This window comes from Carassius auratus, unplaced genomic scaffold, assembly GCF_003368295.1.
Source record: "Carassius auratus strain Wakin unplaced genomic scaffold, ASM336829v1 scaf_tig00005214, whole genome shotgun sequence".
Taxonomy (NCBI): Eukaryota; Metazoa; Chordata; class Actinopteri; order Cypriniformes; family Cyprinidae; genus Carassius; species Carassius auratus.
This window is the reverse complement of record NW_020523638.1, coordinates 283454-344401: the sequence shown is the minus strand read 5'-3', so window position 1 is coordinate 344401 and position 60948 is coordinate 283454. Positions and strand designations below refer to the sequence as shown.

The window sequence follows — 60948 nt, the reverse complement described above, 5'->3', positions numbered from 1 at the left end:
TATTATTATTATCTTTCACTGAAAAACTAAAGGCCAAGTAAACCTTATTTTTTTTTTTGCATTTTGAGGGGAAAAAAGATAAGTCAAATAGGCTAGGGCCGGCACCAAGTGGCACTTCAGTGTCCTTTTTAAAATTAATGTTTAAAAATGTCAATGCTTGTGTTTAGGAGTATGGCATTAATTAAAATACAGCTTAAGCACTAAAGAATTGAACACAAGAAAGCAGAGAAGTCAGACTTACTCTGTATTTGGTGAAAACAATCTGCCAGTTTAATAACCATACAATAAAACCTGTAAATACAGATGAATTACACTAAAAAAAAAATTATTGTTTAAAAAAAAAAAAAAAAAGGATGAAAAATGCACAACCAGCTAAAGTGGAACAAAGGGAATTATCAGGAAGGATGATTAGAGTTCACAACCCCCGATCCCCAATACACTCACTCTCACATTCAAACACACACACATTCAAACACACACACACACACACACAGTTACTCTCTGTTAGCAGCACACACAATCTTACAGTCACTCAGTCACGCATGAAGGACAGGGATTGGTAATCAGTACATGTTAAACTCACAAAAAAATGACTGGGCCTGCTATAATGTCAGAATGTCACCCAATGAGCCACCCCACCCCCCTCCCAGCCACGGGGGCTTCGCCGAGCATCTTCCTGTAGGTGATCATCACTCAGAAGGTACAGGGAAGCGGATACAGGAACTGGATTTTGAGAGGGGTGGGTGCTGAAGGGTGGAACGAGGTGGGAGGGTTGGTGGAAGCCATTTGTGTATTTAAGGTGGATGTGTGTGGGTGTTTGGAGATCAGTGGTGCTCCTCTAATTCTCATTGTCGCCTGCTTCATCACCCTGGTTTTCTGATGTCCAAAGCTGCAAATATGAGAATTAATATAATATATGAGCCAATTAAGCACTTAGAACAGAAACATAACTGGTGCAGAATGTATAATGGAGGACTTACAGTGAGGTTGTCCCTTAGAAGCTGCATGATCAAAGTGCTGTCTTTGTAGGAGTCCTCATTTAAAGTGTCAAGCTCAGCAATGGCTTCATCAAAAGCCTGTAACAGAGGCACTGGTTTCTCATTTGGGTTGAACGGGCATGAAATACACTGGTGGTTGCATTTGATTTGGCTCAAACAATGTTCATTGCAGTCAAAGAAATAAAATACAAATTTATATGATGAAGAAGAGTAAGAGGCTGCTCACATAGGACACTTTCTATTATTATTATCATTACTTTTTAAACATGCACTAGATGGATATCTTTGGCAACTGTACTCTGTCTCAACTCAACTCAGTTCAACTTCTATGAAGGGTCTCTGTCCAAATTTTATTACATTCAAGAACTCGTCCTGTGTGAACGGCCCCTTATGCTGCCAGAATTTAAAAAGATACCAACCGTCTTAGCGAGGTGACAGGCATTCTCAGGAGAGTTGAGGATCTCGTAGTAAAAAACTGAAAAGTTGAGGGCAAGACCCAACCGTATAGGGTGTGTGGGCTGCATTTCCATCTTACTTATCTCAAAAGCATCTTGGTAAGCCTTCTGAGAGTTCTCAACCGTGGCTGAAAGAACAAAAAGTTGATAACGTGTTGATTACATTCAAAAAAGTCAAATATATAATTAATTTAATATACGTCTCTCACTGGTCGTCGGACAGATAGATAACAGTGATGCAGTGAAATTAATTTTTTACCCAAACCAAAAAAGTTCTTATTTAATAAAAAAATAAAAAAATAACTGAAAATGTTTCTTGAATTAAATTTGGGTAACTGAACTCATTATGCTGTTCATGGTGTAAAGTTCTTCAGCAACAAGTAATTTCTCAATGTTTCAGCCGAACAAATTTTACATACTACCCTAGAATCATTTTTAGTCACACTTAAGTGCATTTACACTGCTGACGTCTTCACCTGTTGTAGTTTTAAAAATGTGGGCTGATTTTTGCACTGGTGTTAACAAAAAGAGCAGATGGGCTGATTGAAAATGCTAATTTTCTGCCAGTAGGAGGCACTTTTCAAAATGGCAGAAATAAAGTTGATTTCCACAGTTAACAGCAAAGCAGCACTGCGCTTATAAACAATACTTTATCAGACATTATTTAATAAAATTAAAATGCCATCAATACCTTCAGAGATACATTCATATAAACACATTGCATTTTGACTTCATATTTATTCAATGAAATCTTAGCTTTTTTTAAGTTTAATCCAGCCGTATCGTGATTCCTGCATGAGTTTTGGACAAATCTGTGTAACTCTATTTGTGGCAGTCAATGTTGATATTGTGGCAGGCCGCCACAAAGAAATCAATGTATGGAAAACACTGAAGCGACAGACGATAGAACGACAGATAGACACACGCATACAGTGCACTTACTGGTCTTGGATTCTCCAGACGCAACCTCAGATAAGTATCTAAAGTAATCGCCTTTCATTTTCAGGTAAAACACCTTGCTTTCTGCCTGAGAAGCATTGGGAATGAGGTACTTCTCCAAAAGACCCTGTCAAGACAGATAGGAACCATCAGGATCTTTGGTCAAACATACTGAAATATGGAACAACATTTGACTCTCCCATTTTTAATACGCAGAATAAGGGTTCTTTTGAAACCTGAATGCTAAATATTTAGTATTTAACTTCATGTGATGTCATCATTATAAAAGGTTCAGAAGATGAAGAGAAAGAAGTGAAGGTACCAGCACATCATTGCAGATGTCCTTTAGTTCAGCCTCGATCTTTTCACGATACTCGCGTGCCATCTGTTGCTTCTTCTCGTTCCCCTCGGTCTTCTGCTCGATGCTGGAGATCACACGCCAGGAGGAGCGACGGGCGCCCACCACGTTCTTGAATGCCACAGAGAGCAGGTTGCGCTCTTCATTGGAAAGCTCCACACCGCCCTCGGTAACAGACTTCATAGCGGCTGCCATGTCATCATAGCGCTCGGCCTGCTCTGCAAGCTTGGCTTTCTGCACCAGGTCACTCTTGTCCATTTTTAGACTAAGAATCAGATAAGAGTAGTTGTGAGCACAATAATTCACAGAAAACAACCACTAAATTTTACATTTTGAAAGCACAAGACAGAAACATGTAACACACTATTGGCATTAATGGACAAAAATGTATGATCAGCAGTAGTTTAAGGGCTGCTTCGAGGATATTAATTACAGTTTTTTTTTTTTTTACATCAATTCTTAAATCCCAAGATCAGCATTTTAGTCTATTCCGTTTTCATTTGATGTGCAAATCTTCTCTAAATAGTATTTGTAGCGTGCCTCCCATCCAATAATGTTAATAAGCTTTGTGTTGTTGTTTCTTTTGATTTGAAACCGTTTCAGCTTTGAAATTTTGTAAATTTAAGCATTAAAAAATATTGAATATTAGAAAGTGTTGAATGAAACAGTACAACTTACTGAAATGCATCATGTCAGTAAGTTGTACTCAATCTCAATCTGTGTTTCAACCACGGAAAGACATTAATAAAGCAGCTTGTAAGCAACGTCACGTAACGGGTTACATTTACACCTCCGAAAATTCATTCAATGTCCATAAACTTTAAGAAAAAGGAACTCTAGATATTATATTTTTACTTGCATGTTTGAATAAATCTGTCATGTAAACAAGTTATGACAGATGTTCAAATGTTTATTCATATATATATATATATATATATATATATAATGAAAATGCCTGATTAACATGATGTATGTCCTGGTGTCCTCTACAGAAGACATGCATGAAAATAACGCACTGTTCAAGACAATAAGTCATAATCCGATTTTTTTTTTTTTTTTTTACAACAAACTAAATGGAAAATTTGTGAGAATTTACAGTTAAGTGTAAAACATTATATTTACCTAAGAGTGCTAAATTTGATCACACTGTCAGTATCAGTCATTTTTAAAAACCAAGGAGAGGGCATGTTTATGAACAATCCTCCACACATTTGATATCTCTAAAAAGCCCTGAATGTGCTCCGTACAGGACATCTGGAATTAAAACTGTGGCATGTTGAGTCTCAGAGAAATACACTGAAAATATGTAAATGATTCGAAACCGGATCGCATGATGTGAATCGGAAACGAATAATAGAATGTGTAACAAAACACAGCCCTATGATCTCATTGAGAAGCCTATTTTAGACTGTCTAAAACGTAATGCTCTACCAACAGAAAACATCATGGCATCATGTTTAACACTCATTCACATTTAACAAGGCCTGTCTTAAGAGAATATATGGTGGGAACCGCGACTACATAGTAAATGAAAACGTGTTTTTCTAAAAACAAATTGAGCATTCAGGCCTATGCTTAAATAATCGGTTTTCAGAATTTGTCCTTTTCTCGGTCGTGAAGTCCAGCAATCGATTCGATTGCAGTGTCAGGCTTAGCTGGTGTGAGCTAGCGCGCTAAACACACATACTTTCACAGAAAGGACGAAATTATCCGACAATATGTAATGATTCTCAACCTTTGAACGTTATACTGATATCTAACACCAAATGCTGTCAGGGGTCTCGGATATATCATTGTAAGGATTCATCTCTTCTGACAGACCCTGAGGCCCGCAGCGCTTAGCAAACTGCTAACGTTAAATCCCTCCGCTGCCCGCGAGGAACGAACACAAGATCGCTTTCGCAATCAAAACATGTCCCGTAAGACACACGGAGAGTCATACAACGAATAAGGGATATACACTCACGGTATAAACAGCGTTTGCTCTGACTTTAATCGTTAAAAAGACACAAATTGGGTCCCCGTCCTCCAGCTCGCTCTTCGGTTGTTCTGGGCTAAACCTCTTCCGCTTACAGTGACACTTCCGCTTCCTGCAAACCGTTCCCACTGCCCCAAAGTTTTTTTTTTTCTTATGTAACATATATTTGATACCATGAATAACCCGTTTAGAAAATACTGACTCATTAAAACAAGAACTAGTTAAGCACATTTGTAGCACACAGAGAGGAGGTGAAACAGTACAATGGTTTAAAAAAAAAAAAAGTTAAAAAAAAGAAAATACATATTAACATTTGTGTTCTTAGCTGAGGTTTTTGAACTTGATCAGCATTATGTTTATTTGTAAATGCCACTGTCTGCATGTATAAGTGATTTCCTGAAGAAATACAGCATAGATTAAAAATGTTGCGGGTTAGAGGCCAGTTAAAATCAGTGAACCACATTCATGAGTGAGGTAAGGTGTGGCAGCTTTACTTTGGGACAGTTGAGTAATACACCTAATGCTATTTCAGTCTACTGAGATTACAAAAACAAAACATAAGGAAGGCCACAGAATAAAAATGTGTCTTAAAATAAATAAATAAAACAAGTAAATACTAGCAATCATTTTTAAAAGAAAAACCGAAGTTTACGGAATAAGCTACATCAGCCTCACAAAGTGAAAGATCTTTTGAATGATCAGCATTTGAGACCAATAATATATATAAATATATTTTAGATGTTTTTATAAAAAAAAAATAAGAAATGTTATTTTCATCAAGGTGTCAAAAATATATTACAATTAAAAATTATTTTCTATTTAATGTAATACACTCTTTTGATGCAAGGCTGAATTTGACTGAAATTACTCCATTCTTAAGTGTCACATGATCTATAAAAAATCATTCCAATATGCTGATTTGCTGCTTGAGACTAATTATTATCAATGCTTAATATTTTTTTGTAGAAACAATTTTTTTTTTTTCAGGATAAACAGGAAGTTTAAAAGAACAACATTTAATTTAAATAGAAATTGATTATACATGTCTTTACTGCCACATTTATCTATTTAATGTGCCCTTACTTCTAATAAAACCCCTAAAGACCCAAACATTAGGATGCACCAATAAACACGTAACAAGTGCACAAAACATTTTTATTAAAAAAAAAAAAATTCTAATTCAAATATGCCAAAAAAAAAACTTCAATGAAAGCACTGCAAACATGCTCTAACCTCTGCTGTTCAATGCTCTACTGAAGAAAACAACGCAATCTGAATTTGTCTGAGTAATTACATAAGAACAGTGATCTTGTATTCTAGTGTTCAGGAGAGATTTAAAGTCACACTTCTACTGGACCTCTGGATCAACAAACATTCGCTTGGATCCAATCTGAGCATTATGAAACGACTGTCCCATAAAAACATATTTTGAGATTTGGAGATTCTGTTTTACTTTGACAAATCAAAGTCTGATATAAAAAGCTGTGGTTCATTTTCCAAAAGCATGGAAGATGTTTGCCTATTTCTGGTTTCCATCCAGGAATATTACCTTTTTCTCTAAAAAAAACCAAACAAATACTGCTCAGAGTAAAAATTCACCAAATAGACAGAAATATGCTATGGTTATCAGATATGCTAAATGCACAAAATATATAATATGTCTGGAGGAAGGAGGTAAAGTAAGACAAGCAAATCAAAGGCTGTCTGTTCACAAGCCCTCTAGCTTCAAGGTCAGATTTATTAATAGAGATTACACTCGAAACCCTCCAGAGTTCAATCCAAGCCTTGGGTCACTGAGCTTCAGAGGAGAGCAGAGAGGACCGTCGTCAGCCAGAGGAGCAGAGCATCAGCCTGGGAGGCCAGAACAGGGAGCTTGTATTAGTTGGCTTTGGCTCGAAGCTGGGCTCTTTTGCCGGTGACGGCCTGGAAGCCGGTCTTGATGCTGGCTACAGAGCAGCGTGAGTGACAGGTTTCACACTGCAGGAAGTAGAGCCGTGTATCCTTCTGCAGAATTGTATCAGGTGAGCGGCAGGTGTGACAAGTCACATATTCCTCTGTGAAAAGCAAAGAGAAAATGGCTTGTCAAATGTGTAATATAAACAGTAAATACTGAGTTTTTCTCCTGTAAACCAAAAAAAGTGAGTGAACTGAACTAAACACTTCCATTCTACATGTACTACATTAGAAAAGAGGTCACTACCTTTTTTTTTTACATGAAACTAGGGCTGCACAGTTATTAGTGCAATAACCAAGATTACAAAAGCACAAATCACATGGGAAGACGTATGTGCCGTGACTCATTTGCATATGAGGGTGAGATAATACATTAAAATATATGACTTACTTATGTATCTTCTCAAGACGTTCTCTATTTGTTTCTGTTGAAAGCGTCCCTTGATTACAAGCTGGTTATTTCCATCTATGGATCCACTAGAAGCATGAAGGGAATACTTGCGTTACAGAAGAAATCACCTTTTCACATTAGACGGAATACTGGAAATGCAATTAACAGCTCACCATGTTCCCAACTCAGCTAATAGGAACGCCAAAAGATGTTTGGGCTGTCGATGCAACCTGAAGATGAAAAATATTAACATTTCAAAAGATTATTAGACAAAATTATACCAATAAACTAGAATCACTGGTCACATGTTAAAGAAAAGGAAAAATGTATATCTTCCCCACTTATGTGTGATTGTATACACTTTAATCAGAAGATTTTAAATATATTTTTCAAAAGTACAAATATTTTACAAATATCATGAATTATATTTGTATAGTAATTCATGCATATTCACGGTTATATTTTTTGTATTTATTATTAAATAAAAATTACAATCTGACCATGTCTCGCTATAAAAAGCCATTAAATATTTTATATAAAATATTTTCAGAGACTTCTCTATGTCTTGACACACACAATTGAAGGGGTCTTTTTCTGTGCACTTTGTTGCACCAGATTTTGATTTAGCAGACATGGTAATTGTATTATTTTAATAAGGATTTACTTTATTATATTAGGACAGTTCTGTCACCCTGATATTTTCTATTTTGTCCATGTATTCATTTTTTGCACTTCAACGCTTTAATGTATTTTTGAATAAATTGGAAGGACCAAAAACATAAGCCTTGAGGTTGACCCATGTATCATCTGTTGTATTATTTTTAAGAAAATACAGCAGACACGGATACTAAATGTTTATACTCACAGTTTGCAGATGTCAGTGAAGTTGACAAAAGAGGTTTTCTTTGTCCCAACTCGGACCACCTGAGGCGGCTTCATCACAAACTTCCTCTTCTCCCCTGCCACCATATCAGGGTTCTTCTCCCTCATGATGTTAAACACCCGGCTCAACAACTGTAAAGACGCAGACATGTTAATAATGACAAATGAAAGGAAAACTATGTCACAAGCGTGGGGTAGAAGTATATCGCGTGTGAGGAATGAGAAGGATTACTCATCATACCTCATCGTAGGTGTAATCTCTCTCTGAACCGGCCCAAGCTGGGCCCGACTGTGAACTGAACGTGATGCCATCTGTGCTTTTATCATCCTCGACAACTGGAGTAAAAGATTCACACAATCAAATATTTAATCTTTGCCGATAAAATATTTTTAATTAACTCTATAGTTACTGGTATTAGAAAATTCACAATTTAAAGGTAACATATCATGAAAATCTGACTTTTTTCGTTTTCCGTTCAGTGTTTTAAGTGCTATAATCCCCGGTGCAACTACCAACCCAGGTGAAAAAGATTAACCCAGTAACTTTGTTTTGGTAAGCCTTTTTCTGCAAGCTTCTGAAAAAACAAGCGAGTGACTTAGAGATGTGGCAAAGGGATCTTATTATAATATCAAAACCCCTTTATCTGCACATTTCCACACACGGCGCCGCCATTCTTGTCTTCACAAGCAACACCGGTGTACCAGTTCTAGTGCCTTGGTAAATGTTTGAGCAAAGCTTGTTAACCGTCCTATCGTTAGAGTCCCAGCCTCAGAAGAGACCAGGGAGAAGTGGATTTATTAATTTATTTACTGTATACAGCTGCTGCCACACAGATATAATATAAACATGTTTTATTTTCCAGCTGTTTAACTTTCTAGACATAGCTGACTGTTTTTGTTTTCAACAAACTTTTGTGCATTTGACAGTTTAAGCACAAGAAGACATGAAAGAGAACTTAGTTTAGTCCTCACATGCTGTGTGACAGCTGCTTCGGATGTGTGCGCTCAGAAAATCCTATATCAGAAGTTTAAATGAATGTTGCTTCAAAACACATGATTTCAGCGCGATAGACATGACAATCAAAACAAAAAAAGGTTTTTTTTTTTATTTTTATCAGAGTATCTGACCTAGGAGCTGTGAAGGAAAAGCCCAATTCTGGAAAAGGGGGCGGGGAGCAGCAGCTCATTTGCATTTAAAGATACATGTAAAAAACAGCTTGTTTCTGCTTCCTCTCAAAATAGGTGTTTTAAAAATTATATAATAAATGATTTGTGGGATGTTTTGAGCTAAATTTCACAAATACATTCTAGGGACTTATAGTACATAATGTAGAAAGGGGCATATTAGGTCACCTTTAAAACAGTGCAATTGTAGTGTATTAAATACCTTGAAAAAGAAAAAATAATATATAGATTTGATAAAGTAACACAGACTTGATTTTTTTTTGCAGACATATGGAACAGAACATGTAGAAGGGAGACTGTTTCTTGTAAAAGCGCAAGATGAAACTGAGCTGCATAACTAAAAAACTTTTTAAAGCCAGTTTTGAGACTGATGTGAATGGGAGCTCTTGCTAACAGAAAGCTTGTTATACACACTTATTCCCTTAACTTCTGCCTTTTATTATTCTATAAATAAATACAATTATACAGCATACTTATTAAAATTAAGTGTCTTCATACCATCATCCTTTTCCACAGTGTCAGTTTCCTCAGCGAATTCCACTTTTTTTTGTTTCTTTTTTTTAGCTGGAAGCATCAGATCCAAGTCATCTTCCTCCATCATTTCCTGCTGCTCTCCCTCAATTTTCAGCTCCTGGTCACCAATAAAATGAAAAGAGTCAACAGCCTTTAGAAGAACCACCCAATACAAAAATATAAGCTAAATGGATGTAACATTAGGAATCAATATACCAGACGGTTAAAAAAAAAAAAAATACCAGAAAATGTAATGGACCCACTTTATATGAGGTGACTATGTACTTATGTCAAAAAAGATCACTGTCAGGTACTTAATGTTGCATAACAAAACACTTCTGATGTAAGACAAGATTAAAAGTTAGAGACCGGTTTGGCGGTATGGTTAGGTTTACGTGTGGGTTGAGAGGTAGGTGTAGATCACAGTGTAATTATAAATGAACAACAGAAACTAATTACAGATGTAATTGCATACAGGAATTCTTTAAATAATATAATGTAAAAACGTATCTACACACGGTAAGTGCAATGTTTCATGAATAATATAAATGTTAGTACACAGTAGTTAAAGTTATTAGTAGTTAAACAATATAAAGTGGGTGCAATTTCTTTAAATATTGATAATGCTTAGTAATGCAGCACACAATTAATGTTTTGATCATATTTTCCCCTGTTGTGACATATAAGTCAAACGCCTTCTTGAACAAGAAAATATGTTTTTCAAGATTACATCAACTTAATAATGAAGTGAATGGATAAATCATTCAATAAATGATAACATAGCAGCATAATTCCGTGGCAGTTTCCTCATTAACAATTACCTTCATGCCCTCCTCAATGTCATTTTCAAACACCTTCTTTGGTTTCTTTTTCTTCTTTTTCTGGTTAAAGAAGTTCAGATCATCTAAATCATCCGAAGGCTCTGTAAAGATAGACGAGGGTCACACAGTGTCAAAAATTACCAGAAGTACAATCCTAAAACAGCAAACTCCACACGTGCGGTTACATTTTCAAGGTTGTGGTTTAAATACAATTGTTGAGAAACATTTGACTTCACCCAAGGCCCAGAGGTAAAAGAGAAGAGCAAACCTCATCACTGTTGGTCATAATTGCATCCCCTCACCCTTTTTCTTGACTTCATCATCTTCAGGGTCCAGTTCTCGCTCCTCTGCTGCTTCAGGCTCAGCTTCCTTCTGTTCAGTCTGTTGAGCCTCCTCGCCTTCTCCATCCTCGTCGAGCATAAAGGGCTTCTTCTTCTTCTTCTTTTTCTTTGTTGTGGAGGGGTCGAATAAAATCTGAGGACACATATCGCACCAGGTTAATTTGCTCAAACATGCCTCACTGCAGTAAGGAAATAATACGACGTTTAACTCTTTTTACAACGTTACTCAAGCAAGTATTATTTATTTGTTTTTTTAATTATATACAAGCAGAAATAAGTCATGAAAAACACGGTTGTGAATGCAGCCTACAGCACGCTACACTGAAACTGCTCTCACAATCTAAGCCAAAAATCACAACATGACTGAATGTATTCCCTCAACTGTGAATAATAAAAATACATATAAATAGACCATCACAATACCTCGTCTTCTGACATGATGATTGACTCAAATATCGCTGTTTCTCGTCCTGTTCAATGTCGTTGGCACGGCTAAAACACTACTGCTCTCGCCCCATCCAGTCTTGCATCAGCTCAGCGCGCAAATGATTACATCATAATGACGACATCATTACGCGACTTTACTTTTGACAGTGGAGCTGTTGGGTTTCGATTTTCTTTAATGTCTATGGTTTCAATCAAATACGAGATTTATGTTCCGATATAGATTTATAGTTATAATTATTGCGGTTGTTTTGATTCTTATAAACATGCACGTAGAACACTACGACTCTAAACACGAATCATTAAAGAGCAAGAGCAAGATTTTTTTTTTCAAGAGGCAAACGGCCAAGTGCTTTATTGAAAATCAGTAATTCCACCCCTACCAACATGAATGTAAAATAAAGAACAACAAAAGGTACTTGCCAACGAATATACGGGCAAGAAGAGTGAAATGAGCAACTGGATGCAGTACAAACACCATACCTCACTCTTCTCATAAACCTAACCATGAGGCATTTCAGTCATTTAAAAGACATGCCATTAAAACTGCATCAGCATGCCATCCATTAAGGCACATAACACAGCATTATATGCTTTTCAGTGCACATAAGTTATTTTTTTTATTTAACTTCAACAAGAGCTTGTTGAAAGTTGGATACTGCAGAAAGACTAGAGAAAAGGTAGAAAAGGAATCCAAAAGTTTAATGATCTCTCAAATAAAAGCCATCTGCATTTTTTTTAAATACAAATGTACACATACAACACATACACCTCAACCTGAATAGATACAGCATTTTTGCATCTCAAAAAAGTATATGATCCCATACGAGAGGGGAAAAATATGGTATAGTTTATTTTATATAATTACAAACATCTACTGTCAGATAAAACCTCAGCACATCAATGAATAAAGGGTTAGGTTAGAGTACAATAGGTTAAGATGTGTTATAAATTAGGTAATTTTCTGTAACTATTTGGATGCACCGAGTAAAACGTGATGGACAGTCAGGTATATATATATATATATATATATATATATATATATATATATATATATATATAATGAAGCTAACATCAGTTATTTAAATGTCTTACCAAAACTTTATGTCACTGTCAACAAACTAAAAAAAAGTTTATGCTATTGGAAGTGCTTGAATAACATTAATGAAACACATTGAGATCAAAGATAGAAGCAAACAACAGTACCAAATATATTTCATATATATCAGATGAGATGAGAGTGTGTTGGCCATATACATAAAAACTGTATTGGCAAACATGCAAATCTCCATGACAGAATAAAACTTTATGAATAGTAGAGAGGTAAAAAAACAAGAAACACTTCTATAAAAAGAGGAAAAATTAGAAACACCAGTTCATTACCTAAATAACCATAGCCAAACATTTAAGGGTCACTTCATATATTATGTCATCAGATTTTATTGTCCGATTAACCTGCTTCATATCCATTTTCGTTTGTAACTCTTGTTGTTCTGGGATTGTTTTAGCCACACTGCAAGAGCAATGGTAAATTTTGTTTTGTAGTGTAAACCCTCTGAAGGTTCCCAGGTTTGCCTGCAAAGGCCAACCACGACGAGCAATGGGAGTCTGTCAGATTGGGTACATTCACATGGCCCATGCCTTGAGATCTTCCATGTCATCCTCATCCTCCTCTACTCTCTTTTTTTGGGCTGGGGAAACACAAAGACAAATGGTTATAAGGTTTAAGCCACAGGGGAAACTTTATACTAGTGTCAAAGACCATTACATTGATAATCCATTTTTTTTTACCTACCAAAGTCAAATTTTACATGTATTATCTCATATGTAAACTCTTTACATATGAGTATGAAGAAAGTAGTTTGCCAGATAAAAAAAAGATTTGTATTTTTGTTGGTATTATGTGAACAGCAAGAAACAAACCAGCAGATTTCTTGGGTAATGGGTTTGAAGGCACACTCGGCAGAGGGACATCCTCAGTGCCACCGATCTCCAGCAGGTTCTTGTCCAGCTCCTCCTGTTCCAACTCCTCCAATTCAGCTAAGAGCTCATCCTAGAAAGGGCAAGAATCACATTGTTCAGTCAACATTTGTAAAAAACTGCATTAGAAGAGAATGTTGCAGCAAACAGCAATGTGAGTCTAAGTAAAATGCATTTATTATGATCTAAAAATATAAGTCCAATTGAGAAGAAAAAACTTTTATTTGTTGGTTCATCTTCATTTTAATTTAACATTAGCATCACTATGTGAACTATGTGTTTGTGTAAAACCTGATGAATCATGTTCTCAACAAGATTTAAGATTCCTAACAAGTTCTGTTGAGGAACTTTGTATACCATACTGAAAATATCAGATTTTTTTCCCTAAAGTGGATTAAAATTCTTAAATGCTCCTCAGTGTGCATCAAACATCTCACAAGTTCACTTCCTTCGACCCAACTCACCTCATCATAGTCTTCTCCAAAACCTACAGGCCTTGAAATGGCATCGGATATCTCCTGTGCCAACTCCTGCTGCTCTGTGATGTCCTGCATGAGGTCATCCACTTTGTCAATATCCCTGAAACAATAATAAAAAAAAAAACATCAAATAGACACTTATCTATATATCACTAACTGTATTCTGTGATACAGATTCAACAGGAAATTTTACTCCGGTATCTTACATATTTTCATGGGCTGTCTTCATGGCCTTGGCTGCAAAGCCCATATTTTTAAGCACTTCTGTGTTTGTATTAGCATTCTCCAATGCTTCCCGCTGGAACTCAATAGTGGAGAGAGTGCCATCTATCTGAGCCAGTTGCTTCTCATATCGCTTCTTTCTTTTCAAGGCCTGTAAAGCAGCTAGAAAATGGGACAACAGACATACAGACAATTCCTTTACTTATATATATATATATATATACTCAAGAGATTCCCATCATGTGGGATGTTTAATTATTATGTAAACAAAGCACTAGATTAAGTCAATGGCTGTTATTTCACAACACACCACATGACACTAATGAGAAGTAACAAAGTTAAGTGATAAGAACGTCAACCCTTTATTAAACCCAACTCTTGAATTTTGTTCCTTGACAGCAAGGATTTTATTGTTCGTAGCCATGCTATTCTACGAGATATAAGTCTTATTAATAAACTGACTTGATAGTTTCGATTTTCGCCCAGTTTAAGGCAAGTGTCGCATGGGTGTAGCTACCCAACCAACATCAATGAAACTGAAATCGACGACAGGTGGGCGAGAGAAGGAAACACGAGAGAAGATTTCTTTTAAAAGTTAAAGAACACTCATATGATCCAGATCACATTGAAATTGTGCATACATACCTCGTTTGTTTTTTGTGCCGTTTTTCTTTGCTGTTAACAGTTCCGCATTAATCTTCTGCTCTAAGTACTCTTGTTTCTTGGTTAACATCTCTTCTGTCTCACGGAGTTTCTGGATGGCTTCTTGTGGGCTCGGGCCTTTGCCTCCTTTCCCCCCACCGCCAAACAGTTTGCCAAATACGGACATATTGTTTTATATTACGCGAAACTAAAAAAAAAAAAAAATCACTCCGAGTCTGTTTCTAGACACTACTGATAAGGTCTATCGCTGTTCCGTGTTCAGTTGTTGATTGTCTTACTTCCTCCTTCAGGCCCGCTGACGTCATGGGACTCGTCACGGTCATGCCACCAATCAACGCGCAGCTGCTGAGCAGTAAAACTACAACTCGTGACCAAACCATTTTTTGTTTGTTTGTTTGAAAGTTTAGGCCACCTTTTATGAAGTCCTGACCTAGTAAGTTTTTTCTGTAGCGCCACAGAAGATGTTTTAAATAAACTTTTAGTTTTACAAAAGGCCTTGGCTAAATCTAGGTCATGATCTAGTCAATGAAGAATGAAGATATTCATGTTTAAGTGAAACTATTAATAGAAAATATTTAAATACTGAAACACATACATCTATCGAAATATAGCAAGCAAGAATATTATTTCAATCTGTAAAACGATTAAAAACAAAGAGGTCCTTAAAACGCTCTAAACTTCTGGCTACATACGTACACATGGATTGACCCCCCAACGAAATGTAATTTAATTTGTTTTATAATTTTGCTTCACATGTTTTGGTATTATTTAACTAGAAAACTATTTATTTATTTATTATTTTTCTTGTGTTTATGATATCCTGCATGGTTTTATTGTTAATGTGTTTAACAGTGGAATGATGACAATGCCTATTTTTTATTTAAAGGTTTAATAAAGTGACAAAAATGGCACTAGCTTATTATAATCATTCACTCATATGTTTGAATTTTGTTCTACTGAAATTATCTTTATACATCTTTTTAATAACTTGTATGTGTTGTAATGTTATTTGTCAGAGAGTGTCACATGAACCTATAAGTTTGTTCAGTGCCACTTTGCCTGAGTGATTATGGCATGACATTTTGTGTGGGTAGCCTACAAATTTATATTTAGAGAGCAGGATGTAGAAAAAAAAACTTTATTACTAATTAGTATTACAAGAGTGCCACACTCTCAAGTGTGTGCAAAACTTAATTTTCAGTAACCTACCCATTCTGCTGGTAAAATTTGTACACTCCATTATTTCATTCAATTTTCCCCCGTTACTTTTAATATAATTTTTGGATTATAATAAAAAAAAAGATTAAATATTAACTTATTGCCTTTTTGAAAAGATGAAAGATTGTCTTTTGAAAGATGAAATATAAATAGCCTTTTTCTGGACTTTCTGGAAAAAAGAATTGAGAAATACAGAAATTTTACATAATGTTGCACATTTCATCACTGTACATTGTTCACTGACACCCCATTTGCACTTCTTTTGAATAGTTTTCTCACCATTCATATAGTTATAATGTCTGTATTATATTTTTTGTGTTTAATATGTTTATATTTCTAATAAATCGCGATTAATCAAATCCAAAATAAAAGTTTTGTTTACATGTGCGTGTACTGTGTATATTTTGTATGTATATATAAATATACACACATACCGCATATATTTAGAAAATATTTACATGTATGTGCATGTATATGTAAAAGTAACATATTTTTCTTAAATATATACATGCATGTGTGTGTATTTATATATACATGATAAATATGGACAGTACACATTATTATGTCAATAAATAAGTTTTATTTTGGATGCAATTAATCGTGATTAATCTTTTACGGCACAAATGTATAACTATTTATTTTGTTACCTATTATTGTTTTAACGATGTGTGGAATACTGTCAATCAATATACTGTTAAAATGATCCATGCATCTTCATGGCATTGCAGTTAACATATGTCCCATGCAGTGATAACACAGAGATAATCAGATCACTGCAGAACCGAGATCGAGGGGGCGTGGTTGGATCCAGATACCTTCACCCCCTGATTCCTAAACCCCGCCCCTATATGTGGATCCAACCACGCCCCCTGGATATTCAGAGTGAGGGGCTAAGGTAAGGTTAATACATATCGATATTAAATGTACTACATATCAGTAAACACATCCTTGTTTCCCGTAGTTTATCTTTTTTTTTATGTATTATTTATTTTTTATCGTACTTAGCTAGTTTAGTAATAAAATAGTCACTAGACATACAGTGGGCGCTCACAAGATTTATTTTCTTACGATGAACAACACGGAAAGGCAGTTCTCACAGATGAGATTTAATTGATACGCAAAGGAGTGCGGTACAATTTGTATCAATTAAATCTTTGTGCCGTACAAATGACAGGTGTTCCTCGGTCATAATTAAACTGACACAAAATCAAGTCCCAACGGGGTGGAGCCCGCTAGCAGCTACACCGAAGGAAATGCTTATGTGCTCCACATTAAACCAGGTAACTATAACTAACGTTTCCTCAGAGGGGTTCATGTTTTAATAATAAAACTTTAGGTATTTTTAGTTTTTGCCCATCAGCCGCAGTTGCTGGCGATTCACAGATAGCGTCGTTCAAATATATAAATAACGCATATAACGTTACACATGAAGTTAAACACGGAGCATCAAATCAAACGCTGTATTTTTTTCGCGTTTGAGTGAATTAGAAAAAGTAACGTTAACTGAACTAAAAAATGTAATCCAAGTGAGCTCGAGGGGATTCCTCCAGTGTTTTATCGGCTACAGGAATTCGTACACTTACAAATATTACAATTTTGTAACACTTCACAGTAAGATTCCATTTGTTAACATTAGCGAACTACATTTGGTCAACAAGAACTAACAATGGAAAATATAAATATCAACGTCATAATGTTAATTACATTTACTGAAATTAAAAGTTGAATCTGTTCATATTATTTAATGGACTAACAGTTAGCCAAGCAGTTGTATTTTTTTTTTTTTTTGCTTTAAAAAAGTCAAATGTATTGCTAATTGTTTGAGGGGCATTGAATGTATTGCTAGTTGTCAGTTAAAGTGTAAAGTAGTACTTGAAGGTGGGAAAAAAAATGTCTTAGTCAAGGTTCTCTGATCATAAGGTGCTCGTTTGCAGAGTGCTTCTGAAGGATGAATAGCAGTGGACCAGCATACCCATTAGCCTCTCTCTATGTCGGTGACCTTCATCCTGATGTCACGGAGGCCTTGCTGTACCAGAAGTTTTCTCCTGCTGGTCAGATCATGTCCATCCGTGTGTGCCGTGATGTCATTACACGCAGATCCCTCGGATATGCTTACATTAACTACCAGCAGCCTGCTGATGGTGAGCACACGCTTACTAGGGTGTTGCGAATTGAACCGAGAATCCTTTTAATTGAAATCTGAAAAAAGAGCTGTGATTTATAGCACTTTTTTTTTTGAATAGTGAATTGTACTTTTTTTTTTTTTTTTTTTTTTAACATTGAAGCGGAATGTGCCCTTGACACGATGAACTATGAAGTCATCAAGGGTCGTCCGATCAGGATAATGTGGTCTCAGCGAGATCCAGGTCTGAGAAAGTCTGGTGTGGGAAACATCTTCATCAAGAACATGGATGAGTCGATTGACAACAAGGCTCTCTATGACACCTTTTCTGCCTTTGGTAACATCTTGTCCTGTAAGGTACATCCTTTTTCAGTACTGTGACTTTAAATGATTATTAAAATATCTTAACAACAGCTTTATCCAAGTTCATTTAAATAATTCACATAGAAAGTAACGATTGCATTCTCCGTTATAGGTGGTTTGTGATGAGAATGGCTCAAAGGGTTATGGTTTTGTGCACTTTGAGACCCAAGAAGCAGCCAACAGAGCCATTGAGACCATGAACGGCATGCTTCTGAACGACCGCAAAGTGTAAGCATTGACACCAGTGGTTCTCAACCAGGGGCCTGAGGAACACTGTAGGATCTGTGCAAACGTCCCTTGGGGCTGCAGGATTATTTAAAAATTATTTAAACAAATACTATAATTGGATGTATAATCTAATTCAAATCTTATTCAAAATGCTAGAAAACGCGCACACCCACAAAATCAAGGTGTAAACTTAATCATGTCTAACTTTTGTTTTATTGAAGAACATGCAGTTCTTTAATATAGAACAACTTCTGAAGTTATGACGTGAATCATAATTAATTATATAAAATTACTTAACCATGTTAATGTAATATAGGCCTGTCAATAAAAAGTTTGAAAACAAGCAGCTTTGTCATAATTATGACAGGAATATCACAGATATCTTGGTGTATGTGGAATATAGATCAAACATTTAGTTGGATATGGCGGGACTTCAAGTTCAAGAAAAAAGGTGGAAACTGATTTCATGCAAGATAATTTCTGATAATTTTTAATTTGTGCTTTGAGGTTTGCCCTTGTAAGTGATTTGTTTTCCAAATTAAACACATAACTTTACGCCTTAATTTCAACTGCAGAGCACACATTCTTAGATTTTTATTTTGTTGTTTTGTTTTGTTTGGCTTTCTTTTTAAGTGTTTATTTCAATTGGACTTTGCAGTTTTGTAGGGCATTTTAAGTCTCGTAAGGAACGTATGGCAGAGATGGGAGCAAAAGCCATGGAGTTTACCAATGTGTACATTAAGAACTTCAGTGAGGATATTGACCGTGAGAAACTCCAGAGCATCTTCTCTGAATTTGGTAAGCAGTTTTATATGGGGATTTTCTTGTAAAGATATCTTTTTGGAATATACAAGTGAAATATGCAAATACACTTTAAGTATCAGCCGGGGGCTTTAATCTTTGACTTCAGATCTACAATTTGTTGCCTAGGAATATTGATTCTGCTTTTATATCTGGCTCTGGTTCACAGGTAAGACCCTTAGTGTCTGTGTAATGACAGATGAAAGCGGATGCTCTCGTGGCTTTGGATTTGTCAACTTTGAAAACCACGAAGACGCCAGGAGGGTAAGAAAACATTGTACTTTACATGTCAGTAGATATGGAGACTAAAACCAATCCTGTTCTCTGTGATAGGCAGTAAATGAAATGAATGGCAAAGAGCTGAATGGCAGAGTCCTGTATGTGGGCAGAGCTCAGAAAAGATTGGAGCGGCAGGGAGAACTCAAACGCAAGTTTGAGCAAATAAAGCAGGAACGCATACAACGCTACCAGGTACACACACATGCTAAACTGCATGGTAACTTGTATAAATCTGAAAACACACTGAAAACCTAATGGTATGAGAAGGATTTGCATATGCTCAACCATGTGTGTTGATTTGTCAGTAATGTTTTGATGCAAGCATTGTTTTTTTTAGGGGGTCAATCTCTATGTTAAAAATCTTGATGACAGCATTAATGATGAGAATCTAAGGAAAGAGTTTGCACCTTATGGAACCATCACCAGTGCAAAGGTAATGTAAATAGCAAACACATCTTAATAAATAGCAGCAAACTTAACAGGACAAAAAAATAATACAAAATGCAGTATAAAGTTTGAAAGGACTTTAGATAGGATTTAAGAAAATGCACATTTGTTTTGGCTCCATGGTGACAAACTTTTCACCATCCAACCAATTCATAATTAAGTTCCTACCCACCTTTTTTCCATCTCAATAGAGAACCTGCTTCACCTGTGTTTATTACGATTACCTTAAACTAAAACATACTTTTCTTACTTGAAATAAAATTCTGTATACTGTAGAGTTGGGTGTCGATTGGGTTTTATTCCATTCCGGTGCCTAAACTGTGCCTGAATCGATACTTCTATAAAAATAAATAAATAAAAAGATTTAAAATAAGTCCATAGCATTCACACGCTCCTTGGATGCTCTCATTTACCTAGCTTCCCTTACTCTTAGGCTAATAAATGTATTTCAAGATCTGGGTCATTGTTTAATACAAAACCACACATAATGTTTTGACTATCTCTTTCCATCACTGTGATATTTAGTTAAAATGAGTGCTGTCTGTTACTGTCTTTTAATCAGTTCTGTGAATTACTGTATGCTTATTCTTTATAAAGTAGCAACAACATGGTTTGTAAAGTACAGTCTTAGGCACATTAGTATTTTCACCCCAAAAAAGGGTTTTAAGCCAGTTATTTATCTTTTGCTTTAGTATGTCAGTAAGAAATATCAGTTTACATTTCCAAACATTCATTTTGCCAGTAATTTTAATAATAATTTAGTGGGATTGTTGAATGCACAAGCAGTCTGACAACAGACTGCCTAAGACTTAATCTAATTACTTTATACATACACTACTTTGCAAAAGTCTTTGATTTAAGAGCTCACTGAAAGACCGGAAGGAGACCGGTCTGCTGCCGTGTATATATGAAATATAAGCCCAGCGGGCAATTGATGTCAAATGGACATTAAATTGACGTCAAACATAGTCATCAAAGAATTGGTCAAAAATGCAAATCAAATCGATGTCAAAACTTGACATTAAATTGGCATCAAGTTTTGACATTCATTTGATTTGCATTTTTTTTTTTAATTTTAACACATTGATGTCCTATTCTAGACCACAAGAATAATGACAAAACCGTATTAAATGCAAGACGTGTTTTATTAAATCTACTGGTTTATATCAGAATTTTGTAAATTTACCATATATGAACATGTAATGTATATACTTTGTATTACAATTTCATTTACATTTATTCATTTGCTGACGCTTTTATCCAAAGCGACTTACAATTGCTATATATATATATATATATATATATATATATATATATATATATATATATATATATATATATATATATATATATATATATATATATATTAGTGCTGTCAATCGATTAAAAAAAATTAACTAATTAATCGCACAATTTTTTTAAATTAATCGCGATTAATCGCAATTAAAAGACTGAAACTTTTTGTATATGTAAATGTAAAATGTAAATAATTAATGTAAACTCAAGACAAAGAAACTATTTAAATTCAAAATATGATTGTTTATTGGAATTTTTGTTTAACTTGTAACACAGATTTTCTCATGTAAACAACATACCTGCAATAAACTATCAATATCCTCCAAATTAACTGTTGGCTTGAAAGCCATATTTATTACAGAAATAAAAACACAGGCATGTAAGTACTATTTGAATTTCAAAACAATCAATGCCAATAAAAAACAAAAATGATTTCCATGTTGAATTCTAAGTGGACTGCAAAAAAATTCCAAAGTATAGTCATTGCCAGTGCTTTAAGTGGGCCGGTATGCACGGGTACTCAGTAGCCTACCGCCACTTCCAAATATAGCTCTTGAGCGTACCGCCACCTCTCCATGCGCCCAGAACGTGCTTGTAGCGTACCGGTACGCTCATTTGGACATCTGTTTTAATAGAGGTTTAAATCTTTTACCTGCACTGCCGATTTTCAGAGCGCCCTTCACAATGCAAGCTTCCTAATTCATCCCACCCAGAGCAGAAACTACATTACCCATTCACCCTTAAGTTATACAAGTGAATAGAGCATGTGTCGCTTTTCCCACTGTTAAGTGTCAACAACTCAACGTGGCCGGAGAAGGTGTGTGAAACTCGTTGTGAGTTATACTAAAGCAAAATCTTGAGTATTTATTGTCTGATAAACATTAAAAACTGTCTGCGGAGGTTGAGTCGTCCTGCAGCCCCCGCTGGCTGTTCATTGGCTGCAGCATCTTTTTTCTAAGTTCTAAAAAAATACCGTAGACGGCAAGGCACAAATTTAGATATTCATTTATCTAATTAATCTATAGCCTATGCACAAAGACAATATGATCTTTTTGTCCCCTTTTTGTTTTAAAGCTTGATGAAGAGAGAGAGCGCACGTTGCTGCAGCTGCGAGGAGGACAGTGATGCACGCGCACAGGAGTGATTGACAGTTCGCGGCACTGTGTACAAAAAATACTCCGCTACACAATAATTTCGTTATTTTCGTTTAAGCTTATTAACGTTAGCGTTACAGAAAGGTCTGATTTACGCACTGTTACAGTCATTGTTTTTTTTTTTTTCAACAATGACATTTGAGTTCATGATTTTAATGTTGCTGTTTCTTGTGGCAGACTAAATGAAGAGTAGCCTAATGTTTCTTGTGGCAGACTGAAGAGTAATCCGGCAGAGTTTTATACTGAAACTTTCCGTCTAAAAGTCCTTCCTTGGTCTTTCTTTGCACGTTGAACACACATAGGCCACAACTGGAAATAAAAAAAACTGCAACCGCGTTAATTGCGTTATTTTTTTTTTACGCGTTAAATATTTCAAATTAATCGAATGCGTTAACGCGCTAATTTTGACAGCACTAATATATATATATATATATATATATAATGTGTATATATAATGTGTGTATATATATATAATGTGTATATATAATGTGTATATATATATGTGTATATGTGTGTGTGTGTGTGTGTGTGTATATGTCAGAGGTTGCATGCCTCTGGAGCAACTAGGGGGTTAAGTGTCTTGCTCAGGGACACATTGGTGTGTCACAGTGGGTTTGAACCCTGGTCTCTCACACCAAAGACGTGTCTTATCCACTGCGCCAACATCACCCCAGTTCCATTATCAATTATGGCGAATGTATTTTAGAGTATATAAAAAAATAAGGATGAACATATACTTAATGTGGGGTTACAGCAAAAATGCTGCTTTTTTAATTTGTAATTAAGCAAATCAGTATATTTCTGGTAAAATATAATATTCACCTCTTTCGTTATCAGTAATTTATGGGTACCTTTATTTTATAAATGTTTTTTTTTTTTTTTTTTTTTAACCACAGAAGTTACAGAAGTCCACTGTCATGCATTAATTAAACAACATATGATTCAAAACATATGCCGAATGGATGCGTTTTGAAGAAAAAAAAAACTTGCTATCTACATTGATATCAATGTGATATCAATATGACATCAACTGAAGGCCTATAACACGACGTTGATTTGACGTCAACTCAATGTCAAACATGTTGGCCCATATACTTACATAATGGGATTGTTCGATTTTGCCGTATTTGGCTGAGCAGTAGTTTGGGTGGCTCGCCAATGTACTAGATTTCTCTAATACATAAAATAAGTAAGCTTGACCAAAGTTCTTGTGGGGAGAAGAATTTATTGAAGGTAGCAGTGTAGCAGTTCTTCAGCAGTGATGTTAGCATGTCATCCTTCAAACAGTCTTAACCCAAAGTACTGTCTGTGAGAACAGACCTTTTATACCTGTTAACAAATGTGCTACAAACAATAGAATAACACCCCATGGAGAGACAATGATAGTGTAACCTTTTGATGACTTGAAAGGATCTTTCCCAAGAGAGCCCATTCATTGACCTGATGTTGACCTAAGAGGCTGATTATATGGGCCAGTTGTTTCACACTATTGTGAACAGAGTACAGTTGCCTACCGTTGATTCCAAATACATTCAACCAAAGTTAATTAAAAACAAATAATCTTTCAGGATGAGCCTAATATTTTCACCAATAATTAACCACTGGAAGGACTTGATGTATAATCTGACTTCGAAATTATGTTTTGCAGCATCTTGATCAAATCTTGTCTAATATTTGATGTCAAACTGACATCAAGATGCCCGCTGGCTAAGGGGACTGACTCAGAGGTGATCGCAAATTTGTGTACAGTTTATGGCACTAAATGCTATAGCCCCGCTAAAAAAGCCTAGCAGCACCTATGCTGCTTGTGTACATTTCGGAGAACCAGGACAAATATTTCAATTGATCGCTCAGGCATTAAGAGGCACCGAAATGAGGCACCGAAATCTGTGTTCTTATTCGGTTCGGTGCATACCGGTTCCATAGGTACCGGTGCCATATTGGTACTGGGTTTCGGTACCCAACCTTAGTATTCAGTATAAAAAACTTGTATACAGCCACTTGTCAAGGCAATATTTATTTTAATTTTACTATGTACTAAAATAATTTAAGGCAAATGAAAACTATATATTATTTTTAGCCAAACTGAAAGTTAAAACAAATTCAAATTATTGATAAAAGAGTGATACTAAAATAATGTTAGTTTTGCCTAAAAAAAAATGCATTAAAATGGTAGTTCTTGTTGACAAAAAGGGAAATTGTTATTTGTGCGTTTTTATAGTGAGAAATTGAACTATGTCTTGCTATTGGTTTTCTTATGTTGGATAGGTGATGACCGATGGAGGCCACAGTAGAGGCTTTGGCTTTGTGTGTTTTTCCTCTCCTGAAGAGGCAACGAAAGCAGTGACTGAGATGAATGGCCGTATCGTTAGCACTAAACCACTATATGTGGCTCTTGCCCAGAGAAAAGAGGAGCGAAAGGCAATCCTCACCAATCAGTACATACAGAGACTAGCCAGCATTCGAGCCATTCCCAGCCCTGCCATACCCACCACCTACCAGCAGAGCTCCGGCTACTACATGACCTCTGTGCCACAAGTGGGTTGAAGGGTTTATATGCATGTGTGGTTTTGAATGATTATTCCATTATCTACATTACTTCTGCTGTGTGAACTTGCATGCATATCTGCTTTTCTAGCATCAGGTTCGCTCTTTTTACAACACCGTACCAAACCTGCGGCCTGTGCCACGCTGGACAGCTCAAGCACCGAGGACTCAAGGTAAAGATCTATTCTATTCAATTCTTGTTGGGCTCTGTGAAAAGTAAAGGGAAAAAAAGGGTCATGCTCTTATTATTCTCATGATTTAATGCTTTAAAATATGAATCCATCTGACAATACAAATCAATATGTGCAGTAGTAGTTTATCACATAATACACTGTTGTTCAAAAGTTTGGTATAGCATTTATGCATTAAACTAACTAAAGTAACATGAAAGACATTCACATATCAATATTACACAAATGCTTTATCATTTATTAACATGTGACACTGAAGACTTGTGTAAAGATGTCTTTTTATTTTTTTTATTAAACAAGAATAACTGTTATGGAATAATTTAAGACTATTTTGTCTCTTTTCATTTTTGGTCCTCTCTCTGCCCTTTTGTTTTCCATCTTTCTGTGCTTTACTGTAGATTTAGCTTGTTTCCTCTTACTAAGAGCAATACTGTAGTTCTATTATATATCAATTATATCATTCAAATACACATTTCCCTTTTTTTTAACCTCTGTGCTATTCTTTTGTTTTTTGTATTTGTCAATTTCTGTAATTGGCTACACTAGCTCCATTTACAGCTCAGTTTGTGAGACAAGCGGTGCCCCGCAGGCCCTCTACCACCATTAGCACAGTCCGCCAAGCCTCCACCCAGGTTCCTCACGTTGTTAACAACACCCAGCAAATGGGTAAGGTTCTGTGTGAGCTTTAAATCTACATTGTGGGGTCAGAATGTTCCCACAACCATAGTAAAACTTGAAGTCCACTAAACCGTGGGGACCAGCCAATAATCATGGTCTTGAAAACTAATTTATAAACATGCTAAGTTAGCAAAATATATGAACAATGTCAGGAGAAAGTCCCCACAATGATAAAAAACAAATGTGTTGTAAATGTTTGTATAGGCCTTTTGCATTATTTCTCTTGTCTCTCAATTTCTTTGAACTACATGTTAAAATGTAGTAATAGGAGTTATAGTTGAGGGTTGTTCGTTTCATCCTGAATGTTCTGTTTCTAGCTGGAATGTGAATCATCTTGTTGTACTTGGTTTTTCTCTTGACTTAGCCAACATTGGCACACAGACTGCAGGTGGAAGAACTGCAGGGGCTGGAGCTGTAGTCAGAGGAGTCAGTCAATACAAATACTCAGCAGGAGTGCGAAATGTGCAGCAGGTCATCAATGCTCCATCTTCTGTCATTCACCAGGTAACGTACATGCACACCTGTATTTTTTTCATTCTGTACTCAAGCTGAACTCCCTTGCAGCTATGCCATTTAAACCTGGAGTTACATTAGGGACTGTTTGAAGAGACATGCAAGATGGTGTAATGGACTGGCACTACATACTGTATTAAAAAAAAAAAAGTAAATAGAAAAGTAAAGCCAAAATGCCCCGCAAAATGCCCCCACAAAAGTTGTTGCATTCAATTCATGAAATTGAAAGTTACATGTGGCCAAGTATGGTGTCCCATTCTGCTCCGCATTTAACCCATCCAAGTGCACACATCTTGAACCCACCCAGAGCAATGGGCAGGCCTTTTTTGCTGTGGCACCCAGGGAAGAAGTGGGGGTTCGGCGCATTGTTCAAGGGCACCTCAGTCATGGTTATTGAAGGTGGAAGAGAGTGCTGTTCATTCACTCCCCCACCTACAATCTGTGACTCGAACCTCCAACCTTTGGGTTACAAGTCTGACTTTCTAATCATTAGTCCATGACTGCACCATATCAAGTCAAGTCTGACGTACAGCACGCACATGCAGATAATTTAAATAGTTACTCTCAGACCCTTGGTGCATACAGATACCACTAACAGTAGAGCATAAAAATACAGGTATATACAGATTAAATATAAAATACAACTACACAAATAAGGGCATGCAAAAAAAAAATGGTTAAAGCAGCACATGGCAGATGTTAATGAAGTACATTTAATCATTTAGCAGATGCTTTTATCCAGAGCGACTTACAAATGAGAAAAATAGAAGCAATCAGAACAACAACAGTTTACAAGTGCCATGACAAGTCTCAGTTAGTCAAGCACAACCCTTAGGCAAGGTTTTTTTTTTTTTTTTTTTTTGGCTCATTGAAGACTACACTCAAAATTGTTTTTGTGGCACTGTTTGTTTTACACAGATTTTTTGTTAAAACAACACATTTAGTTTTCCGCCAAAACACTATTGTATTGTGCTTAACCAACTTCAACCGTTTAATTTTCATTTTTACTTAATCGTTAAACTCTTTACGTTAATTTATTTCATCAAAAAAAAAAAAAAAACGGAAGTGACGACTTGCAACTCATTTGATGACGGCGCGGAGGAGAGCAAGGAGAACCAGTCAGGTAAGAAAATCTAAAGTTTTCCTTGTCAGTCAAAGTCTTTAATTTCTCTTAGTTTCTGTTTTGGGGTGTTTTTGTTTTGCAGTCTAGGGATGTGTAATCGGTTTAATGCACCGTTAATAGATGATTTTGAGTGGTTGGGAGATGTGAAAGCGTACGACTCTCTGTAACGTATTGACTTCAGTATATATAACGTTATACCAGGGCTGAAACAATTAGTCGACATTATCGCAACATCGACAATAAAACAAATTGTCGGCAAATGTTTTTGAGTAGTGGTTTGTTCTCGTATCTGCCTAATGTAAGAGCATGCAATAATGCGGTTTGACCAGTGTGGGGCTGTAGCGCAAGACTGTAAAACACTCTCCTGATTCAGTTCAAAAGAAGATAGCACATCAGTTTGTGCAAACCGAGCTTATCCGAACCTTGGATGAATATGTAAATATACTGCGCGCCTTCCTCTCAATAACTGCATAAACACAACAAAAACTGACCGCGCTGTAAAAGCAGCTCTTAAGAACACATTTGATTACAGCGATGTGGATGTTTGCATGAACTCTGGTTCGGAACTCCAGTAAAGAAAAGTCCAGTGACGTTTATTTATATAACAGTCTTTTATGCAATCGATAGCTTTAGCTGTATTAAACATGAAAATACAGAGTCAGTGTCGCTGGAATTATAATTTGATTTCGTGTTATAAAGCAGCTCTCCAGTGTGGAGCTAGCTAATGATAAAATCATTTTATAAGTGGGGGAAATATTTCATTAAAGTTTTAGTTCTGCGCTAATCAAACCAAACTGTTTTGATTATCATAACCCAATAAGGTATTTTAAGAGAGATTGTATTTATTAATAAAATGTTTATCCAAAAATAAAATGTCCTATCACTTACCTTTTACTTTTATAAAACATATGGCTTACAATAAGAGATGTTAGGCGAATGATTTGTCATTCATCTACTTCCTCATATACCGTATTTTCCGGACTATAAGACGCACTTTTTTTTCATAGTTTGGCTGGTCCTGCAACTTATAGTCAGGTGCAACTTATTTATCCAAATTAGTTTGACATGAACTGAGAGAAATGAACCAAGAGAAAACATTACTGTTTATAGCCGCGAGAGGGCGCTCTATGCTGCTCAGTGCTCCTGTAGTCTACACTTGATATCATAGAGCGCCCTCTCGTGGCTGTATATGGTAATGTTTTCTCTTGGTTCTAAATAAATGCGACTTATAGACCAATGCTACTTTTGCGTCATCGAAGGTTAACGCCCCTTTTTGGGGGAAAACAAACGGATTCCCCTGATACAGAACTCGCTCTAATTTCATGATAGCAAAAATGGCTATTAATAACCCCACGCAGTGGCCAAATATGGACATCTAACGTTACCATTATCTCGTGGAATCACCAAGTAGCCTACTTATGTCATTAACATACTCGCAGTATGATAAACTAGACGATGAAGCCATGCCAAGAGGAGTTGGTGGTTTACTTGGATCATATTTCACTTGATTTAAGCTATTGACAGTTTTGTTGTAGTTAGAAATACGAAGCTGCTAGTAGCTACGTGATTAATGTTAGCTCTCCTTAGGCATGCTACCTTGGCTGTTAACTGATTTTAAGTTTCAAATATTCGCAGGCTAGGACTAAACAATATAACTATTATACAATATCTGTTTGTAATTGTGTCTGACAGGCCTGTAAACATCAGAAACAATGAAAAACAAAAGGTCCCTGGAGCGAGTTCTGTATCAGGAATCCATTTGTTTTCCCCCAAAAAGGGGCGTTACCCTTCGATGATGTCCAAGTAGCGTTGGTCTGTAGTCCGGTGCGATTTATAGTCCGAAAAATACGGTAGCTAATCAAATGGCGAACAGGAGTTTCTTAATCTAATTTTGTGTGCCAAATATATGTATTTGTATAAATTAATTGTATAATAGTAATACATAATGACTTTCAAATGCGGAAGTATTTAGCTTTTATTTGTAGATTATTCAACTTTTGCAATTAGTTAAAATATACATAATCAATAAATGTCTAATCATGAAATGTCGACCGAGTTTGGAGACCCCTGGCTTAGCACAGTGAAAGTATTTGATGTTTTGTTTATGAACATGGCGGTGTGGTCATACAATGACTTTAAACCGGACACTACTCTGAGCTGTTCACATTATACATATGCTCCAGATATGTAATCAGGTCCACCCTTTAGGAATGGTAAACATGACACTAATCATCACTCAGACAAATAAATCATTTAATATTTTGATCATTGAATTGGTTTTTACTCTTAAACTTTTTTTTGTAACAAATTGCACTTCATGTGTTTACAGATTTGTGCAGAATTTGAGACATACAGAATTACCATAGGCCCATTAGAATCAACAATCTTTACCAAAATGGATCCGCACTGCAAAACTTATGAAGATGTTTGCATACTGAAGAAGAGTCCTTGGACAAATACTGAAACCCTCTTGGTGCCCACTACACGGGTAAGAACAACTGCTCTCAACAAAACCTTGTATTAAAACATTATTCTCTTACTGGCCACTGAATTTTAGGGTTATGGAAATTAACAAAAAAAGGCAGTTATGATAAGATTAGGTTTATTGATACAATAAATACAAAATATGTAGTATTAGTATAAACTGTCAGATTATGAATGCATTTGCCTCCCAATAACAACTTATTTTGATGAATGGCAGGGGTGTCCAGAACTGCTCTTGGAGAGCCAGTGTTCTGTGGAGTTTTGCTCTAACTCAACTGCCTGGAACTTCTAGTGAGAACCTTGATTAGCTGGTTCAGGTGTGTTTAAATGGCTAGGTCCCCCAAAAATAAACATGTCATTAATTACTCACCCTCATGTCGTTTCAAACCCGTAAGACCATCATTCATCTTCAGAACACAAATTATGATATTTTTATGAAAATGTGAGTGCTTTCTGAACCTCCATAAAGGCTGCTATGGAACTGAAATGTTCCCAGACTCGGATTCATAGTAAGGACCTCAGTAAAACAGTCCATGTGACATCAATGGTTCAACCACACTTTTTCAAAGCTACAAGAAAACGTTTTTGTGCAAAGAAACAACTTTTACTCTTTATTCAACAATTCTTCTCCAAATCACATATTCCGCATTATGGAGAGTAACAAGAGGCATGAACATTGCTTTCCTCTGAATGTAATCTAGGCTCAGCACATGCGTGTTCTATGTCAGCTATGTCTGCTGTTGATAATGGTGGAACATGCGATTTTGGAGAAAAATTTTTGAATAAATTAGCTAGTATTGTAGCTTTGAACCACTGATGTCACGTGGACTGTTTTACTGATGTCCTTACTATGTTTCTGGGTCTGTGAACATTCCAGTTGTGTTGCTCACCGTGCAGGGTCAGAAAGCTCTCGGAATTCATCAAAAATATCTTAATTTGTTTTCTGAAGATGACTGAAGATCTTGCTGGTTTACAACGACATGAAGGTTGAGCAGTTAAAGCTGCAGTAGGTAACTTTTGTAAAAAATATATTTTTTACATATTTATTAAACCTGTCATTATGTCCTGACAGTAGAATATGAGACGGATAATCTGTGGAAAAAATCAAGCTCCTCTGGCTCCTCCCAGTGGTCCTATTGCCATTTGCAGTTACGGACCGCTCCCGGTAAGAAAACAGCCAATCAGAGCTGTGGTCCATAACTTTGTTTGTGTTCAAAATGTAGAAAAATGTATATGATGGAGTACACCATGAATCCATTTTCCGAACCGTGTTTTTAGCTTGTCCTGAATCACTAGGGTGCACCTATAATAAGTGTTTTTATATTCTGACTATTTTAGATTGCTTCGGGGGTACCGCGGCGGAGTAACCCAGTACCTTTGTGATTCTTCATAGACATAAACAGAGAGAAGTAGTTCCGGCTACGATGTTCTTCCGCAAGACGCAAGCAGTTCTGTTTATTAACCACTAGAGCGTCAAAGGTTACCAACTGCAGCTTTAATATTAGAATTTTCATTTTTGGGTAAACTATCCCTTTAATTGAGAATATTGCTGAACTCTGCAGGACAGTGGCTTTCTGTGATGATCTGACCCAGTATTATTTTCCACTCTAATGTTTGTTAGAATCCCATCTTGACTGCTGGCCTGTATTTCCCATAAAGAAAATGAATGACTGACTTTTTTTTTTTTTTTACTTGTAATTTTAGAAAAAAAAAACAAAGGCTAAATTTATTTGTTTTCTTCATTACAGACTAATGAAATTGAAGTATCCAAATGAAGACCCTAGCAGTATGGCGTATATGAGTTTTGTTTTTTCTAGGTAAATAAATGCTTTGTTAAAATTAATACACAATAATTTGAGTACTCGATCCTTTTAAATACTTCTAGGATACAGACGTTGCCAGCAATCAGGAGGTGATCCAGAAGACTTGTGGGAATCTATTTGAAGCTGCAGTCATTGAAGACAGTCCAGCAGAAGTTGGAGTGTTAAAGGATAAAGTTTTTGAGGAGCAGTTTACTGTATGCAAAACCATGTTGCTGGGTATGATATATGACCTGAACTTAAGCAACTCTCCTGAACTCAGGTACACATTTGGAATACTGAAGAAGTTATTTCTGGACCCAGTTCCTATTCCTGGAATAAGCTTTGATTTGTTACAATGCCAATTAGAAAATTAGTTGTTTTTTTTCTGCTATTTTTCTTGTAATTTTGTAATGTGGTTTCAACTGTATTTAACTGTGTGTAACTATTTATTGCTTGTTTAACAAATACACTTTGATCATTTGTGACATGTCTTTTTACTCATTACAAGACAAATCACACAATTTTTTTTGCTTTGAACGGGATCAACTTTAAATAGAAAGTATTTAAAGTAACTAGAACTAATTGTGTGGAACCACTGTCCATAATTAAATTAAGTAAGTTTAAAGAGTAATTTTTTTGAGTGTACCCTCGCTGCTGCAGTCTGGATCAGTTTAGAGGCTTGATAGTACATGCAGGAAGGCTCGCCAGGAGAGCATTACAATAGTCCAGTCTGGAGCGAACAAGAGCTTGGACAAGAAGTTGGGTGGTTTGCTCTGAAAGGGAGGGTCTATTCTTCCTAATGTTGTATAAAGCAAATCTGCAGGAACTGGTCGTTGTAGCAATATGGTATGTGAAGATTAATTGATGATCCATCACAGCTTCTTGGTTTCTGGCTGTCCTGGAAGGAGTTATGGTTGATGAACCCATCTGTGTAGATTAGTTGTGATGAAACGATGGGCTAGCTGGAAACACCAATAGTTTGTGTTGTGTATATGGAGAAGAGGAGTGGTCTGATCCCTGAGAACTGATAATTTGGAATCCGCTTTTGCCAATTCTGAAAGCCACTTCTGAAAGCCACTTCTGAAACCTGACTGGTTATCATCCAGGTTGTTGTTCTGTGAAAGAAACAATGATATCTGGTTTTTGCTATGAATGGAAGGAGAGAGACAGGTCTGTAAATCTCTCTGTAAATGAAGTGATTTAATGTAGGTTTTTCTAAGCAGTGGGGTTACCAGGTCCTGATTGAATGCTGTGGAGAAGGTGCCTGTGAGGAGAGATGTGTTAATTATGTGTGTGAGTGCTGGTTAAAAGTGTAGGAGAGATTGCTTGGAGAAGGTATGATGGGATTGGGTCTAGAGGACATGTTGTTGGATGGCTGGAGAGGAAAAGATTTGATACTTCTGCCTCAGTGAGGGGATAGAAGGAGAAGATAGGAGTTGTAGCAGTGGGTGTGGTTGGTTTAAAGTCCTTTGGTGTGGGGGTGAGAATTGACAACTGATTGTTCTGGTTTTGTCTTTGAAAAAGTGCTCACGGAGAACATAGGATAAGCTGGGGTTAGAGTGTGCAGCCTGTGCTATTCCTGGAAGAGAGAGGACACCTCATTTAGACGAGGTTAAAGTAGAGCATAAAGTGTCAGTTACTGCATTCACATCCAGAGATGAGAAATGGGTAGTTGAGGGAAGACCGGAGAATACTACAGAGAAAAGATTGGAGGGGGAAAAGGGTTAGAGTGTGCAGCCTGTGCTATTCCTGGAAGAGAGAGGACACCTCATTTAGACGAGGTTAAAGTAGAGCATAAAGTGTCAGTTACTGCATTCACATCCAGAGATGAGAAATGGGTAGTTGAGGGAAGACCGGAGAATACTACAGAGAAAAGATTGGAGGGGGAAAAGGGGGTGTAGGTTAGTGTTAAGTTCACCTGTAAAACATCGTCAGACAACAGTTGTCATGATGGTCAGGCAGCAGGTGGATCATGATCGGATGACCGGTGTATCATGATGGTCAGATGCTAGGTGGTTTCTAATTTTCCTCATTATTTGGACCATCAGTTTGGGTGTTAACTTTGGTCAGGTTCAGCATTTTCTCAGCCTGGGTCCCTCTTTTCCGGTGGCTCCATTTAATGGTTCGTGGAAGGGCAGCTGTGCACCTGTTCATGGACCTTTGCACCCTGTTGACTCTGTTAAACCGTGCAAAGGCAAAGCAGAGAGTTAGGGTGTACCTGATTTCTTCCGGCAGCCGAGACGGTTCTAGGAGGGCTGTGTAAATTGGGGTGATGTCAGTCGCTTCAGACCCCCCTTTCTCAATGCTCAATTCCCATTCAGATTCCGGAGTGAGATTGTGGTCCTTGAAGAAAGCTGGAATTTCTACCTCAGATTGGTACCCAATCCCCGAGGTGGAGGATGGCATCTTTGGGCACTTGAATCCACATACTCTGATTGGGCAGGCTGATTTGGGTAGCAGTAGCATGCTGGTCAGTGTGGTAGTATGGATGGGTGTGTTAAAGAGCCACTGATTTCCCACAATCTCTGCTTGTATTTCTGTGACTTGTGTGTGTGAGGCTTGGCCTCAGCTGGGCAGAGTGTCTCTCTTTTGTAGAGTTGTAACCTGCAGACTTCTTCAGTGTTATCTTTTGAGGAAGGGATTGCCAGGTCAGAGATAATGAATGTCTTTGGTTAGGGTACACGTATGCAGATTTGGGGCCAGGTATAACTGTGGGTTACTATTGTGGTAGGCTACCTTGACTGGTGTGTGTATCCTGATGTGAGTGTTTCCTTGCCAAAATTCAACATTGACAATGTCTTTGAGTCTGTAAATCAGGTGTTTTCTGATCCACTTCTTGTTACTACTTGTACTTTGAAGACTGGAAGTCCAGCTTGCAGTATTGCTGTGGGAGAGGTTTGCTGTTAACCCACAAAACATCTGCTCTAAGCACACCGTGCCTCAACATTGCATCCTTAAAGGGCCTTTGTTCATGTGGCTTTGGGCCGTTGGTCCTCTGTACAGATGCGTTGGCTGTCAAGGGATATTAAAGTTTTAAAGGCACATCTGTGATCACTTTCCAGGTTCTGTTGTAACTGGAGAATTGCTGGATGCTTCAGGAAGTGCAGAGCAGGCTCTTTTTGTCATCTGACTAGTTTGTGCTCTGGTGGCAGCAGTGTTCTGCTGAAGTGGGCACACCCTCTAGTTCTGGCCATGTTGTTGGTGAATCCGGCTGTAAGGTGAAACTCCTTGGATTGAGGGTTAATCAGGCATGGCAAAGAGTGCAAATGCCATTGGAGTTTGATGATAGGTGGTCTTGAGTTAGTCCATGTAGTTAGCATTAGCTAACTCTTCACATTGCCTCTTGTGAAGAGCAGCTTTAGCATTGGCAGTTGTCTCTTCAGAAAAGGTGGTATTGCTCAAAGTGGGGCTGGATTCCCTCCATTCCCTTAAAGATGTGTGATTTGAGGGTTTGGCCACACTGTCTGTTGAGCTGAACAGTGACCCCTTTTTGTATATGCTGGGACTGCATTCTTATATATTCACAAGTGTAAATGTCTGGTAAGGTCTTGGCAGAAAGTTCACACACTTCACAGGGATTCTCCGGGGGTTTGCAGTGTCTGTGAGAAACAGGAAGTAGCAGGTTGAGCTTTGGTTATTTTACTTCAGGTTAAAACGCAGGTGTCTTTGGCGGTCATAGGGAAGCTCATGCAATTGCTTGTGAAGGCACGTCTGGTGTATGCTTGATACATGCTTTGAAGAGTGTGAGGCTCGAGGCCATATTCTCATGGCTGGCTGTGAGATATACTTGTGACCTTACAGTCTGTCTGGGTGAACTGTTTGGCTGAAGTGGCAGGGGTTTTGCACTTCAGCCTTGAGTTTAGGCTGTCCCAAGTTCCGCAAAGGGTCAATGTGATCCAGCAGCTCTCGATCAATGAGAAGGTGGTATGCGTGTATGACTGCATGTTCGGTGCACACCATTGAGGCCTTATGAGTTCAGTTCTGTGTCTGAGCTTCATCATGGGGTCGATCAAAGAGTTAGAGATGACATAAAAGTTGGGTTTACTTCAGTGTCACCAGAGTTCCATGTCTCGCCTTGTTTTCCAACATGTTGTTTCCTGCTTGCCCCCTTTTCGATTGGGTTCCTCAGGAGTCTTGATACTGGGTTTGTGTGGTGACCGGTATGTTGAAAGGTGTTGGATCATCCTGGGTGTGCAGTCATTAGCTGAAGTGGCTGGGTGATGGTATTACTTGGTGATGGACTGGCTGGACCTGTGGTCAGTGGCTGGTTAGCCAAGAGTCCATTGAGGCTCAGGACAATATAGCAGTTCTATGTTGGTGAAGAGAGGGCATGTGTCCATTTGTGTTGTGTACACTGTGTACAGTATCATGGAGCTGATGGTCAGATGGAGGGGAGTTGGCCATGTGTATATTTTGGTCTGTAGTGGGTGGTCAGCCGTCTGCTGAAGTGCTGTCTTGGGGAGACAGCACTTCAGACAGACAGTCTGAGGGAGAAATTGAAGATGTCTGTAAGCACCTCCGCTAGCTGGTTGGTCCGTGACTGAGTGTAAGCAGTCCCACAAGAGTTTGAGATTTAGATCCCTGAATGTTTTCAATCATCTTGTCTTTATAGGCTCTTTTTGCAGAACTGATAGCTCTCTGAAGATCATATCTGGCCCTTCTGTAGGCCTCAGTGTCACCAGAGTTGTAGGCTGAAATAAGATCTTTGAGTTTGGCCCTGACATCAGCATTCATCCAGGGTTTCTGGTTTGGAAAGGTTTTAACCAAGATTTTTGGGATGGTGTTTTCAGTGCACATACTGATGTAATCAGTGACAGAGTTTGTATATTCCTCAATGTCTGTGGCAGCTGCATCCCGAAATATCTTCCAATCCGTTGTGTGAAAGCAGTCCTGAAGTGTGAAGATGGCATCCTTCCTCCATTGATGGATTGTTCTGATAATTTTTTTCCTGTTTTAGCTTTTGTTTGTATGCTATGCAGGCAGAGGAAGAATGGATGAGTGATCTGCTTTACTGAAGGCAGGGCGGGGGAGGGGTTTGTGATTGTTTTTGAGTGCTGTGTTGCAGTGATCAAACGTCTGATCTGCTCAAGTGTGAAAAGTTATGTGTTGGTAGAATTTACGTAAGTGAGCAAGGGTTGGCGCTGTAATGTATGCTAGATAATATAGCGTTGTGTGGAGCTGAACAGTGATAAGTCTAACATGTTAGCTCACTTACCTTTTGATAGAACTTTTCTTTGTTTCACTGTTATGTATGTGTAGATTTCATAACATTAAATTAAAAAAGTGGTTTCATGCAAAGGAATCAGTAAATGATCTTGCTAATGTACATGCATTTCAGACACAACTTTCTGCTCTAATTTTGTAGTGAATTGTGCTAGAATTTTATATTATCGTGTTATAACTGTGCTATAACGGTGTTATAAGCATATTCTTTTGCTCATTAGGAGATCCCGCTTGTGGTAGTTGGAGGCATTGTAGACTACCGTTATAAAAGTTAAATCTTAAGTAAAGACCATTTGGATGCTTCGGCTTCTTGTGTAATGGTCTCACACGAGTGACGAGAGAAGTCCTGACGTTGGGGGTTGGGAACTGCATTGCTGGGGGAGGAGAGCAGATCACATGGCCTGAATGCGTCAGCACAGAGAGCCAATCCTACTGGCTAGAGGGCTGCCTGATCAGCATGCTGGTCTGTTTCTTGGTGGGAAAGCATAAATAACACCAAATATATAGTTAAAAGGATAAGAAGGGCATGACTATATGTACATATGTATCTTGCAGCAACCCAAATGTGCTTGTATTCTCTTGGTAAATGACTAAATCATGGTTTAACTGCTCACCACCTTCGTGAAAACCTTCCCCAAGACACTGCTATATATACCAGACGCCTAGGCTACTTGTTCGTGCTTGCTTCGGCAGCACATATACTAAAATTGGAACGATACAGAGAAGATTAGCATGGCCCCTGCGCAAGGATGACACGCAAATTCGTGAAGCGTTCCTCATTTTTGGACAATTTTAATCGATTAACGTAATTAAGATTAAGTTGGAATAAAAAAAAGTCCTTTTGAAATGCATAGAAAGTGCCCAAAACATTTATGTATATAAAACTTTGTGAAATGACAGTGTGGTGGTGTTTTATTCACCATTTGATTTATGATGTAGCAGCACCCCAGTACAACACAGTCCAGGAGCCCCAGTTTAACCCTCTCTCGGAGAGTGAGCTTTGCTGACCAACTGTGAATACAAGAACACTGTAAAAACTAGAAATAAAGTTTGTAGACAAACTTTAAGTTGGCTTGAAAAAGCCTAGCCTGAAAGTTTGACGTGGTTTTAAAAGCTTAAAGTTTGAGGGTTTTCAGTTTTAACTAATTGAAGTAGTTTTACAATTTTGAAGGCAAAACAATCAAGTAGAAAAAGAGATGAGAAATGGTAAACTAGCATGTTTTAGCAGTATTACTAACATGATTAAGTTACTAGCATGTCACTAGCTTGTTTCCAGCATGATTAGCATGTCGCTAGCATGTTGCTGGTATAATTAACAAGTGACTAGCATGTTGCTGCCATGATTCCCAAGTGAATAATATGATCAGCAAGTAACTAGCATGTTTCCAGCATGATTTGCAAGTGACTAGAATGTCACTAGTGTGTTTCCAGCATGATTAGCATGTCGCTAGCATGTTGCTGGCATTATTAACAAGTGACAAGCATGTTGCTGGCATGATTACAAAGTTACTAATATGATTAGCAAGTAACTAAAATGTTGCTAGCATGCTTCCAGCATGATTTGCAAGTGAGTAGAATGTCACTAGCGTGTTTCCAGCATGAATAGCATGTCGCTAGCATGTTGCTGGCATTATTAACAAGTAACTAGCATATTGCTAGCATTATTAACAAGTTATTAGCATGTTGTTAACACGTTTCTATGGTAATCCAGGTAAAACCAGTTGATTGAGCAAAAAACCAGCTAAGACCAGTCTGACCAGCTTGAAAGGTCTCATTGTACAAAAGTTTTTATGGATTAAGGTGGTTTTGATAGTCTGGTTTACAAAAACCATAAGCTTAAGTTAGAAAAGATATAGCAACCTGAGTCAGACAAGTCTGAAGGTCTGACCCAAATTTGGTGGTTGTAGTTTAAAAGCTCTAGGAGGAGACTGTGTTTTAAATTTTGGTTCATAATAATAATGTTTAAATAGTACATCAGTAAGTTGGCTTTTTCAAGCCATTTTAAGATATCAACAGAATAGCGACAAAAACGAGTGACAACTTCATGAACCCGTTTCATTCCATAGAAATGTGATGACACTTAGGGCTGTTTTCCACTGTACGGCAAGGCTCTGTTTGCGTTCCCACTGCAGTTTAGTTGCGCTTTAGGGTACACATGCCCATTATAGTTGCGCTGCCTCTATTGCTGCGATTCCTGAAACATTTTTTCATTCTGGATCATCCCATTAAGCTCTCGCTGGATCTGCTCATTTGCTATCAACAAGAGGAACGTCGGTACTTCCTCAACACACAAAACAGCCATTTTTTTGGGTTGTTCAAAACGGTTGTGTTCGATCCTTCGCTGGCTGTGCTGATTTAAATCTAGTGGTTCTGTTGTGTTTTTGTTTGTAAGTTCAGTGACGCAGATAGTGATAATTCTCTCCAGCCAATCAGTGATCAGTAGAGTTTACACGTCACGTTTTGGTAAAAGTGAACCGTACCGAACTGTACCGTGCAGTGAAAAAGCACCATTAGGAGCATTTCAACTGAAAGATATAACTGTCATTCTTTTACTGTTTCTTTAGGTAGTACATAATACAGAGCCAGCGTGATTTAATGTAGGTTTTTCTAAGCAGTGGGGTTACCTGGTCCTGATTGAATGCTGTGGAGAAGGTGCCTGTGAGGAGAGATGTGTTAATTATGTATGTGAGTGCTGGTTAAAAGTGTAGGAGAGATTGCTTGGAGAAGGTATGATGGGATTGGGTCTATAGGACATGTTGTTGGATGGCTGGAGAGGAGAAAATTTGATACTTCTGCCTCAGTGAGGGGATAGAAGGAGAAGATAGGAGTTGTAGCAGTGGGTGTGGTTGGTTTAAAGTCCTTTGGTGTGGGGGTGAGAATTGACAACTGATTGTTCTGGTTTTGTCTTTGAAGAATGTGGCAAAAATAATCAGCTGTTATAGAAGTGTTGGAGGGGGACAGAGGAGAGAATTGAATGTTTTGAAGAGATTACATGTGTCTAGAGCACTGTTGATCTTGTGGAAGTATGAAGATTTGGCAGTATGGAGTTCAGCAGAGAAAAATGAAAGCAAAGACTGATACATACTCTGGTCTGGATCTTTTGATTTGCACCATTTTCTACCTGCTGCCCTGAGTGTGGTCAAGTGCTCACGGAGAACATAGGATAAGCTGGGGTTAGAGTGTGCAGCCTGTGCTATTCCTGGAAGAGAGAGGACACCTCATTTAGACGAGGTTAAAGTAGAGCATAAAGTGTCAGTTACTGCATTCACATCCAGAGATGAGAAATGGGTAGTTGAGGGAAGACCGGAGAATACTACAGAGAAAAGATTGGAGGGGGAAAAGGGGGTGTAGGTTAGTGTTAAGTTCACCTGTAAAACATCATCAGACAACAGTTGTCATGATGGTCAGGCAGCAGGTGGATCATGATCGGATGACCGGTGTATCATGATGGTCAGATGCTAGGTGGTTTCTAATTTTCCTCATTATTTGGACCATCAGTTTGGGTGTTAACTTTGGTCAGGTTCAGCATTTTCTCAGCCTGAGTCCCTCTTTTCCGATGGCTCCATTTAATGGTTCGTGGAAGGGCAGCTGTGCACCTGTTCATGGACCTTTGCACCCTGTTGACTCTGTTAAACCGTGCAAAGGCAAAGCAGAGAGTTAGGGTGTACCTGATTTCTTCCAGCAGCCGAGACAGTGCTAGGAGGGCTGTGTCAATTGGGGTGATGTCAGTCACCTGAGACCCCCCTTTCTCAATGCTCCATTCCCATTCAGATTCCGGAGTGAGATTGTGGTCCTTGAAGAAAGCTGGAATTTCTACCTCAGATTGGTACCCAATCCCCGAGGTGGAGGATGGCATCTTTGGGCACTTGAATCCACATACTCTGATTGGGCAGGCTGATTTGGGTAGCAGTAGCATGCTGGTCAGTGTGGTAGTATGGATGGGTGTGTTAAAGAGCCACTGATTTCCCACAATCTCTGCTTGTATTTCTGTGACTTGTGTGTGAGGCTTGGCCTCAGCTGGGCAGAGTGTCTCTCTTTTGTAGAGTTGTAACCTGCAGACTTCTTCAGTGTTATCTTTTGAGGAAGGGATTGCCAGGTCAGAGATAATGAATGTCTTTGGTTAGGGTACACGTATGCAGATTTGGGGCCAGGTATAACTGTGGGTTACTATTGTGGTAGGCTACCTCGACTGGTGTGTGTATCCTGATGTGAGTGTTTCCTTGCCAAAATTCAACATTGACAATGTCTTTGAGTCTGTAAATCAGGTGTTTTCTGATCCACTTCTTGTTACTACTTGTACTTTGAAGACTGGAAGTCCAGCTTGCAGTATTGCTGTGGGAGAGGTTTGCTGTTAACCCACAAAACATCTGCTCTAAGCACACCGTGCCTCAACATTGCATCCTTAAAGGGCCTTTGTTCATGTGGCTTTGGGCCGTTGGTCCTCTGTACAGATGCGTTGGCTGTCAAGGGACATTAAAGTTTTAAAGGCACATCTGTGATCACTTTCCAGGTTCTGTTGTAACTGGAGAATTGCTGGATGCTTCAGGAAGTGCAGAGCAGGCTCTTTTTGTCATCTGACTAGTTTGTGCTCTGGTGGCAGCAGTGTTCTGCTGAAGTGGGCACACCCTCTAGTTCTGGCCATGTTGTTGGTGAATCCGGCTGTAAGGTGAAACTCCTTGGATTGGATTGAGGGTTAATCAGGCATGGCAAAGAGTGCAAATGCCATTGGAGTTTGATGATAGGTGGTCTTGAGTTAGTCCATGTAGTTAGCATTAGCTAACTCTTCACATTGCCTCTTGTGAAGAGCAGCTTTAGCATTGGCAGTTGTCTCTTCAGAAAAGGTGGTATTGCTCAAAGTGGGGCTGGATTCCCTCCATTCCCTTAAAGATGTGTGATTTGAGGGTTTGGCCACACTGTCTGTTGAGCTGAACAGTGACCCCTTTTTGTATATGCTGGGACTGCATTCTTATATATTCACAAGTGTAAATGTCTGGTAAGGTCTTGGCAGAAAGTTCACACACTTCACAGGGATTCTCCGGGGGTTTGCAGTGTCTGTGAGAAACAGGAAGTAGCAGGTTGAGCTTTGGTTATTTTACTTCAGGTTAAAACGCAGGTGTCTTTGGCGGTCATAGGGAAGCTCATGCAATTGCTTGTGAAGGCACGTCTGGTGTATGCTTGATACATGCTTTGAAGAGTGTGAGGCTCGAGGCCATATTCTCATGGCTGGCTGTGAGATATACTTGTGACCTTACAGTCTGTCTGGGTGAACTGTTTGGCTGAAGTGGCAGGGGTTTTGCACTTCAGCCTTGAGTTTAGGCTGTCCCAAGTTCCGCAAAGGGTCAATGTGATCCAGCAGCTCTCGATCAATGAGAAGGTGGTATGCGTGTATGACTGCATGTTCGGTGCACACCATTGAGGCCTTATGAGTTCAGTTCTGTGTCTGAGCTTCATCATGGGGTCGATCAAAGAGTTAGAGATGACATAAAAGTTGGGTTTACTTCAGTGTCACCAGAGTTCCATGTCTCGCCTTGTTTTCCAACATGTTGTTTCCTGCTTGCCCCCTTTTCGATTGGGTTCCTCAGGAGTCTTGATACTGGGTTTGTGTGGTGACCGGTATGTTGAAAGGTGTTGGATCATCCTGGGTGTGCAGTCATTAGCTGAAGTGGCTGGGTGATGGTATTACTTGGTGATGGACTGGCTGGACCTGTGGTCAGTGGCTGGTTAGCCAAGAGTCCATTGAGGCTCAGGACAATATAGCAGTTCTATGTTGGTGAAGAGAGGGCATGTGTCCATTTGTGTTGTGTACACTGTGTACAGTATCATGGAGCTGATGGTCAGATGGAGGGGAGTTGGCCATGTGTATATTTTGGTCTGTAGTGGGTGGTCAGCCGTCTGCTGAAGTGCTGTCTTGGGGAGACAGCACTTCAGACAGACAGTCTGAGGGAGAAATTGAAGATGTCTGTAAGCACCTCCGCTAGCTGGTTGGTCCGTGACTGAGTGTAAGCAGTCCCACAAGAGTTTGAGATTTAGATCCCTGAATGTTTTCAATCATCTTGTCTTTATAGGCTCTTTTTGCAGAACTGATAGCTCTCTGAAGATCATATCTGGCCCTTCTGTAGGCCTCAGTGTCACCAGAGTTGTAGGCTGAAATAAGATCTTTGAGTTTGGCCCTGACATCAGCATTCATCCAGGGTTTCTGGTTTGGAAAGGTTTTAACCAAGATTTTTGGGATGGTGTTTTCAGTGCACATACTGATGTAATCAGTGACAGAGTTTGTATATTCCTCAATGTCTGTGGCAGCTGCATCCCGAAATATCTTCCAATCCGTTGTGTGAAAGCAGTCCTGAAGTGTGACGATGGCATCCTTCCTCCATTGATGGATTGTTCTGATAATTTTTTTCCTGTTTTAGCTTTTGTTTGTAGGCTATGCAGGCAGAGGAAGAATGGATGAGTGATCTGCTTTACTGAAGGCAGGGCGGGGGAGGGGTTTGTGATTGTTTTTGAGTGCTGTGTTGCAGTGATCAAACGTCTGATCTGCTCAAGTGTGAAAAGTTATGTGTTGGTAGAATTTACGTAAGTGAGCAAGGGTTGGCGCTGTAATGTATGCTAGATAATATAGCGTTGTGTGGAGCTGAACAGTGATAAGTCTAACATGTTAGCTCACTTACCTTTTGATAGAACTTTTCTTTGTTTCACTGTTATGTATGTGTAGATTTCATAACATTAAATTAAAAAAGTGGTTTCATGCAAAGGAATCAGTAAATGATCTTGCTAATGTACATGCATTTCAGACACAACTTTCTGCTCTAATTTTGTAGTGAATTGTGCTAGAATTTTATATTATCGTGTTATAACTGTGCTATAACGGTGTTATAAGCATATTCTTTTGCTCATTAGGAGATCCCGCTTGTGGTAGTTGGAGGCATTGTAGACTACCGTTATAAAAGTTAAATCTTAAGTAAAGACCATTTGGATGCTTCGGCTTCTTGTGTAATGGTCTCACACGAGTGACGAGAGAAGTCCTGACGTTGGGGGTTGGGAACTGCATTGCTGGGGGAGGAGAGCAGATCACATGGCCTGAATGCGTCAGCACAGAGAGCCAATCCTACTGGCTAGAGGGCTGCCTGATCAGCATGCTGGTCTGTTTCTTGGTGGGAAAGCATAAATAACACCAAATATATAGTTAAAAGGATAAGAAGGGCATGACTATATGTACATATGTATCTTGCAGCAACCCAAATGTGCTTGTATTCTCTTGGTAAATGACTAAATCATGGTTTAACTGCTCACCACCTTCGTGAAAACCTTCCCCAAGACACTGCTATATATACCAGACGCCTAGGCTACTTGTTCGTGCTTGCTTCGGCAGCACATATACTAAAATTGGAACGATACAGAGAAGATTAGCATGGCCCCTGCGCAAGGATGACACGCAAATTCGTGAAGCGTTCCTCATTTTTGGACAATTTTAATCGATTAACGTAATTAAGATTAAGTTGGATTAAAAAAAAGTCCTTTTGAAATGCATAGAAAGTGCCCAAAACATTTATGTATATAAAACTTTGTGAAATGACAGTGTGGTGGTGTTTTATTCACCATTTGATTTATGATGTAGCAGCACCCCAGTACAACACAGTCCAGGAGCCCCAGTTTAACCCTCTCTCGCAGAGTGAGCTTTGCTGACCAACTGTGAATACAAGAACACTGTAAAAACTAGAAATAAAGTTTGTAGACAAACTTTAAGTTGGCTTGAAAAAGCCTAGCCTGAAAGTTTGACGTGGTTTTAAAAGCTTAAAGTTTGAGGGTTTTCAGTTTTAACTAATTGAAGTAGTTTTACAATTTTGAAGGCAAAACAATCAAGTAGAAAAAGAGATAAGAAATGGTAGCATGTTTTAGCAGTGTTGCTAACATGATTATCAAGTTACTAGCATGTCACTAGCTTGTTTCCAGCATGGTTAGCATGTCGCTAGCATGTTGCTGGTATAGGGCTTGGGCGCCGAGTTGCATTCTGGGACGTGGCGGCCATGTTGCCAGCTTCGCGAATGTAAACATACAGTGAGTTGAACGAGAAGAGCAGACTTGGGAGAAAGAAAAAAAGATGTCAAAGTCGCGAAAAGGTTGTGGGATTTATAGGCATACGCTAAATAGGGATACCAGGGACCATGTATGTGGACAAAATCGGCACTATTAACGGTTTGGATCCACATGAAATTCCCAACCAATAGTGGAGTACCGACGGAGACTTGTTGCTGCAGATATCTTCGGCTCCCTTGTTTGTTTTGTGAGCGCCTACACTTCAGAATAGTTCCGAAGCTACAAGTCATTGAAGTCTCATGTACAGTTCACAAATGGATGGGTTCAGGAGCTGCAAATCATAGAACCGGAACAGCGGCAAACAGTAATCCAGTAAGCTGCGCTCTAATCTTACCTAGCTGCTAGTTTAGTAACCGTTAGTGCTAACAACCATTCACACATGGACTTTTAACAATGTGTTTCAAAAGTGTAGTTAGTAGCGGTCAACCCTCCTGTTTTTTCCGGGGTTCTCACGTATTTGAGCTCTTTCACCGCTGTCTTTTTTAGTATTTTCCTGTAAAATATCCCGTTAGCCCCTCCATCAGACCTGTCAAGTCTGTGTGCTGTTGTCCTGTTGCTACTCCTTGTCCTTCCAGCGAAACAGATGTTTTCAAAGCATCGTTTTGCTTACTTGAAAGCAACCTTAGCGTGATGTTGGGCTTTTTAAGATAGCGTGGTTGTTGTGAGAGCACGATTTCACGCCAATCTGTAACTAGTCACGTTAGACCTAGCTTCACAAATAACGTTAGTAAATGCAGCAGTTTTATAGTACAAATTTTTGCTGTCAGCAGAGGGATAGCAACAAAAAGATGAATGTTGAAATTTCCCGTATTTTGGATGAGTAACTCGATAAATTTCCCTTATTTTCAATGTTGACTTAAGCTATATAAATTAATATTCAGATGTTATGGTCTCCGTAGTCGCGCCTCCAAGCAGGAAAGCGTTGTAAAGTTAATCCATTCTCATTTTATTTTCCCCATGGCGATTATGTGTTGCGCTATTACACCCCACAATACAGCAACGGTTGAAAATGGTTAAAATAGATTTTTAATTCATCAAATTAAGACACACGGATGAGAGAGAGTATGTCTAAACACTGCGCAGTAGTCCGAGTGGCAGTAAAGGAGCCATTCAACGTGGCGGCCACGCCAAGTAATGACGTCACGACGCCCAAGCCCTATTATTAACAAGTGACTAGCATGTTGCTGCCATGATTACCAAGTGAATAATATGATCGGCAAGTAAATAGCCTATTGCTAGCATGTTTCCAGCATGATTTGCAAGTGACTAGAATGTCACTAGTGTGTTTCCAGCATGATTAGCATGTCGCTAGCATGTTGCTGGCATTATTAACGAGTGACTAGCATGTTGCTGGCATGATTAACAAGTGGATATGATCAGCAAGTAGCTAGCATGTTTCCAGCATGATTTGCAAGTGATTAGAATGTCACTAGCGTGTTTCCAGCATGATTAACATGTTTCTGGCATGATTACCAAGTGAATAATATGATCCGCAAGTAACTAGCATGTTTCCAGCATGATTTGCAAGTGACTAGAATGTCACTAGTGTGTTTCCAACATGATTAGCATGTCGCTAGCATGTTGCTGGCATTATTAACAAGTGACTAGCATGTTGCTGGCATGATTACAAAGTTACTAACATGATTAACAAGTAACTAGCATGTTGCTAGCATGTTTCCAGCGTGATTTGCAAGTGACTACAATGTCTCTAGCATGTTTCCAGCATGATTAGCATTTCGCTAGCATGTTGCTGGCATTATTAACAAGTAACTAGCATATTGCTAGCACTATTAACAAGTTATTAGCATGTTGTTAACACGTTTCTATGTTAATCCAGGTAAAACCAGTTGATTGAGCAAAAAAACAGCTAAGACCAGTCTGACCAGCTCGAAAGGTCTCATTGTACAAAAGTTTTTTTTTATGGATTTTAGGTGGTTTTTAGGTTAGTCTGGTTTACAAAAACCATAAGCTTAAGTTAGAAAAGATATAGAAACCTGAGTCAGACAAGTCTAAAGGTCTGACCCAAATTTGGTGGTTGTAGTTTAAAAGCTCTAGGAGGAGATGGTGTTTAAATTTTGGTTCATAATAATAATGTTTAAATAGTACATCAGGAAGTAGGCTTTTTCAAGCCATTTTAAGATATCAACAGAATAGTGACAAAAACGAATGACAACTTCATGAACTAGTTTCAGTCCATAGAAATGTGATGACACTTAGGGCTGTTTTCCACTGTGCGGCACGGCACGGCTCTGTTTGCGTTCCCACTGCAGTTTAGTGGCGCTTTAGGGTACACATGCCCATTATAGTTGCGCTGCGGTTCCTGAAACATTTTTTCATTCTGGATCATCCCATTAAGCTCTCGCTGGATCTGCTCATCTGCTATCAACAAGAGGAACGTCGGTATTTCCTCAACACACAAAACAGCCATTTTTTTTGGTTGTTCAAAACGGTTGTGTTCGATCCTTCACTGGCTGTGCTGATTTAAATCTAGTGGTTCTGTTGTGTTTTTGTTTGTAAGTTCAGTGATGCAGATAGTGATGATTCTCTCCAGCCAATCAGTGATCAGTAGAGTTTACACGTCACGTTTTGGTAAAAGTGAACCGTACCGAACTGTACCGTGCAGTGAAAAAACACCATTAGGAGCATTTCAATTGAAAGATATAACTGTCATTCTCTTACTGTTTCTTTAGTTAGTACAGAATACAGAGCCGGCGGTTCATGTGAGAGGCGAGGAGTCCCTTACTGCCTCAATGCTGGCGGCTGCACCATTAAAGGAGCAGAAACAACTTCTAGGTATGGGATGCGCACACACGGTCACTTCAAAGTTAAAGTTGTGAGCTAGTAAAGTTTGAATCATGTTATAGCTCCTGCTGCTTACACCAGTGATTGTAACCTAAATTAATAATACTCTTCAGTAGAGGGTGAAGTGTGACACTTTACAGGATCTATTTAGTGTAAAGCAGAAGATGGTTATCATATGATTTCAGAAGGCTTGGAATATAGCACACTACATATGTATTATGTGTATATATACATATTATATGTACTACATCATAACATGAGGAAAACCACCAAACTTTGCATCCCATTCAGGTGAGCGGCTGTATCCACTTATCCAGGCTTTGTATCCGACTCTTGCGGGAAAGATTACAGGCATGCTGCTGGAGATCGACAACTCTGAACTACTGCACATGCTCGAGACTCCAGAGTCCCTGCACTCCAAGGTTTACCTGCTCAGAACATTTACTCAACAATCAGTCTAAGACCAGATTTTGTTTGATCATTGTGCTTTTCTGTACTGTGTAGGTTGAAGAGGCTGTAGCTGTTCTTCAGGCTCATCAAGCCAAGGAACTGTCTGCAAAGTAAAGGAGCACTGCAATACAGGTAATTTGCTTGCATTCTTCTATCTTAATATGTGCCCTTAATAGTGTACAATGCAAATTAATAGCACATGCGAATGTCCCATACAAATGTCAACCAACTTAAAAATTTTTTGCAGGCATGCACACTGAATGTCTGTGAGGGCTGTTCCAGAGAACAGGGAAAAAGAAAACCGCACTTCATGTGATATTTAATGCATGATTCGCACCCTACAAATGTCCTTTTGCTCTCCACAGTGTTAAGTTTTTGATTTTGTTTATAAAAAAAAAAAAAGTAAAATGGGGGAAAAAAAAGGAAGATTGAAAAAAAAAAAAAATGCAAAAAAATATTTTTTGAAATTTCTTTGTGCAATAAAAATGATCCTGGCTTAATGGACATGGAAAAAGAGTTTTGAGTGTCTTATTCTTATAACAGTGATTTTGAGTTTGTGGCGTGGACACCTTTGCAAGGACACCTTACAGAGCTTTTTATTAAAATAAGTTTTGCGGACCCACTTTATATTAAGTGGCCTTAACTATGTACTTGCATTTTAATTAATAATTTAGTACAATGTACTTATTGTGTACATGTTTTTACATTGTACTTATATTTAAAAAAAAAAACCTACATGTAATTACATCTGTATTTAATTTCTGTAATAACTTTCATAATTACACTGTTGACCCATACTTTACACCTTAACCCACCCTTAAACTTACCCATACCTCCAACCCTCTCCCTAACCTTACCCCTATCCCACCTCAATAGCAGCAAAAGTGTTTTACAATACAATATGAACACAAAAAGTACATTGTACTTATTTTTTTTATGTAAGTACATAGTAGTTAAGGCCACCTAATACAAAGTGGGACCAGTTTTGCTTTTAAATGTGTGTGATAGATTTATCAGTTTTGTAGAGCTGAACATACAGTAAGCACAACCTGAGATGTACAGTCCAATATACAAAGCTTGTAATTGTATAATATATGGATAATATATGTTCCTGTTTAAGCTGAATGCTAAATAGCAATGTTTTATGATGGTTTTCCATAAATACAATTTAAAAATGTCAGGATAATACATTGAAAATATCTGATGAATTTGAGTGTTTTGGTCTGCTATTAACTTGAGATACTCCTAAGGTAACTAGAGCAGATATGTAGCCTACACTTTTATTGGTATTTTATTAATATTAGAATTGAATGTGATTTTGCACATCTCCTCTTTTTGCTGACTGGTGCCCTTGAAATGTAAACATTACAATTATTAATTGCAATCGTTTTCGTAAAAAGTTGTTGCAAACATTTAGCAGATTTTGCAGACAATTATTGATTATTTGAATAATGGAGAAAATGTTTCAGACTATAATTTTATTGGCTGCTGAAGAAAATGTAGCGCGAGACTTCTATCTGTGATTAGATGCATGAATCCACAAATATGAGTGGTTACACTGTAGAATATGGAAACTTTGAATTAAGGAATTGGATCCAACCATAGACCGTAAAAGAAAGGATCTTCGCCATCATTCCGCTTGTGCAGTAAAATACTGAAACTTAAGACCGAATTGACGCTGCTATCAATGAACAAAGGCATATCCTATACTCGAGAGCCATCTAGAGGAAGAGAAAGCCATAAATTAGACTTGTCTAGTTGTGGAGAAACCATACTTGAGCTCCTTTAGCGGTGAACTGACACATTAATGTTTAATGCAACCAAAAACAAGCTTTCAAGTTTTGCATTGCTTCTTAGAACCTTAAATCATATTTCTGTAGATTTGTAGAGGATTTGTGATTGTATTGAGTGAGGGAAAATGCTGTAAGGTAGATAATGTGGAGCTGTGCTGGGGAACAGTAACAAACGCTAACATGTTAGCTCAATTTCCTTTTGAAAACTGTCTTTCTTTAATTTTAAACATACTCCGGGTAGGTAGGATAATTTTAAGTGACCTTTTTAAATGTATTTTAGACTGAATCATTCAATTTTGTTTTTTAGCAGTTATAAACGTTTGTTTGTGCAGATGATGAGATCCCTCTTGTGGCAGATAGAGGGCGCTGTAGGCAGCCTCTAACTTATGGGGTTTGTGAACTGCAGTGCTGTGGGAGGAGAGCAGATCACATGGCCTGAATGATCAGCACAGAGAGCCAATCCTATTGGCTAGAGGGCCGCCTAATTTGCATGCTTCTTTGTTTTTTAGCAGAAAATAGTAAATATCACCAAATATATAGTTTAAAGGATCAGAAATCCATGTGTATACTTATATACAATACTTCTGTATAACTCAGTTGTGCTGGTCCTGTCTTAGTAAATGACTAAATCATGGCTTTACCGCTCACCACCTTCGAGAAGACCGTGGGTATTAGTTATTAAATGGGTATGATGATTGTAGTTAGTCCGTGAGGATTGTTCACATTTACTACCCTTTGGAGTTGTTCGGGATGAAAATATTCACTTAGTTAAACTGATGTAAACATGTTATAGATTCAGTTATTATTTCAAAAATTTTCTTGCATCTGTTAATCAACCTTAATCCTGATCAAATTTACCAAATGTTTTTTAAAAAATCCAGTATTTTAACTCTTTAATTGCCAAGTTCATTTATAATGTCACTGATTTGGGGGGAAAAACACACAAAATGACTTAATTTCAATATAAAAGTAATTGTGGCTGGATTTTTTTTAAACTTATTATAACAGTCTTGGGCATGTCAGAGATTATTAGCAACATTGGCTTTGATGCATTTTTAGTTTTTGTGCAGCATTCGATTTAATTTTTTTTCTCCCTAATTTGTTGTTGGGGGCGGCTGTTTTTGCCCCATTGACTTCCATTATAATGAAATTTTTTGATTGCAAAGCCATGACACCATGTAATCATGCATTCTTGATTGTTTGTGGTTTTCCCTTTTGGGAAGAGGTAAAATTTGTTAATTTTACAGTTGATCACTAGGTGGGACCATTAACCATTTAGATAGGCCTGTGCAAAAAAATCTTAGTTTCTGACTTCTATATGAAGCTATATGGAGTATAACAGCATATTATATTGAGTGTGTATTTGTGTGTGTGTAAGAAAGAGAGAGAGAGTGTGTGTGAGAGAGACATTTGTGCACTTACCTTAATGTATTTCAGAAAATCACAATGTGCACCTCAGCTCTTAGAACTACATGGAGTAAACAAAAGTGTATTTATGCACCTGCTGCCTTTTAATGGTGGTGAAAGTATTTGGTTGTTAAGTGATGATGTAAGAAGCGCTGTTTCCGGGTCCAGGCCTCAACTCGCTTCACTTGAGAATATGACCTCAGCAGCCGTTTATGAGCACTGTTTATTCATATTGATAATTTAAGTTAAACGCTTTCAAACTTACGATATACACTACAGTCTCCGTGCTCACAGCGTCCCAAACACAAATTATTTTTATATATATTTTTTGTATTAATATTTTCATTGTCTGGCTATCTGGTACTTCGGTATGGAGTTAAAGGTTAATATTATAACTTTTCCGCTTGTACTCTATAACATTGTGAGTTTATATTAGCAACTTTTGTTGTTTTCTCGTGGTAACTGATAGAGCATTTGGACACGGAAGCGCTGCTACGTGACGTCAGACTTAACAAGCGAATAGACTAAACACTTGCATGCCATCGTGCCTGATATTTAATGGTGAGAAGAGCAGCAAGCAACACAAGAAAGGGCTTGACTTGTACCAAAGTTTTAGAAATGATTATGTAGCGTGACCCCTCCAGCGAGCTGCAGCTTATTTGAAGTTGGTATTGCATTTTGGTTCATAATACATTATGTTCATAAATTTGATGCGAAGTAGTTTTTTTTTTTACAGGATTTTAAGGTTTTAAACTGGCTTTACCATCAAGAAAAAAGGAACATTTCACATCTGTACTTTTCCACCATCAAAAGGCAGCAGGTGCATAAACACATTTCTTTTTTTATTGTTTACTCCATGTAGTTCTGAGAGCATGAGGTGCATAGTCTGATTTTTTCAGATACTATACATCAAGGTAAGCGCACAAAGGTCTCTCTCACACCCTCTCTTTGTCTCTCTCTCTATCACACACACACACACACACACACACACACACTATAATTTGCTATTATACTCCATATAACTCCATACAAGCCAGAAACTAAGCCTTTTTTTGCACATGCCTATCTAAAGGGATAATGGTCCGACCTAGTGATCAACTGTAAAAAATAACAAATGTTACCTCTTCCCAACAGGGAAAACCACCAACAATCAAGAATCTCAAACACACACAAACACTATAATTTGCTGTTATACTCCATATAACTCCATATACAAGCCAGAACCAAGCCTTTTTTTGCACAGGCCTATTTAAAGGGTTAACGGTCCCACCTAGTGATCAACTGTAAAAATATTTTTTTTTACCTCTTCCCAAAAGGGAAAACCACAAACAATCAAGAATGCATGATTATATGTTGTCATGGCTTTGCAATCAAAAAATGTCGTTATAATGGAAGTCAGTGGGGCAAAAACAGTTTTTTTCCCCAAATCAGTGACATCACTTATGAACTTGGTAATTAAAAAGTTAAAATCTTGGAATTAAAAAAAAAAAATTAGTAGTTTTGATCAGGACTGAGGTTGATTAATAGATTTATGCAAAAAAATAAATAAATAAATGTATCTGATACATTTTTAAAGCAGTTTAATTTAGTGGATGTTTTCATCCAAGAACATCCCGAAAGGGTAGTGAATTTGTCCACAGTGTACCATTGAGTTTTTGAAAAATTACAAAGCATTTTCCCAAAATATGGGTCAAAATAAGATTTGTCACCAAAAATCATTCCATTAGCTCAAACACAGAGAAAGTTGTGGCCAAAATAAAACTAAACTTTACCCCCTAGTGGACGAAAACGTCCCCAACAACCCACAAGGGTTAAGTAAAAAAAAAAAAAAAAGATAAAACAGTAAAATTGGCGTTCTGTTTTCGAAAATTAGTTAGACACGTAATTTAAACGGTGTCTTATTGAGTTTGAAACATAGTTAAACAAGTTTTAACTCTAGTCTCTCTTTTTAAGTATGTTAGTGAAAATTTAATTAACATTTAATCATTATTTGTTATCTGTGTTATGGACAAATGCGGAGTCAAATGAAACATGAATGAACTCTGACACATTTGTTTGAGTTTTTGAGGTTATCTGATTTGAAAATATGAATTTGGGGCTCCATAATGGGCGTACTGTGGGATGCTATCAGGAAGGATGATAATTTTCTTTAACATAAATCCAGAGTATATTGAAGTTAGTGTTATTCACCATCTTTACCAAAGTCATCCATCTCCAGAGATATCTCCATCTTTTTTTTTTCTGATGGATTAGTTCACATTTAAAATATTCATAACATAAAAACCACACATAACAAAGTTGATAAAGTAGCACAGTTTTAACTTAGTGTCCATGAAGCATTTTAAACACACACACACACACACATAATAATAAGTATATATATATATATATATATATAATTATAATTATTATTATTATTATTACAAAGGTAAATTAAGTTTTACAATGAATCATGATAGTTCAAGTTGTAAGGATATATACAATAACTGCATAACACTTTATAAGACATGACTAAGCAGAAATAGATATATGTCAAATCTATAATAATATATTGGTTCATGTCAATTATGAGGAACTATGAATTCTTTTTAACCCTTGACAAATGTGAATATAATATGTATATTATTATGGATACGGAGTTCACAGAAAGTGTGACCGTGATTAGATCAGTTAAGTTTATCCATTATGTAACCATCAATTTGGTACAGACACAATGTCTGAGTATGGACCAGTTCGATCAGAAGACTTGAAATCCCTTGTAGAGAAAAAGGATGTCACAACAATGAGTCACTCACACAAGGTATGATATTTAAATGATTGTATTATGTTTGTGTTAAATAAAAAAAACTCATTAACTGAAATGTATAAAACAAAAATAAATAAATAAGAAAATACAGGAGAGAAAGAAAAAAATAATAATTTATGCTTCAAACAAAAACTGACTCAAAAGGTATGTATAATCACATGTCTTTTAAACACTGTTTATACAAATTAATGCATTAACCTTTTGTTTGTTCCCTTCTAGGTGTCGCTCGAAATTTCATTGTTTCTTTGGAAATTTAAAAAAAAAAAATTAGTCGCCATCATTAACGCTGAATACACCTTATGGGTGAAAATCTTAAGTTAGAATATAATCAATTAAAGTTAAATTCCTCATTTGATACCTTGCTTCTAATTTTCAAAACAAAATATAGAAAATAAATAAATAAAAGCAATCACATTCGATCAAGCAACATAGTTAATAAAAAAAAAAGAAAGAAAAAAAAGAAGCAAAACAAAGCAAATACCCCAAAAATTCACATTTAAAGGGTTAGTTCACCGAAAAAAATCAAAATTATGTCATTAAAGCTGCAGTTGGTAACTTTTGACGCTCTGGCGGTTAATAAACAGAACTGCTTGCGTCTTGCGGAAGAACATTGTAGCCGGAACTACTTCTCTCTGTTTATGTCTATGAAGAATCACAAAGGTACTGGTTTACTCCGCCGCGGTACCCCCGAAGCAATCTTAAATAGTCAGAATATAAACACATATTATAGGTGCACCCTAGTGATTCAGGACAAGCTAAAAACACGGTTTGGAAAATGGATTCATGGTGTACACGATTATTATATACATTTTTCTACATTTTGAACACAAACAAAGTTACGGACCGCAGCTCTGATTGGTCTGGATTGGTAACTGCAAATGGCAATAGGACCACTGGGAGGAGCCAGAGGAGCTTGATTTTTTCACAGATTATCTGTCTCATATTCTACTGTCAGGACATAATGACAGGTTTAACAAATATGTAAAAAATATATTTTTACAAAAGTTACCTACTGCAGCTTTAATGACTCACCCTCATGTCGTCCCAAACCCGTAAGACCTCCGTTTATCTTCGGAACACAGTTTAAGATATTTTATATTTAGTCCGCAAGCTCTCTGTCCCTCCATTGAAACTGTGTGTACAGTATACTGTCCATGTCCAGAAAGGTAAGAAAAACATCATCAAAGTAGTCCATGTGATATCAGAGGGTCAGTTAAGATTTTTTGAAGCATCGAAAATAAATTTGGGTCCAAAAATAGCAAAAACTACGACTTTATTCAGCATTGTCTTCTCTTCTGTGTCTGTTGTGATAGAGTTCACTGCAGTGTAGTGATATCTGGTTCGCGAACTAATCACTCGATGTAACCGGATCTTCTTGAACCAGTTCACCAAATCTAACTGAATCATTTGTAACGGTTCGCATCTCCAATAAGAATTAATCCACAAATGACTTAAGCTGTTAACTTTTTTAACGTGGCTGACACTCTCTCTGAGTTAAAACAAACCAATATCCCGGAGTAATTAATTTACTCAAACAGTACACTGACTGAACTGCTGTGAAGAGAGAACTGAAGATGAACACAGAGCAGAGCCAGAACCGTCAAAAACCGGTTCCATTGGTTTTCGGGTTAAAAAGTAGTGAGGGGAAGTTTGGTTCTTTTCCGCAAACCGGTTCTTTCGGACAGTTCGATTCAATAAACTGGTTGAAGAAAATGGTTCACCGCTTCTTTTGCACTCGACGTAATTATGATGATTGGATAATATGAATTTACATATTTTCACTAGAATAGGTTGGTTAATTATTCATAGGAAAAACCTTAAAGATATTGTTCTGCACTTGGATTCAAATAGAGCCGATACCAGAGAGGGGCCACACCATGGCAATCAAAATGCTGGATCTGAAAAGGCACCAAGTTGCAAATCCCTCCTTCTCAGAAAAGATTAACATATTATTTTCAGGACAAAGAACTGTACTAAGTAAATTTGCATGGACATGTAAAGTTTTTACATGAGTTGGTTTTAGAATATTAATTTCATGTTCCTGTTTTACGTGCTATAGTACATAGCAAGGGCTGAGAACCAGAAGGGTGTAAGTGACATTTTGGGTGAAATGAATATATATATGAAGAGTTTAATGCAACAAACGCCAAAATCAGTATTGTATCTGGTCGGTATTGAAAAGTCAATTTTAAATTTTATGCAAAATTCAATTCAAATCAGTGTTATTAGGTTTTGTTTTCCCCCTTTTTTTTTCAAACCATGACAAACACCAGTCTCTCTTTTTTGCAGATTGCGATATATCCATAGACTGTATGAAAACAGTATAATTCCTCTCAGCCAATCAAAAGATTAAACAAATCATTGAATGAATTGTTACAAATTGTTTCGCATGCTCAGATTGGCCAAATAGTTTCACTGTCTCATGACCAAACCTCTCCGCATATTAGCTGTCAACAATTTTTTTCAGACGCAAGTTGTTGCTCTCAGTGGCCAAAAATATCATTGTATGCAGTTTCAGTCGGCTACTAAAAAGCTTTTTCCATTCCCGGTTTCACAGTTTCTGTGCATTCGTGCAGGTGTAGTGTACAAGTCGCAGTTAAAAGGCTGAAGGAATAACAAAGAAGGTTCGTTTTAACCAATCTAAAATATTATTATTTTATAAAATTTTGATTCATGGTAACAATTGTTGTTTTTTTTGGTTATTTCTGTATTCCAAACCCCCAAGAATTATTCATTTGATGTCATTTTTCAGCTGTGAATATTCAGAAATGGTTAAAATATGAAGTTGACAAGTTAATGACTTACCAAATTGCTGTCTAGGCGTTGGCTGTCAGATGTATGCTGATGACACTGTCATCCATGTGTCCACTACAACACCCAGCCTTGCAGGTGAGAACCTGAATCAGGCATTACATAACCTCTCTAAATGGCTTGAGTTGTCTCATTTAACTATTAATGCAAAAAAAAAACCTGTTTCCATGTGCTTCTCCATAAGAAATAGGCCAACAAGGGATGTATTTGAAGTGCAGATTAAAAATGAAGTAATTAAAACAGTGACTAAAGTCAAGTATCTAGGGATTATTCTATAAGAATTTAAAATTTGACAGTCACATTGAGTACATCTGTAAGAAGGTCAAACCAAATCTTAATTGTTTTCGTGTTATTAGAAGAGATTTGTCATGTCAAACTGCAAAACTTTACATGCATGCAATGATTTTTTCACATTTATCATATTGAGTCACATCATGGTCCCAAGTCTCTCCAAATAAATTTAAGCTAAAAGTAATTAAATAAATAAAAAACTAAAATAAAAGTTTGTTTGTTGTCAATTCATCTATATTATAGGATAAAATATCTATTCAAACGGTTAAAACATTTTTTTCTTTATGTGAGCTTAACATTAAATGTAATGTTTATATATTTTTGCACTTTGCATTGTGTATGTTATTTACTCTAGTATATTTATATTTTCAGTACAGTAATACATTGATTATTGTGTAAACTATATCAAGGATTTCTTTTCTTTTCTTTTTTTAGATATTAACTGTTAAACCTGTAATTATTATACCTGTTATTATATAAATTAAACCTGTAATCTAAACCTGCTCATGAGATTTCATCACTTCCAGTTAACTTACACACATTTCTGAAGAAACTGAAGCAGCCCACACAAAACTACATTGCGAAATCTATGTCGAAAATCAAAACTTATGGATAAACATCATTACATTTTTTTAATTTGTACAATACCTAAAACATTTATTTTGTATTTTTGAAGTATTATTCTGCACAGTAATGGCTATATATAGCCACCACCTGCCAAGCATGCAGTCATCACCGGTTTTTTTTCCCCCACTAATCTGTTTTACACTCCAGTACTGTAGGTGGCAGCAATGCACCTTTAAGTTGGATGCCAACTGCACTGGCCGTGGCCGCCAAGTAAGAAGAAGAAGAAGTGGAAGAGTAGGAAGAAACGAACAGCAAAAATGTTAACGTTAGATAGAAGAAGCATACAAACAAACAAACAAACAATATGCATAACGCGGCCGCGGTTAAAAAACTGAAGCCGCTAAATGTCCCAAACGAACTGAAATATATAGCAATATTTTCCAGCAGCACCTCGCAGTTAAATATTAGCAGCAGTGAAGAAGTGAGCCAGACAGCTAGAGATGGGTATAAACGGAGGTCGGAGCCAGCTCCAAATGGGCGGGTCAGCTCCAAATGGGTGGGACTTCAGCTCCAAGTGGGTTATACAAACCTCCAGAGTCTTTTGATTGGTTTATTTAATGTCATGGGATTAATGCACGCTGCGAAAAAAAAAAAAAGACGACGTCAATTTCTCGCTTTTCAGCGTCAAGATGAGTTTGAAGGAGTACATTTGTTAAACAGTTTTTAGACTTGTACAACGTATTACAAGTTGTGGAAAAGTACAGTATCTTGGCGGATGATGTTTTAGTCTTGACGTAGTTAAATCATGATTACAAGCTCATTGCATTCAAGTTTGAAAATGGGCGGACATTCATGTGCAATTTTTACCTTCAAAACTGATATTTACGATTATTCCGAGAGCACGTGAAGACAGCATTAGCAGCGCAGATAAATTACATATTTATTGTGTCTTACCCTTTTGTGCTAAATATTTCTGCAATACATATATATAGGACCTACGCTGCAGCAGATTATGGACACCGAAGACCATAAGCAGGTACTAACGGTACGTAAAATATGTATGTATTATAACTGCACTTATATTTTAATGATAAATTCTAACTTTTAATATAATTGGTACAGTGTTCCATAAAAATTAGTCTCAGTTAAAGCTCCCAACTGATTATGCCTCACTGTAACAAAGCTGGTCATTGTTTCAAAACCTGCTGTTATTTTTTAATTATCTATTTTTACGTTTAACGTTAATCCAAAGAATGTAATGCAATTGAAACATTTGGTTTAATTACCAAATTCATTTTTCAATTGAATGCTCATGACAGTGGATATATGAGGATAACTGCAGTGTGCATTACCATGCTTTACATATCAATGTAGGAAACACCAACTAACAAAAACATTGTGTAAACTTTGTGTTACGGAAAGTTCAAGTCTGGGTGGCCAAATGTCTGGGTTACATTTCAGTGACCTGGTTACCGCCTCTCTCTGCAAACCCAAAGGATCGCTTTCCTGTAAGCTTTTTTTTTTTTCTATGCATCAAGATAATTTATATAATAATATTATATAATTTATTGTGTCTGAAGATTTTTGACTAATGTGTGTGTGTGTGTGTGTGGGGGGCGGGGGGATAAATTATGTTCATACTTTAAAGGTGGACATTTGCAACAGCGCTTCTCCCTAAAATTGCTCCAGAGGTATGGTCAGAGACTGTCCTAAATGACAAATGTTGGAATGTAAATGACATTGCACATTTGTGTGAGACGTCCACAGAATGTATTGTAATTTAGTAACTGTTAACTTGTCAACAGTGAATTATTTGGACTGAATGTTTAGTAACTAGTGACACTTCATTCCAGTAAAAATATAATCCATAGCCTTGGAGTGAAAGCAGCTGCAAAGTGTTCCAATGCTGATAAAAATCAATCAGGTTAAAACCTCAGGTTCCTTAAATATCTGTTCTACAGGACAGTTTGGGGTTGGACAGATTTTGTAATGGTTTTGAAGTCTGATGCTCACCAGGTCTTCATTTATTTGTTCAGAAATGCAGTAGAAAGTCATATTGTAAATTGTAATAATATTGTACAATGACTCTTTTCTATTTGAGGCAGCAGCGGATCTACCCCAATCAACATTAACGGGACCACAGTGGAGAGAGTGAACAGCTTCAAGTACCTTCAAATGCCCTGCAAAGAGTAGCTGAGGGCATCTCCAGAACATCTCTCCCCTCTCTGCAAGACATCCACACCAGAATATGTAAATCTAGGGCTGTTAAGATCCTTAAAGACCCCACCCACCCTGGAAATCCACTGTTTCATCTGCTACAGTCAGGCAGGTGCTTCTGCATGTTGTTTAGTGCTACCCAATAACTCTCTGCACACTGCACTTTTTTGACACAACCTAACTATGCAACTCATCCTCACTGCACATTGTTTACATCTCTGCACATCATCTGTGTAGTAGTTTAATATATTGTGTATATTTCATTATTTGTATTTAATTATCTCTTACTCTTTTTAGACTGTGCAAAAAAATATGCCAGACCTACATATCACTGCTTTTTGTATGTCATATAACAAAGTCTCAAGAGTAGGCTAATAATCAGCTTAGATACGGATACATTGTCTACTTGTCCTACATGTTTGCATCTTTATGTTTTGCTGGTTTGCGCGGCACACGCACATTTGTTTAGTGAAGTTCATTAACATGACTCGCTCAAAGTGTTCTGCAAAATGTGCGCATTAAATGGATCCAGTCGTGTTCAAATGATCACTAAACATTTGTCATGACATCTCTCTGCTTGCATGATAAATATTATTTTAGAAATTAATAATTATTTTAGTTTAACACGACATACTTGTT

The 60948-nt window shown here is 37.5% G+C and overlaps 4 protein-coding genes and 2 non-coding genes across 10 annotated transcripts; 3 read left to right on the top strand and 3 right to left on the bottom strand.

Moving 5' to 3' along the window:
* Positions 1 to 247: 247 nt before the first annotated feature.
* ywhabb (tyrosine 3-monooxygenase/tryptophan 5-monooxygenase activation protein, beta polypeptide b) lies at positions 248 to 4867 on the bottom strand. The gene is made up of 6 exons (XM_026244077.1): positions 4717 to 4867; positions 2715 to 3015; positions 2396 to 2519; positions 1418 to 1581; positions 981 to 1076; positions 248 to 889 (listed from the first exon to the last, which is right to left on the bottom strand). Exons 2-6 carry the CDS (start codon positions 3006 to 3008, stop codon positions 839 to 841), a joined length of 729 nt encoding a protein of 242 aa, XP_026099862.1. The 5' UTR covers positions 3009 to 3015; positions 4717 to 4867; the 3' UTR covers positions 248 to 838.
* Positions 4868 to 5864: 997 nt separating this feature from the next.
* On the bottom strand, positions 5865 to 11383 carry LOC113070684 (eukaryotic translation initiation factor 2 subunit 2-like). Its single transcript, XM_026244075.1, has 9 exons — positions 11238 to 11383; positions 10776 to 10947; positions 10474 to 10574; positions 9638 to 9770; positions 8196 to 8290; positions 7938 to 8086; positions 7246 to 7302; positions 7073 to 7158; positions 5865 to 6782 (listed from the first exon to the last, which is right to left on the bottom strand). Exons 1-9 carry the CDS (start codon positions 11250 to 11252, stop codon positions 6607 to 6609), a joined length of 984 nt encoding a protein of 327 aa, XP_026099860.1. The 5' UTR covers positions 11253 to 11383; the 3' UTR covers positions 5865 to 6606.
* A 1005-nt stretch (positions 11384 to 12388) lies between these two features.
* Positions 12389 to 14910, bottom strand: chmp4bb (charged multivesicular body protein 4Bb). The gene is made up of 5 exons (XM_026244076.1): positions 14585 to 14910; positions 13924 to 14101; positions 13703 to 13817; positions 13182 to 13311; positions 12389 to 12949 (listed from the first exon to the last, which is right to left on the bottom strand). The coding sequence occupies exons 1-5, from the start codon at positions 14766 to 14768 to the stop codon at positions 12885 to 12887; spliced, it is 672 nt and encodes a 223-aa protein (XP_026099861.1). The 5' UTR covers positions 14769 to 14910; the 3' UTR covers positions 12389 to 12884.
* A 1785-nt stretch (positions 14911 to 16695) lies between these two features.
* Positions 16696 to 48931, top strand: LOC113070683 (embryonic polyadenylate-binding protein). Of its 5 annotated transcripts, none has more exons than XM_026244072.1 (16): positions 16696 to 16715; positions 17755 to 17961; positions 18106 to 18299; positions 18418 to 18533; positions 19192 to 19331; positions 19504 to 19598; positions 19668 to 19805; positions 19951 to 20046; positions 24779 to 25048; positions 25149 to 25230; positions 25795 to 25914; positions 26291 to 26430; positions 47856 to 47958; positions 48259 to 48389; positions 48472 to 48549; positions 48665 to 48931. In XM_026244072.1, the coding sequence occupies exons 2-15, from the start codon at positions 17769 to 17771 to the stop codon at positions 48529 to 48531; spliced, it is 1878 nt and encodes a 625-aa protein (XP_026099857.1). In that variant the 5' UTR covers positions 16696 to 16715; positions 17755 to 17768; the 3' UTR covers positions 48532 to 48549; positions 48665 to 48931. The 5 variants fall into 5 exon arrangements, with proteins under 5 accessions (XP_026099857.1, XP_026099859.1, XP_026099854.1 ...); XM_026244069.1 differs by lacking the exon at positions 16696 to 16715 and adding an exon at positions 16972 to 17100; XM_026244070.1 differs by lacking the exon at positions 16696 to 16715 and adding an exon at positions 17121 to 17156.
* LOC113070786 (U6 spliceosomal RNA) lies at positions 37749 to 37855 on the top strand. The gene has a single exon (XR_003279991.1). It is a non-coding gene; the product is annotated as a U6 spliceosomal RNA (small nuclear RNA).
* LOC113070785 (U6 spliceosomal RNA) lies at positions 44425 to 44531 on the top strand. Its single transcript, XR_003279990.1, has one exon. It is a non-coding gene; the product is annotated as a U6 spliceosomal RNA (small nuclear RNA).
* Positions 48932 to 60948: the final 12017 nt, after the last annotated feature.

What these genes read in the sequence shown, in the direction of transcription:
- LOC113070683 (XM_026244072.1), top strand. Translation starts at nt 17,769, where the DNA reads ATGAATAGCAGTGGACCAGCATACCCATTAGCCTCTCTCTATGTCGGT. An exon ending in CTACCAGCAGCCTGCTGATG is followed by an intron (nt 17,962 to 18,105) that starts GTGAGCACACGC and finishes TTAACATTGAAG; the next exon opens with CGGAATGTGCCCTTGACACG. An exon ending in TAACAACACCCAGCAAATGG is followed by an intron (nt 25,915 to 26,290) that starts GTAAGGTTCTGT and finishes CTCTTGACTTAG; the next exon opens with CCAACATTGGCACACAGACT.
- chmp4bb (XM_026244076.1), bottom strand. Translation starts at nt 14,768, where the DNA reads ATGTCCGTATTTGGCAAACTGTTTGGCGGTGGGGGGAAAGGAGGCAAA. An exon ending in CGGCACAAAAAACAAACGAG is followed by an intron (nt 14,102 to 14,584) that starts GTATGTATGCAC and finishes CCCATTTTCTAG; the next exon opens with CTGCTTTACAGGCCTTGAAA. An exon ending in ATTACCCAAGAAATCTGCTG is followed by an intron (nt 12,950 to 13,181) that starts GTTTGTTTCTTG and finishes GTGTTTCCCCAG; the next exon opens with CCCAAAAAAAGAGAGTAGAG.
- LOC113070684 (XM_026244075.1), bottom strand. An exon ending in TTCACTGACATCTGCAAACT is followed by an intron (nt 7,303 to 7,937) that starts GTGAGTATAAAC and finishes TTTCATCTTCAG; the next exon opens with GTTGCATCGACAGCCCAAAC. An exon ending in TTAGCTGAGTTGGGAACATG is followed by an intron (nt 7,159 to 7,245) that starts GTGAGCTGTTAA and finishes TCATGCTTCTAG; the next exon opens with TGGATCCATAGATGGAAATA.
- ywhabb (XM_026244077.1), bottom strand. Translation starts at nt 3,008, where the DNA reads ATGGACAAGAGTGACCTGGTGCAGAAAGCCAAGCTTGCAGAGCAGGCC. An exon ending in CCTGTCACCTCGCTAAGACG is followed by an intron (nt 1,077 to 1,417) that starts GTTGGTATCTTT and finishes CCTCTGTTACAG; the next exon opens with GCTTTTGATGAAGCCATTGC. An exon ending in TTCTAAGGGACAACCTCACT is followed by an intron (nt 890 to 980) that starts GTAAGTCCTCCA and finishes TCATATTTGCAG; the next exon opens with CTTTGGACATCAGAAAACCA.